The sequence below is a fragment of the Zea mays genome, chromosome 2 (assembly GCF_902167145.1).
Source record: "Zea mays cultivar B73 chromosome 2, Zm-B73-REFERENCE-NAM-5.0, whole genome shotgun sequence".
NCBI classification, from domain to species: domain Eukaryota; kingdom Viridiplantae; phylum Streptophyta; class Magnoliopsida; order Poales; family Poaceae; genus Zea; species Zea mays.
The window spans coordinates 224,056,617-224,126,214 of record NC_050097.1 but is presented as its reverse complement, the minus strand read 5'-3'; the positions used below and the strand labels follow the sequence as shown (position 1 = coordinate 224,126,214).

Below are 69,598 nucleotides of genomic sequence, written 5' to 3'. Positions count from 1 at the left end.
TTCTTCCTCAGAGTGGTGACTCCATCTGACTTTGCACATTCTGACGGTCTTCCTTCGGGTGACTCTATCTGCAACCTCAAGGATCTGAGCTGGCTTCTCAATATAGGTCAAGTCCTCCTGGACTTCAAGACCTTCCACTGGCAACTGCTCTTCTGGCACACGCAAACACTTCTTCAATTGAGACACATGAAAGACATCATGCACAGCAGACAAATTCTCTGGCAGGCTGAGCTGATAAGCCACTTCTCCACGCTTTGAGAGAATTTGATACGGACCAATGTAACGAGGTGCCAGCTTGCCTTTGACTCCGAATCTTCTGACTCCTCTGATCGGTGACACTTTCAGATAGACAAAGTCTCCGACTTCGAAACTCAGCTCTCTTCTTCTTGTGTCTGCATAGCTTCGCTGCCTCGATTGCGCTATCTTCAGATTCTCTCGAACCATCTTGATGTTCTCTTCGGCTTCGAGCAAAATATCTGGCCCAAACACCTGCTTCTCTCCAGGCTGATCCCATTGCAACGGAGTTCTGCAACTCCTTCCATACAGCGCTTGAAACGGTGACATCTTCAAACTGGCCTGGTAACTGTTGTTATAGGAAAACTCTGCATAAGGCAATCGCTTGTCCCATCCGGACTGATCTTGCAACGCACAGGCTCTCAACATATCTTCAAGAATTTGATTGGTTCTTTCAGTCTGACCATCTGTCTGCGGGTGATAAGCTGAACTGAAATTCAGATGCGTGCCCAAGGCTTCATGCAACTGCTGCCAGAAATGAGAGGTGAACTGCGTTCCTCTGTCTGACACTATCTTCTTTGGCACACCATGAAGACAAACGATCCGAGACATATACAATTCTGCCAATACTGCACTGTTGTAGTTGGTCTTGACAGGTATGAAGTGGGCTGACTTGGTCAAACGGTCCACTACTACCCAAATGGAATCGTAGCCGGCTCGAGTGCGAGGCAATCCGACTATGAAATCCATACCAATTTCATCCCATTTCCACTGAGGGATCTGCAACGGTTGCAACAATCCAGCTGGTCTCTGGTGTTCTGCCTTAATTCTTCGACAACTATCGCACATAGCCACATGCTCTGCGATTTCTCTTTTCATTCCGTACCACCAGAATTTCTTCTTCAGATCCTGATACATCTTCTCACTGCCAGGGTGAATCGAATAAGCTGTCTCATGAGCTTCCTTAAGAATCAACTCCCGAATAGACTGGACATTGGGAACACACAAGCGGTCTTTGAACCATATCACGCCTTCTGCATCTTCTCGAAAGTCTTTGCCTCTGCCATCTAGAATCAATCGCCGAATCTCACTGATCTTCTCATCATTTTTCTGCGCTTCTTTGATTTCGCGCTCCAAGGTAGGTTCCAATTCAACTGTGACTCCTCGCGAATTGTTCAGAAACCCGAGACTCAACCTGTCAAACTCTTTGGCCAACTCATAAGGCATCGGACGAGCGACCATCAGATTGACTTGACTCTTTCTGCTCAAAGCATCTGCCACTACGTTCGCTTTTCCTGGATGGTAATGAATCTCCAACTCATAGTCTTTGATCAATTCTAACCATCTTCGTTGCCTCATGTTCAATTCTGACTGAGTGAATATGTACTTCAGACTCTTGTGGTCTGTGTAAACATCGCATTTCTGTCCATACAGATAGTGCCTCCATGTCTTCAGTGCGTGAACCACTGCTGCCAACTCTAGATCATGGATTGGGTAGTTCTTCTCATGAACCTTCAGCTGTCGGGACGAGTAAGCCACAACTCTTCCCTCTTGCATCAACACACATCCCAAACCTGTGTAACAAGCATCGCAATACACCGAGAAGGGCTTGTGCACATCAGGCAAGACTAGGACAGGCGCTGTTGTCAACTTCTCTTTCAGCGCTTCAAAGGCCTCTTGGCATTTCTGGGTCCACTTGAACTCAACCTTGTTGCCTAGCAACGCTGTCATTGGTTTCGCAATCTTCGAAAACCCTTCAATGAATCGCCGATAATATCCGGCCATTCCAATGAAGCTCTTGATTCCTCGAGCATCCGTTGGCGCTTTCCAGTTTAGAATGTCTGCCACTTTCTTCGGATCCACAGCCAATCCTTCTTTGTTGATTAGGTGACCCAAGAACAGGACTTCACTGATCCAGAACTCACACTTGCTCAACTTTGCATACAACTGGTGCTCTCGCAATCTCTGCAGCACCATCTTCAAATGATCTGCATGCTCTTCTTCGCTTTGAGAATAAATCAGAATGTCATCAATGAATACCACCACAAACTTATCAAGATAATCCATGAATACACTGTTCATCAAGTTCATAAAGAACGCTGGCGCATTGGTCAAACCAAAAGACATCACTGTGAACTCATACAAACCATACTTGGTAATGAATGCCGTTTTCGGAATATCCGAAGGTCGGATTCTGAGCTGATGATAACCTGACCTCAGATCAATCTTGGAGAACACACTGGCTCCTCTCAACTGGTCGAACAGATCTTCTATTCTGGGCAAGGGATACTTGTTCTTGATCGTGACCTCATTCAAAGCTCGATAATCGATACACATCCTCTTGGTGCCATCTTTCTTCTCCACAAACAAGACAGGGGCGGCCCAAGGCGAGGTGCTTGGCCGGATGTAACCTTTCTCTGACAGCTCATCAATCTGCTTCTTAAGCTCAACCAACTCTGGTCCAGATATTCTGTAAGCTCTCTTGAAGATAGGGGCGGTTCCAGGAAGAAGCTCTATGGCAAATTCAACTTTCCGCTCTGGTGGCATACCCGGTAAATCCTTTGGAAACACATCTGGGAATTCAGACACAACCTTGATACTCTCAATTGGATCTGCTTCACTGCTATCGACAGCCATCTGATAACAACTTCCCTTCTTCGGCTCAGGTGGGACTAACTCGGTCACCACTTCCTTTCCTAGTGGGGACACCAACTTGATTGTCCTTTTATCACAACTGATAACTGCCTGATACTTATCTAGCCAATTCATCCCTAGGATGACATCTATTCCCTGAGTACCCATTACTATAAGGTTGGCGGGAAACGCTATCCCCCTTATTTTCACACTTATATTCAAACAAATGCTATCGGCTCGAATTCTACCACCGGCTGAGTCAATTTGAATGGGGGTTAACATGGTAGTAGTTGGAAGATTATGTGCTTCTACCCATGATGCAGTAATGAAAGAATGCGTTGCTCCAGTATCAAATAACACTTCTGCAATATGGGAGTCGACTGGGAACATACCTACTATCATGCCGGGGGTCTCCTGAACTGCTTCAGCTTCCAAATGGTTCAGTCTTCCATGATTATAGCGCTGCTGAGAGCGGTTGCCTGATCCAGGCTGAGGCACATTCTGCTTCGCTGGGGCATTGGGGCCTGACTGCTGCTGGGTTGCCTTCTTCGGACATTGCATCACCCAGTGGCCCTGCTCTCCACAGTGGAAACACGCCCTGTTTCCAACCTGAGCTGGTGCTGCCTGATTGCTCTGCTGGTTTGCTGGGGCAGGAAGACGAGGTGCCTGCTGATTCTGCCTTTGAAACTGACCTCCTGACTGGTTGCTCTGACGGTTCTGGTACTGATTCTGAGGGTACTGCCTTTGAAACTGCTGATGCTGCGGAGGTGGACGCTGGTTCTGCCTGAACTGCTGAGGTTGATTGCCAGAGAAACGAGGACGATTGCTGCTTCCAGGCTGGGGTCCACTGATCTTGCGCTTACGATCTTCCATCTCCTTGCGCTTTCTCTCCGTCATGATTGCTCTATCAATCAGGTGCTGGAATGTCGGGAAGGTGTGATTCATCAGCTGATACTGCAGAGGGTCAACCAAGCCTCTCAGAAAACGGTATTGTCGCTTGGCGTCGGTGTTGACATCTTCAGGAGCATAGCGAGACAATTGCAGAAACCTGTCTCGATACTCACTGACAGACGATGACCCTTGCTTAAGGGCCAGGAACTCCTCTTTCTTCACTGTCATCAGACCTGCAGGCACATGGTACTGACGAAAGCTACCTCTGAACTCTTCCCAGGTGATGGTGTCGGGGTTGGCATGGGTGGCGAGGTAAGACTCCCACCATGACTGGGCTGCTCCTCTCAACAGACGGGGACCATACAGAACTTTCTCCCTGTCATCGCACTGAGCGGTATGCAACTCCCGCTCCACAGTGCGCAGCCAATCTTCAGCATCCATGGGGTCAGAAGAATGAGCGAACGTTGGTGGATGACCTTTCATGAATTCAGCACGCTTATCTCTAGGCATCTGAGGCATCTGAGGCTGGGGTGGAGCCTGCTGCTGCTGCTGCTGCTGAATGGCGGCCAGAGTCTGACCGATGGCTTGAACTGCCTGAGTCTGCATCAGAAACATCTGCTCAATCGACATCGGGGGCGGGGGCGGCAGCTGCTGCTGCTGGGGCGCCTCATCTTGCTGACCGGCTTGCTCCTGCTGAGCACGCCTTCCTCCTCTGCGCCTGTTCTCTGACATCTGCAGAACGCAACCACACATCAGAACTGATCTGGCAAATCTTGCAGCATAAGAAAAGAGTATAGAATTCTCCAACAGCACTGAACAGATGAGCATCTTCACTGATCTCCAACACAGACCACACAGCTTCTCAGATAAAGAGGAAAGTAGAATAAAGGTTTTCCCAACTATATAACTAACTTTATTGACATAGTATGTAAACCAAAATGCAGGGGATACCCACACTCTGGTGACAATCATTACAAAGATCCAAACCAAACATAGTTCATCATGACAAACATAAATGCACAGGATATAGCAAACTACCCTGTCTAACTAAAACTAACTAAGACCGAGACTAACGCTAAGACTGAAGCTTCCATGTATATATTTATTTCGTATTAATTACAAGATCCAACTCTAACAATCTATGGTTCTAGATTTATCTTGGTCTTGCAGGCGGGATTGCCATAAGACTGGTGTCCACGCTGAGATGAGCGGTACGGGTGCTGAGTCCCAACGGGAGCGGGGGAACCACCGTCCAGGTGACGACGTTCCGCGCGCTCAGCCCGCAGCAGGGCGATCTCAGCACGAGCCCTACTCAGCTCGTCTAATGCATGGTCCAGCTCCGTGTTTAGCACGACGGCTAGGTTGACTGTGCTGCTCAACCTAGGATTGCCCTCACCGACAGGTGAGACAATCACGCCTCCTGTGCTGCCAGATGAACGGCGGGGGTAATACTTCAGGTCAAGGCCGTCAGCTGCCCCACCGAAAACCGAGCAGTAGTGCGAAAGCGCACGCCGTGCAGCATCTTGCATGGCTGCCTCAGCTGAGTCCCGCTCAGAGATAGAATAGTGCTCTGAGCAAGCCTCCGCTCCCTGGAGACTGTTCTCCGGGCAGCGCACCAAGCAAGTTGCCTCCCAGCGATCCGGGTAGACCCCGCGACTGTGCTGGTAGACCACACAGCGATACTCGACGGACCAAGTATGCCGGTCAAATGCCCGACGTAGCAGGGTGTCGAGCGCATCGTGGAAGTGACACCCGCGAGCAGCGTCGCGAGTGATGGGTCGAGCAACCCATCCTTCCGGCTCAGGGTTAGCAGAGAAGTCGGTGTCGTGGCTCGAGCTGTCGTCGCCATCTCCGTCGTCTGGGTCTCCTCCAGCAGCTACTCCAGAAGCTGGGGCGCCCAGTGGTGATGCAGGGGGCGGCTCCAGAGGAAGCACAGGGGAGCAGCTCCTCACAGACTCTATCTCCTGGTGGAGCGAGAAAGAAGAGCCCTGCTGCTCCTGTCGTCGACGCTCCTGCTCCTCACGCAGGCGGTGGTGTAGTCTCTCCAAGTGGCTGGACTGTCCGGCCACGGGACGGCGAAGCGGACGCTCAGCAAGGCGGGAGGGTAAGAAGGGGATGACTGACTTTCGTGCAGTGTGTCTAAGTCGAGCCATCTACAAAAGACATCGCAAGCAAAAGGGTGAGAACAGAATTAATATGACCAGCAAATAATGAATCATAAGTAAATGAAGGATCAGGATAAAACATAATTTTCAGCAAGGTATAATATGTAGTAGAACATAGGTTTGGTCAGTAGGACCAACTTTTGAAGAGATATCAAAGTCAAGGTAGGGACAGAGGTCTATAGTCCTTAGAACGACCATTCTACTCTAGGTTAGCGGTCCTACAGTCAGCACGGCTTTGATACCACTTATGTCACACCCGGTTTTAGAAGGCAAACCGAATGCGAACCATGTACGTGCCAGGATCAGTTATTCACGTACACAGCAGTTACATAATATGGACATCATCACACAGTGCTCAAAATAGTATTAATAAGGGAAATAGTCGATTACATCATACGTCTGAGACGTCCATATAGTTCTTACAATAAATCAAAGTGCGGAAAAGAAACGTAGATAACGCGGCCTTCACAGGCAGCCGACTGGGGGTTGCCGCTAACCCACACCTAGAACTCGTCGTAATCTTGGAACTCCTGGAAGTCTCCTTCCACAGCTTCATCTTCGCCTGAGCAGTGGTTGCAATGCTGACAACCTGGGGGGGGGGGTTTGGTGTGTAGAGCAAGGGTGAGTACACATCAACATACTCAGCAAGCATCCCGTTTGGCTGTAGTGGACTAGCTTTATGTGGGGATAAGTCAAGCAGTTGCTTTTAGTTGGTCAGATTATTACTTACTAGTAGAGAGCCAAGTTTTAGCATTAACCCAAGTTATTAACCCAAACGTACTCCTTTCCAAACGGAAAGAGTACCACTTACCAGCACCATAATCATAATCAAAACCATCAATTCTCATATCCACCTGTACCGAAGTATCTCTGATCAAGTACCACTAATCATTGGAGCTCCCTTGGCCGCTCATAACCGTGAGCACGGCTGATATATCAGTTTCATAACACTCTGCAGAGGTTGTGCACTTTACCCACAAGCCGTGATTCCCTCTTGCCTCGGGCCGATCAAACCCTTAAACACTACCAAGGTGAATAGGCAGGGTTTCACTACGTAGCCTTTACAAAGATTCCCCGGGGCTGTAGCCACCCGTTAGGTTTCCTAAATGCACCGCACTCCTCCCCAAGGGGCGAACCCAAACTTGGCAGAGCGAGCCGCATACACCGAGCCCCATTGACGGCACGACGGCTAAGTGAACTACATCCCGGATCCTCTAATTATTCAGCTAAGGGCACCCCATTCCACCCTCATGGTTGCACTGTTTTCCCGGGCGGTCATCCATAGAACAGGTCCTTACGGAGAGGCACTCGAGAAACCGCTCGAGTCCCCTTGAATACCACAAGTATAATCATAAAGAAGAACGGGAAAACAGCGTATCATAGATAATCACATCATGTTCATTGATTAGAGTTGAGCAATAGCATCAGACTAAGTAGTAATAATCCGACCCAAATAGGTAAACAAGGACATGGATAACAAAAGCTAGTCAATCCTTAGGTATAAATGTGTAATGCGGGAGGTGAATTAAAGAATGAATAGGACAGAGATAGGTCAAAGGACACTTGCCTCCACCAACCGACTGCTGCTCAGGGGCTTCTCCTGCGAATTCCTCGGGCTCTTCGACCGGATCGTTCTCTATGCGAGCGCAAACATACATACATCCATCCACATATTTAATACAAAAGAACAGTACACCATACAAGATAACAAATAAAGTGAATATGCACCAAGTATGACATTCGATAACGCATTTGTTATGGTTAGAAAGAAACGGGAAAGGTCTCGCAGGGGGCATAAATCTTATGCACTAATGACACAATTGGTTTTTTAACAAAATAATTCTGTTATATATATTTATATATACTAATGGAAACCTAATCACTTTTAGTTGATCAACATTGCACAGGGTAAACAATTAACTACGTGAATCAATAGCATAACGGAATTTTAAATTAAACTTCCTATTTTCCCATAGCATGAACAGTGATTAGCCTACTTAAAATACAGTAATTATGATCACAGAAAGTAAATAAAATAAAAATAAAAATAAAAAAAATAAAAAAAACAGAGGGGGGGCGGTTGAACCGGCCCTAGGGGCGGTTGAACCGGCCCTAGGCGGGGCGCGCAGGGGCGGCCGAGCCGGGGCGGCTGAGCCGGCGGCGGGCGGCCGGGCTGGCGAGGGCGGGCGGCGCAGGGGGCGGCCGAGCCGGCCGAGCAGGGGGGCGGGGCGGCCGAGCCGCTGGGCGCGCAGGGGCGCGGGGCAGGGCGCGGGGCGGCCGAGCGGCCGAGCCGGCCATGGGGGCGCGCGCGGGGGGCCGGGGGCGCGGCCAAGGGGCCGAGCGGGCGAGGGGAAGGGGAGGGAGGAGAGGGGGAGGAGGGGGGGCTCACCGGCGGGGATCGACGGCGAGGGGCGGCCGGCGGCAGGGGGCGGCGCGGCGGCCTAGGGTAGGGGGCAGGGGCGGCGGCGGCTTAGGGTAGGGGGCAGGGGCGGCGGCGGCTTAGGGTGAGGGAGAGAAAATGAGAGAAAATGAGAGGGAGGGAGAGAGAATTGGGAAAAATAGAGGGGGTGGGGGGGGCGGCTTGGGCCAATTGGGCCCAAGGGGGGGGGCGCCAGGGGGCGGCTGGGCCGGCCGGGGTCGGCCCAGGGCGCGGGAGAGAGAGAAAGGGGAGAGAGAAAGAGAGAGAAAGAAAGATAAAAGATTTTCCGCTTGTTCTCGAAATCCGATCTTTTAGATGAATGCGATTGCACTTTCAAACAACCAAAAATGCAAGGGCGGCATGGTGCATCAAACAACATAAAGTATTTAGGGTTTTTTTAATACCTACGGGAATTCCAAACCGAATCCCGCTAAACTTTGAAAAAGGTCAAGGTTTAGCGAGGGGAAAAAGAAAAGGGAAAGGTAACGCCCGAATTTTGGCGAGTAAAGAAAAGAAAAAATTCAACTGCAAAATTCGGGGCGTTACACCTATGGCTACTAGTGCTAAAAAGAACCATGCCTTTTTGTATCATGATAGGAAAAATTCTAGAAATGCTTCTAGAAGTTATGATGCTTTTGATTCACATGCTTATGATTCTTATGCTATGACTGCTTCTAGTTCTCATGTTGTGCATGATAGAAAGGTTGGTAGAAGAAATGTTATTCACAATATGCCTAGGAGAAATGTTGTTAATGCTCATAGGAAAGTTCATGGACCTTCTACAATTTATCATGCCCTAAATGCTTCCTTTGCTATTTGTAGAAAGGATAGGAAGATAGTTGCTAGGAAGTTAGGGGCAAAATGCAAGGGAGACAAAACCTGCATTTGGGTCCCTAAGGATATTTGCACTAACCTTGTAGGACCCAACAAGAGTTGGGTACCTAAGTCCCAAGCCTAAATTTGTCTTGCAGGTTTATGCATCCGGGGGTTCAAGCTGGATTATTGATAGCGGATGCACAAACCATATGACGGGGGAGAAGAAGATGTTCACCTCCTACGTCAAGAATAAAGATTCCCAAGATTCAATTATATTCGGTGATGGGAATCAAGGCAAGGTAAAAGGGTTAGGTAAAATTGCAATTTCTAATGAGCACTCCATATCTAATGTGTTTTTAGTAGAGTCTCTCGGATATAATTTGCTATCTGTTAGTCAATTATGCAACATGGGGTATAACTGTCTATTTACCAATGTAGATGTGTCTGTCTTTAGAAGAAGTGATGGTTCACTAGCTTTTAAGGGTGTATTAGACGGCAAACTTTATTTAGTTGATTTTGCAAAAGAAGAGGCCGGTCTAGATGCATGCTTAATAGCTAAGACTAGCATGAGCTGGCTGTGGCATCGCCGCTTAGCACATGTGGGGATGAAGAACCTTCACAAGCTTCTAAAGGGAGAACACGTGATAGGTTTGACTAATGTGCAATTCGAAAAAGATAGACCTTGTGCAGCTTGTCAAGCAGGTAAACAAGTGGGAGGAGCGCATCACAGCAAGAATGTGATGACCACTTCAAGACCCCTGGAGCTGCTGCATATGGACCTCTTCGGACCCGTCGCCTATCTGAGCATAGGAGGGAGTAAGTATGGTCTAGTTATTGTTGATGACTTTTCCCGCTTCACTTGGGTGTTCTTTTTGCAGGATAAGTCTGAAACCCAAGGGACCCTCAAGCGCTTCCTCAGGAGAGCTCAAAATGAGTTTGAGCTCAAGGTGAAGAAGATAAGGAGCGACAACGGGTCCGAGTTCAAGAACCTTCAAGTGGAGGAGTTCCTTGAGGAGGAAGGGATCAAGCACGAGTTCTCCGCTCCCTACACACCACAGCAAAATGGTGTGGTAGAGAGGAAGAACAGGACGCTAATCGATATGGCGAGGACGATGCTTGGAGAATTCAAGACCCCCGAGTGTTTCTGGTCGGAAGCCGTGAACACAGCTTGCCACGCCATCAACAGGGTCTACCTTCAACGCCTCCTCAAGAGGACTTCGTATGAGCTACTAACCGGTAACAAACCCAATGTATCTTACTTTCGTGTATTTGGGAGCAAGTGCTACATTCTAGTAAAGAAGGGTAGAAATTCTAAGTTTGCTCCCAAAGCTGTAGAAGGGTTTTTGTTAGGTTATGACTCAAATACAAAGGTGTATAGAGTCTTCAACAAATCATCGGGTTTGGTTGAAGTCTCTAGCGACGTTGTATTTGATGAGACTAATGGCTCTCCAAGAGAGCAAGTTGTTGATTGTGATGATGTAGATGAAGAAGATGTTCCGACGGCTGCTATACGAACCATGGCGATTGGAGAAGTGCGGCCACAGGAACAAGATGAACGAGATCAACCTTCTTCCTCAACAACGGTGCATCCCCCAACTCAAGACGATGAACAGGTTCATCAACAGGAGGCATGTGATCAAGGGGGAGCACAAGATGATCATGTGATGGAGGAAGAAGCGCAACCGGCACCTCCAATCCAAGTTCGAGCGATGATTCAAAGGGATCATCCCGTCGATCAAATTCTGGGTGATATTAGCAAGGGAGTAACTACTCGATCTCGATTAGTTAATTTTTGTGAGCATTACTCTTTTGTCTCTTCTATTGAGCCTTTCAGGGTAGAAGAGGCTTTGCTAGATCCGGACTGGGTGTTGGCCATGCAGGAGGAACTCAACAATTTCAAGCGCAATGAAGTTTGGACATTGGTGCCTCGTCCTAAGCAAAATGTTGTGGGAACCAAGCGGGTGTTCCGCAACAAACAGGACGAGCACGGGGTGGTGACGAGGAACAAGGCTCGACTTGTGGCAAAAGGTTATGCCCAAGTCGCAGGTTTGGACTTTGAGGAGACTTTTGCTCCTGTGGCTAGGCTAGAATCAATTCGTATCTTGCTAGCATATGTCGCTCACCATTCTTTCAGGTTGTACCAAATGGATGTGAAGAGCGCGTTCCTCAACGGGCCGATCAAGGAGGAGGTGTACGTAGAGCAACCCCCTGGCTTCGAGGATGAACGGTACCCCGACCACGTGTGTAAGCTCTCTAAGGCGCTCTATGGACTTAAGCAAGCCCCAAGAGCATGGTATGAATGCCTTAGAGACTTTCTAATTGTTAATTCTTTCAAGGTTGGGAAAGCCGATCCAACTCTTTTTACTAAGACATGTGATGGTGATTTGTTTGTGTGCCAAATTTATGTCGATGACATAATATTTGGTTCTACTAACCAAAAGTCTTGTGAAGAGTTTAGCAGGGTGATGACGCAGAAATTCGAGATGTCGATGATGGGCGAGTTGAACTATTTCCTTGGGTTCCAAGTGAAGCAACTCAAGGACGGCACCTTCATCTCCCAAACGAAGTACACACAAGATCTGCTAAAGCGGTTTGGGATGAAGGACGCCAAGCCCGCAAAGACTCCGATGGGGACCGACGGACACACTGACCTCAACAAAGGAGGTAAGTCCGTTGATCAAAAAGCATACCGGTCAATGATAGGGTCTTTACTTTATTTATGTGCTAGTAGACCGGATATTATGCTTAGCGTATGCATGTGTGCTAGATTTCAATCCGATCCTAAGGAGTATCACCTAGTGGCGGTGAAGCGAATTCTAAGATATTTGGTTGCTACGCCTTGCTTCGGGCTCTGGTATCCAAAGGGGTCTACCTTTGACTTGGTTGGATACTCAGATTCCGACTATGCTGGATGTAAGGTCGATAGGAAGAGTACATCAGGGACGTGCCAATTCTTAGGAAGGTCCCTGGTGTCGTGGAACTCTAAGAAACAAACCTCCGTTGCCCTATCCACCGCTGAGGCCGAGTATGTTGCCGCAGGACAGTGTTGCGCGCAACTACTTTGGATGAGGCAAACCCTCCGGGATTTTGGCTACAATCTGAGCAAAGTCCCACTCCTATGTGACAATGAGAGTGCTATCCGCATGGCGGAAAATCCTGTTGAGCACAGCCGCACAAAGCACATAGACATCCGACATCACTTTTTGAGAGACCACCAGCAAAAGGGAGATATCGAAGTGTTTCATGTTAGCACCGAGAACCAGCTAGCCGATATCTTTACCAAGCCTCTAGATGAGAAGACCTTTTGCAGGTTGCGTAGTGAGCTTAATGTCTTAGATTCGCGGAACTTGGATTGAATTGTAGCATACATGTGTTTATGCCCTTGATCATGTTCCTTTTTGCATTTTGTTGTTTATTGTGGTGCTCAAGTTGTACACACACTCCCTGGACCTCACAAGTCCGTTGCAAAGTGATGCACAGTTTTAGGGGGAGACGTGTTGCAACTTGACCCTTTGAGACTAACCATTTGTTTGAGTTTGATTGTTTTAGTCTCAAAGAAGGTTTGAAAGGGAAAGGTGGACTTGGACCGTGAAAGACTTCCACTGCACTCCGATGAAAAGAGTAACTTTTCCAAGTTCATCTTTATACTCTTATTGCCTATTTGCTCTTAATTGAAGATTTTGGTGAGGCAATGGGGTTAAAGGGCCAAGATTGATCCCGTTTTGGTGCTTGATGCCAAAGGGGGAGAAAATAAAGGCCAAAGTGATAAATGGATCAGCTACCACTTGAGAGATTTCGAAAACAGTAGAATAGAGCTTTTGGTTTGTCAAATCTCTTTTGTTGTCTCTCTTGTCAAAAGTTGACTTCTTGTGGGGAGAAGTATTGATTATGGGAAATAGGGGGAGTTTTTGGAATATTGAATCAATTTTCTTTGGAAAACCTCTCTTTATGTCTCTACGAGTGGATTGGACTTAGAGATAGGATTTTGAGTTTGATTTGCAAAAACAAACCAAGTGGTGGCAAAGGATGATCCATATATGCCAAAACTGAATCTAAATAAATTTGAGTTTTTATTTGAAGTGATATTGCACTTGTTCTAGTTGCTTTATGTTGTGTTGGCATAAATCACCAAAAAGGGGGAGATTGAAAGAGAAATGTGCCCTTGGGCCATTTCTAAGTATTTTGGTGATTGAGTGCCAACACAGGTGCTTAAATGTGAATCTATACCCTTGGATGGACAAAGTGTAAATCAAGAGTAAAGGTATGTTTCTAAGCCTTAGTACATTGTTTTGAAGACTAATGTTTTGTGTCTAAGTGCTTGAAACAGGAGAAATCGAGTCAAAGAAAAGTTGGCTGTGTACAGCCAAGAGGCTGTTTCGGTCTGGAGCACCGGACTGTCCGGTGGTGCACCGGACAGTGTCCGGTGCGCCAGACTGCCTCGAGCGAAGTGGTCGCTCTCGGGAATTCGCCGACGGCGTACGGCTAAAATTCACCGGACTGTCCGGTGTGCACCGGACTGTCCGGTGAGCCAACGGTCGGCCGGGCCAACGGTCGGCCGCGGAATCCGTGCGCGACACGTGGCCGAGCCAACGGTCGGAAGGGGGCACCGGACTGTCCGGTGTGCACCGGACTGTCCGGTGCGCCAACGGCTCCCAGATCTGCAACGGTCGGCTTCGCCATTTAAGGAAAGGAATCGGGCACCGGACACTGTCCGGTGTGCACCGGACTGTCCGGTGCGCCCGATGACAGAAGGCAAGGATGGCCTTCTAGATTTGTTCTCAACGGCTCCTAGCTGCCTTGGGGCTATAAAAGGGACCCCTAGGCGCATGGAGGAGGATACCAAGCATTCCTACAACATTCCTAAGCACCAAGACATCGATCTCACGCATTCGTTTCATTGTGATAGCATCTAGAGCTCTTGTTGAGTTGTGAACTCTTTGAGTTGTGTTGCGAGCTCTTGTTGCGACTTGTGTGCGTGTTGCTGCTCTGATCTTTTGAAGTCTTGTGTGTGTTGCTCATTCCCCCTCTGCTCTGTGTTCTTTGTGAACTTCAATTGTAAGGGCGAGAGGCTACAAGTTGTGGAGATTCCTCGCAAACGGGATTGAGAAAAAGCAAGCAAAACACCATGGTATTCAAGTGGGTCTTTGGACCGCTTGAGAGGGGTTGATTGCAACCCTCGTCCGTTGGGACGCCACAACGTGGAGTAGGCAAGCGTTGGTCTTGGCCGAACCACGGGATAAACCACTGTGTCGTCTCTGTGATTGATCTCTTGTGGTATTGTGTTTTGTTGAGACTCCTTTCTAGCCACTTGGCATTTATTGTGCTAACACTTAACTAGTTTTTGTGGCTATAAGTTTAAGTTTTACAGGATCACCTATTCACCCCCCCTCTAGGTGCTCTCACTCGGGCCGCAGGGAACAAGACCGGCGTCCCATCTGGCTCGCTCCGCCAGATAGGCAATGATGGTGCCCCGCATACTCTGTGACGACGGCGGCTCTCAGCCCCCTTACGGAAGCAAGAGAACGTCAGCAAGGACTCAACCGCTCCGACAGCTGTCCCTCCGTCAGGCTCCAGCACTCCTCCGACGGCCACGACATCACACCAGCTGGGTGCCAAAATCTCTCCGGCTGCCATGACGGCATGTACTTAGGGCGCTAGCTCTCCTCCGCTAGACACATAGCACTCTGCTACACCCCTCATTGTACACCTGGATCCTCTCCTTACGCCTATAAAAGGAAGGACCAGGGCCCTCTTAGAGAGGGTTGGCCGCGCGGAGACGAGGACGAGACACGCGCTCGCTTGAAGCCGCTCGCTCCCTCTCCCGCGTGGACGCTTGTAACCCCCTACTGCAAGCGCACCCGACCTGGGCGCGGGACGAACACGAAGGCCGCGGGATTCCCACCTCTCTCACGCCGGTCTCCGTCCGCCTCGCTTTCCCCCCTTCGCGCTCGGCCTCGCGCTCGACCCATCTGGGCTGGGGCACGCGGCGACATTCACTCGTCGGCTCAGGGACCCCCCGGTCTCGAAACGCCGACAATGTCCATCGGCATCCCATGAAGGGGTTGTGACTGGTCGTGATAACCTGTAGCCGATGAATTATGTGTGTATTCCCTCAATTCAACCTCGTGCGAAGGAAGATTTGCCATAGTAGACTTATCCAGCACACGCACTAGCCTTTTATGATCATTTTGTATATCCCCTACGATACGTTGCAACTGTTCTCGCTGCTCGTCTATGTAAGCTTTAAGAGATTGGAGTTCGTTGGTGTTACTTACATTGGGGGTAATCATAGTAGATCGGAGCGAAGCCAGATCCGTCGCCCGTTGCCGAACGACTTTGTTGTTCCTGTCCACTTTGAAGTCGGCCAGGAACTTCGCCTTTGCTTCTTGGATCAGCTGCTCCTGACGCTCCTCGAACAGGAGTTGTTCTTCAGCCGACAAGGTTTCCCATGTCGGTGTGATGATATTGCTGGTGGAAACTTCAGAGCTATCCTTTGAACCGGCCATTAAGAGTCGATTTGATAGGTCTATATGTGTTGTCCCCAGCGGAGTCGCCAAAAAGTATGTTGACGCCTTTTTGGAGGCGCCAATCACTTCAAAAGAACCGGTGGTGGTGCTCTCTGGTCAGGCGCGGACGGTCCGCGGCACAGGGCCGGACGGTCCGCGACCTGACGTGAGGCGGCGGTGCTCTCTAGTCAAGCGCGGACGGTCCGCGGCACAGGGCCGGATGGTCCGCGACCTGGTGCAGGAGCTCGGGTTCCCTACCTGACGGCCGGACGGTCCGCACCCTAGGGCCGGACGGTCCGTGCGTGCGTAGGGGCGGCGGAAGATCGCCGGCGGCGCCTGGATCTCGCTCCCGGGAGGGACCCCGTCGGGGAGGAGAGATCCTAGGAGTTGTCTAGGCTCGGGCAGGCCGATCTAGACTCCTCTAATCGACGTAGAGTCGAGGAGAGGCGGAGAATTGGAGATCGAGAGGCTAAACCTAAACTAGAACTACTCCTAGGATAAAATGTGAAATAGAAGTGTTTAATTCGACTGATGATCATTAAATCGGTCGTATACTCTCTATTTATAGAGGAGAGGGGCTGGACCCTTTACAAACTAATTTTCGAGCTTATCCCGAGATTTTCGCCAACAAACATAGCAAGAAACTCGGAACCCTAATCTGTTATGCGCCTGCGCGGACCGTCCGGCCCATAGGCGCGGACCGTCCGGACCGCGGACCGTCCCGGACCATCCGCACACTCAAAATGGTGCTCAACACCAACAAAGAACAACAAATCATTCAAAGTGACATATGGAAACTACACCAACTGATCATAAGAACGTTTTACCATGTGTATGTGTTTATGTCATCATGAATTCAGGAAAGTTATAACACTCCATCCGCTCTTTTTTATTTCTAGCGGTTTAGTTCTAAAATAAACTAGCAGACGACAAATATTCAATCACCAGACGTTCACCATTTCTGTCTGATCAAAATAGCACCCAGTTGGTCCATCATCGGGGAGGAGAGCTAGCATGACTGGCCCTCTCGCACCTTGTTCAGGCGTCAGGACCCCCAGATTCCAGTTGATGTCCGTCTTGACAAAGCCAGGTCGCACACAGTTGATGCGCATCTCCGGATACCTCCTTGCCATGATCCTGGTGTACAGATTGATGACCATTTTCGATACGCTGTAGGCTGGTAGCATCACGGGCCACCCAGCCTCTTCCAGCCGCCCGCTCCTCAGGTCCTCCAAGAATGTGTCGAGCACTGCTTCTATCCGGTCCTCGTCCCAGATGTCAATGTTGCTCAAATCGTTTCGCAGCTTCTCATTTGGCATTCTCTGGCAACAATATAATCAGGGTGAGTAACATAGATATCTTCTCTGTTCGTGCAGGAATGCAGGAGCTCCACACCTTCAGCTCCGACGCAAGTGAGGAGGCATTGACAATCCTTGCTCCTCCTGATGTAGATAGCTTCAGAAGTGGAAGAAGAGCTTCTGTTACCCGTTTGCATCCATAGTAATTGGTATTCAGACAGTTGAATGCCTCATCATTGGTATTCTGGAATACTTCTTTCAGAAGATTAGCTGCCCTGCCAGATGTCTGAAACACAAACATTTATCACTGGCTGTGGTACCAATAACAGGGAAAAGCACGAAGTAATTAAATCATCATATACTGAGATTCTTCTCACTCCAAGAGACTACAGGTGCATTCTGAACACAAAGTAAACATCATGCATGAATAGATAAGCTGCCAAAAGCTAGAATAATATAATTACCCATGTCTCTGCATCAATGTTAAGAGCTTTCAGGCCTTCCTCATCTGCTACAATTCCTGAAATAGCTGCATTGTTCACCTGTAACACCCACCATACCATCAATTAGGTGTACTAAAGACACAAAGTACTAAAAACAGGAGTAGAGCACGATTTAATTACCAAGATGTCGAGCTTCCCATATCTTCTTTCTACATACCGGGCCAATGTGGTGGCACTATCATCATCTCTGACATCGAGCTGATGGAATATGATATTTGGGAGTTGGCATTCACGGCGAAGGGTCTCGGCAGCATCTTTTCCTCGTTTCTCATCCCTTGCTGTAAGGATAACTGTCACACCCTTGAGAGCAAGCTGGCGGCATACTTCTAGGCCAACTCCTTTGTTTCCTCCTGTGACCACCGCAAGTCTGATGCACTGGCCAATATTAGCATTCATGAAAGAACGACATGGCTCTGGAAGAGGATCGAATCACCTTTCAGGAATCGCTTCAGCAGAGCCATGATGCCTCGCTGCGTCGTCAAGCCTGTGGTTGAACATGATTCTTGTTACTGCATCAGATCAATGAAGCGGCAAAAAATAAAAAAACTAGAGGCTGGAGAATGGAGAATAAGCAAGACAATCATGTCCCTTCAAAAGCATCAAATAAAACAGTAAAAACAACAATGTAAGTCTCTAAATTCAACTTTTCATATTTGTATTTAGTGGATGATTTTAACTTAATCCTTGAACTTAGGCCTTACCGTTTTACTTAGGGTCTATTTAGTTCGCTGCCTAGCTTGCCATACTTTGCCTAACCTAGTCAAAGTGTCACAGTTAGTTACGAACCAAACAGTCCCTTAGTGCATCTATAACGAATCTTGGTGCAATTTCTACAGTTGTTACAGAATTGCTAAAATAAATCTACCAAATTCTGTATGAAAAATTTTGAACAGCATACCCTAAAATAAATCCTAGATCTGCTACTAGCCCCAAAATTGCCACAATGTTACATGTATCCTTCTCTCTGGTTTCTCCATCATCTAAAAAAGGTTTTGTTTCAGGAAACAAGGATGTGACTCAAATTTTGCTCTTGGGGTTGGTTCTTAGTCTCAGTCTGTGTATTCGCTTCTTCTTTATTAATAAATGACCAGCTAATTCTTGCCGGTTGCTTTTCGAAAGAAAGAAAAAAAGATGCGACTCAAAATGCATCGTTTTCATTAAGAGATATACAGCTGAATCGGCACCGCAGATTGCTATAAAGCTGCTTTTGGTTGACCATTGTTTCAGATCATAGAAAGACCTTTCTTTCTTTCTTTCTTTCGCACGTAGCTACGTATACTACTAGCAATGCACAATAGTAAGACTAAAAAGAGTGAGGCGTCGAACACGGGGCTGGAACAGGCTTGTTCTGCTCGTCGATTCTTCAACCACTCCTGTCATGTACAGCTACCGCATGAACAGACGCAGTATTTAACAGCGCAGGCGGAGGAAGCAGAGGGGGGCTACAACCTGTTCGGAGACGATTCCTGCTCTTGCGTCGCGCCGGCGGCAACGTGCGCAGCTTTCTCCATGAGGTGGGAGTTGCTGTGGGGGTGAGGAGGAGTGGAGTTCCGATGAGGTTGAGCGGCGGCGGACAGGACAGTGCAGGAAAGATTCGTTGACCAGTGGTGGGGCGGAGTGGAATGGGTAGGTGAGCGTAGTCGCGATTGTATAGTGGAGTGGGGCCCAGAAGTCGCCACTGCACTGCTCGCTGTTCCAGCTGGCTGCACCTTGTTTACGTCTCCGTTAAATCTACGTTTTGTGCTATATATTATACTCTTTATAAAGTAAAGTTTAAAATATAGAATGAAATAGTATATATCCAACATGTGAAGTTTGAGTACCCAACAGTGATGAAACAAACATCTCTTTGAGGAGCCACCAGCAATCCAGCATCGCCGTGAAGATTGAGGCGAGGGCTATCAGGCTGTGTGCCTGGCTTGGGTGCTCCTGGGCCTGGCGGCGTGAGGAGCCAGCGCACGGGCGAGATCAAGCGAGGAAGGTGCACACTTGGGCTGGGCTAAAATGGGATTGCGAGCTAGTGGGTTAAAATTTCGGTTTAAATCGAACACTGGACTAAATTTTGGTTTCTCAAAAATTGTAACCAAAGAATTCTAATGTTTGATCGATTTTCGGGGTTTTTTTTTGCCCAGGCCTATTTGTTAAGTGTGTTGCATTCTATTACAAGGCGCGGGTATTTATAGGAATAGTCAGGGTTGGTAGACCCAAGTACGAATATACCTCCGACTACCGGCTATATTTCTTACGTGTACAATACAGCAGGGTAATTAAAGGTATGTAAACATGAGTTCCCCTATTACACCTGAATTAATACCCATGTGTAGTCGCTGGCAGGTGGTTCTAGGGTGATCGAGCACCGTTCCGATGTAGTCGAACGGTGCGAGGGTTCGGCACCTGTCTCCTTTCCCGTGGATGAAGACATGGGCCCTTCGCATCCTTTGTTGGCCTGTCGGGGTCGACCGCCTTCGCCATTGCTGAGTCACGAGCAAGTGTTTTTTTAACGAATCGTTTAGCAAAATGGCTCCTCTTGACGTGATAGAAGGGGAGTGATAGGAGGATCTGTTAGAAGCTATTTTTTGGCTTTGACTCCTCTTTAAAAATGGCTCCGGCTCCTCAGTATTCTTTGTTGTGAACTCCTTTTTTAGACTGTTTGTCTGTTTGAGAGAGCTCATCCAAGAGCTATAGCCGGTTTGGGAGTCCTCCCAACAGATCCTTAGTATGGTTTTTTTTTATCACCAATTGATATCCATTGGAGCATCTCCTGTGTATGTGGACGTGCAAAACACTATTTTGTGCTATATAGATTGTATTGTGTATAGAGTGAAGTTTGAAATAGGGTTTGGGATACGAAGACTGCTAGAGATAGATAGGCTTATGATTGGTTCTTGTTCCAACCGTTATACTTTAGTATCGGTTTTTGCCAATAATTGGTATTCACATTTCGAAGTTTCAGCATAGATTGGTGTGTTATACTACTCTCATCCTCATTAGTCTATAGTTCTACCTTGGATAGCACTTACACTACTGCATGTCGAGGCATGCAGAATCGATTGCAGATGCAATGCACTGGGAGCTCTGAACGGTAAAACAAAAGCAAGAGGCAAAAGGGTCCGCGCTCCCTCCGGCCGACCGGATATGATCCTCGCGTGTCTGACGCCCAGGGAGCACGTCCCTGTCACCGCCACTTCCTCCACCGCCCAGGGAGCCCAATCCCATCCTAGCTAGTAGCTACACGTGCTCGCCCCCACACCCGGCCCGGCCGGCGTTCACTGAACCTGTGATCGAGAGCAAGAAGGCGAAGACGGCGCGTGCTGTTCTTGTTCTTGGAGCACCGGGGGCCGGCCATGGAAATATGGAATTGGAAGGAGGAGGAGGGCTCGATCGGTACCTGTAAACTGAACTGGATTCCATCATCGGCATGCATGTGCTTGTGCAGTGCAGCGAGCGATCATGCGATCCCTCCCGGGAAACACGCTATCAAAATGTTGGTTTCGAAAAAACAAAACAGAGAGAGAGAGAGAGAGAGAGAGAGAGAGAGAGAGAGAGAGATGCTATCTAAATGCCAGCTGAGCCTTCAAGGGAAGGGAGAAATCAGAGCTCAGTAGACGATCACACACCAGCGAAACCAATAAAGACTGCTAATGATAATTAATATCGAAATCATTGACCTGATCATTTAACTTGCAGCTAGCAAGCTGGTCTGCTGCTAGCTAGTTGACTTTTGAATGAAACAAACACATCAAAGCGCGGAGCAGGCACGTTGCAGAATATCCGCGCTGTGATCTTGTAGCAGCATTTTTTATTATATATATCCACTTGGCAGCAGCATGCATACTCCACTCCAGCATATGCTTAGGATTTAGGAAGGCTGCATCCAGATTAGAAGAATTCCAGTGCTTCAGAATTGAGCGAGCTGAGGCAGCTCTCTCTCTCTCTCTCTCTCTGTGTGTGTCCTTTAATTTGTCGTTGGCACTACTGAATACTGATGGAGTGCTGAAAGCGACCCTACTTCTGCCGCGCATACCTACACCACACCACGCACAAGAACAGCTAGCTGCTTCAGGTTGCATTGCTGCCATAGCTAGTGTCCTGCCGACACCAAGCAAGCTTCACAGGGCATGCATCAATGCATGCATGCACGTCGATGTCCTGGCCTAACAGGGACACGATGCAAGCTTCACAGGGATCCACCACCTCCCTGCCCCAACCAACCAATCCGTCTTCTTAGGCTATCCGCAGCGGTTCCCTCTAAATTTTTCCTCCTATATCACTTTTCTGGGTCACATCATCAATAGTGTATCCCCTACTTTTTCATCTCCCGCAGTGGTTTCCCCTAAATACTCCCCTTATACCCCACTACAATATAAAATATCATTTTCTATACCTACTTTTCATCTACTATCAATTTTTCTTCTACTATTAATTGAAGGTGGACCCACAGGAACAGTGGTAGGGGGAAAGAGAGCGCGCGCTGCAGCTGGGGGGAGAGAGAGCATTACCGCGGCGTGGGGTGCGCGGTAGCGTGCGGCGCTGTGGGCTCTAGCGGGGTGTTGTAGCCCCATGCAAGGGGAGCGCGCGCGGTAGCGTGCGGCGCTGCGGTCAGTCTTATCTATCTTCGTAGGTCTTCTTCTGCTAGTAGAAGCTTCATCAAGTGATACAGATGGCCACCAACCATGAGAGTATGAGACGATGCATATATATGCCTGCATGTGGGGTAGGACTTGCCCTGCCTTATTGGTTATTTTGATGATTAAATAAAAACATACGGGGCTAATCATGTACATGTATATTTATACTCGCAACTATATGATATTAGTTGTTCACAAGACATTCTAAATTAAACATGACAAAAATAGTCATAAGACAAATCTAACTATATGATATATAGAAACCGTAGCATATGTACATGAGTAACAATTCATTATCATCGAGTAGACGACGACAATATTAACTTCGTTTTAGGTGCACTAGAGACTTCTTTTTTTAACGCAAATGGCAAGAGCTCTGCCTTTCATGAAAAAGGAAAAGAGTTATAGAACAAAGCTCATAGATCACAAATCACACGCACAAGGAGCACTCCTCCTGCTTAAAGAGATCCACAGGAAAACAAAAAAAAAATCAGATGCTCAAAAACACCAGACTAGGCTGTCAAATATTGACATAGAGAGTGAAAGGACAATGCAAGCAGAGATGGATACCAGATTCTAGCGGTCCTTTATAGAGCGAGCAAGAGGTTTTTGTCTCGTTAGCCCCGACGAACAAGATTTTCGGCAGATAGTAGCTTATTCTAAATGAGGATTCATGTAAACATTTTGCACTAGAGATTTATGTGTGTTGGTGCATCTAATTCTTCTCTATTAACACATGCATGTCCATTGACCGACAAGTTTCTTGCAGGTTGGCTTTTGAGAGAGAGGGAGAGAGAGAGAGAGAGAGAGAGAGAGAGAGAGAGAGAGAGAGAGAATACTTGGCCATTTAAAATTTGGTATTTGAAAATAAACATATTCATAGGTGATATGTACAGTTCGGCTACCAATTAACCGTGCATATGGATTGTCCAATTTATTAGAAGTCTAATTGTTAGCATGTACAATCTTATTTAATATTTTATTTTTAAAGGGTTAAATAGAAAAAATATAAAAGACAATCTCTTCGCAAAATGTCAGTCTCTACACAACCCTCTCTATTGGTGTAGCTAATTAAAAAAACATCTAATTATAGTACACAATTTTTTAGCTATCTCTTATGTAAAAACTGAGGACTTGTACATGCCCTTGCGCTTTATTTGCAGCAGCATCACAATAATTGACAATAATTGATATATTATTAGGTCAGTAATAATGGCGCTAACTTCTCGTCAGCAACGGCTCCAGCCTGGTGAATTTGCCTCCAGGTACCTGTGAATTTGCACATGGTGAAATAAATGTACTACGTCATTCAATTTCCTGTTTCCATGGCCCATGCAAAATTTGGAATGTCTCCTACACGAAAATATATTCGGTGTACATAAGTCTTTGATGCACATATGGTGTATATAACTAGCAAAGTTTATAAAAAATTCTGAAAAATTCATAAATATTCAATCCATCCTACTCTATTATACACAAAATTTCAAGTTTAAATTCGTTACATTTTATCTATAATTAAAAAAGAGAACTTTTTAGCTGATTTTCTAATTTAAACTTGTTAGAAATTTTATATTTTTATTATAGCTAATGTATAAAAATTTAAATTTTAAATTTTATGTATAATTGGAGTAATATGGAAAGATATGTATGATTTTTTAAAATTTTTTATAAAATTTATTAGTTCATAATCATATGCATCAAAGATTCAAAGTCTCGTCTAGACTGTAGAGTAGATATGTTCCCTTTCACACGCGGTCACCTTGCACGTCAATGGAGCACCCCGATGGCTCGATGCGTGTATATATAGTAGCGCTGCGCCCGTGAGGCCGTGACAGCTCACTCCACCCCCCACGTTCCCTCTACGCCTGATGATGGGAGGAGGGACGCTGATGATGGACCACGGCATGGCGGCTGGTGGCAAGGCCCTGTACGGCGAGTGCTTCTTTGGAGAGGAAGACCTCGTCAACCCGGGGCCGGCGCCGGCGAACGAGGAGATGACGACGATGAACTTCCCCTTGGACGAGATGATGATGAGCGACGACGACGTCGACGGCATCGAAGAGCTGGAGCGCCGCATGTGGCGCGACCGCGTACGGCTCAGGCGCCTCAAGGAGGAGCAGCAGCAGAAGAGCGGCCGCCCTTCCGCCGGCTCCGGCGCCAAGCAGGAGGCCAGCAGCAGCAGGCAGCGGCAGTCGCAGGAGCAGGCGCGCCGCAAGAAGATGTCGCGCGCGCAGGGCGGGATCCTCAAGTACATGCTCAAGATGATGGAGGCCTGCAACGCGCAGGGCTTCGTGTACGGCATCATCCCGGAGAACGGCAAGCCCGTCACCGGCGCCTCCGACAATCTCCGCGCCTGGTGGAAGGAGAAGGTCCGCTTCGACCGCAACGGGCCCGCCGCCGCCGCCAAGTACCAGGCAGACAACGCCGCCGCGGGAGGCGGAGGCGGCGTGGCGGCCGCCGCGCTGGCGGGCCCGCACTCCCTGCACGTGCTCCAGGACACCACGCTGGGGTCGCTGCTCTCCGCGCTCATGCAGCACTGCGACCCGCCGCAGCGCCGGTTCCCGCTCGAGAGGGGCGTGCCGCCGCCGTGGTGGCCTCAGGCCGCCGTGCCGGGGGACCTCCTCGGCCCGCCGCCGTACAAGAAGCCGCACGACCTCAAGAAGGCCTGGAAGGTGGCCGTGCTCACGGCCGTCATCAAGCACATGTCCCCCGACGTCGACAAGGCGCGGCGCCTCGTCCGACAGTCCAAGTGCCTGCAGGACAAGATGACGGCCAGGGAGATCGTCACGTGGCTCGCCGTGCTCAGGCAGGAGGAGGAGCTCTACCTCCAGCTGCACCCCGGCGCCCGCCCGGCGCCGTCCTCCGCCGCCGCCGCCGCCGCGACGACGATCCCGTTTCGCGCCAGCTCCGGCGAGTACGACGTCGACGGCGAGGACACCGGCATGAACCACCAGCCACCCTCCATGGACGATGCGGGCCACAACAAGTTCGTCATGGTCGCGCCCGCGGCGCTGATGAAGGAGGAGGCCACCGACGCCGAGTTCTTCCAGAAGAGGAGCGCCGCGGATCCGGAGTTGATGCTGGGCAGCAGCTTCCGCGCCTACACCTGCGGCAACGTGCAGTGCCCGCAGGGGTTCCCGGACCGGAACGCGCGCAACGCGCACCAGCACACGTGCAAGTCCAATAACAACAGCGTCGGCGCGGCTGTGCCGCCGCAGCTTCGCGCCACTGAGTCCGTCTTCCCGGCGCCGTTCGGTCCGCCCGGCCAGGCGGAGGCGCTCGGCGGCCTGGGCTTCGACCTGCCCGTGGACGGACAGAGGTCGCTCGCGGAGCTGATGGACATGTACGAAACAGCCAACGTGGGCGGCGCGCCCAGCAGCCTGGTGGTGAGCAACGTGGACACGGTCGCCCCTGGCGTGCGGGTGTCCGCCCCGTTTCCGACGCCGTGTCTATTTGGCGACACCGTCCGCAACGTGATACAGCAGAGCGCGGCGGCGTTCTACGGCCGTGGCGACGACGCGCCGTTCGGAGGCGACGTCGCCGCCGCGTCGCCGGAGCTGAGGTTCGGCTCTGGCCTGAACGTGGCGGGAGGCGGCGCGTTGCAGCCGCAGCCGCACAAGTCCACGGGATCCTCCAACGCCAATTGGTTCTACTGACTGACTGCGGCAGAATCATGGATGGAATGGAGCTTTGTTAGTTTTAGTCAGTCCTGTACTACTTATTTAAGCTTTGTAAGCCTGCAAATGTCCAGCCATAAACCACTTCGTTCTTAATGGGAACTTCCGTCTTGCTCAACCTATCTAGCTTAATCAAACCCTTTCCAGCAGTTTGACTTGAGTACTGCATATGACTGCTGAATGGGAATTCTCCATTGGTTGCTTTGCCAAATTTCCATGTAACGACGTCTTGTTGATCAGTTAATTGAACATCGCGCACTGCTAGTCACAGCTGAATGAACTGACGAGCATCTTCTCTGGTGGTAAGACGTTGAAGACCGTACCCACCATCCACCTGTTTCTTGCTAAGGCATTCTTGCTACAGCACAAAAGGCTTCTGACGCCCTTTCACGAGCACAAAAGGGTTCCCTTGCTGTGCTTGGTGCAGGTGCTCGACGAGACCCATGGGGCATGGGCCATGTTGTAGGCTCGCCGTGTGGCCCCTGGCATGGTCGCCGGGACAGCCGCCGCCGCCGCCACCCCTCCCCACTATCATGGAACAGCAACAGCATAGCGAGAGGGACGGTGACGAGGACCCTTCACCTGACCTGACTGACACGACGACAGGCCACCAAACAGTACAGTGGCGCCGCAATATGGGATTGGGACACTGAGAACGATGGCACGCCGCAATATGGCCTGCTCTGCTATCACCTAATGAAATGAACCTGGGACTGGGATTAGCGAAAAGCATTTGGTACTGTGTGGGTGGTCATATGAAAGCAAGGCCGTAGATTCCTAATAAACAAAAGCTTTTGAAACGAGGCCATAAAAGAGAAGAAACGGTCTGACTGGTCATCGACCGAGCATGCTTAAGTCATAGTGAATTATGCCAAAATTTGTGATTGTTCCTAGCCTTTGATTAAATGAAGACCACAGCCACAGTAGCCCAGCTTTGTTTTCGTCGTTAGAGAAATTATCTCTCTATGCTCGTTTTGGAGAGATGAAATCGTATTTCTCTTGTGCTTTATGGTTGCATGAGCATGAAAGAAATCTGTATTCATGCATCTCCAGCTTTGATACATTTTATTTTCCCTTGTCGCTTCCAATAGAGCGTTTCTTGTTTTAGGAGAAGAATTAACTTGTCGCAGAGCATGATGCTATAAATTTATACGTTTATAGAGATTAGAGAGGTCCCTAAGGGTGTGTTTGGTTTGAGGAATGAAGTGGTCCATCTTCTTCTCACTCTTCACATTTTTATTTGGTTTGTTGAATAGAATGAGTTGATCCATCACCACCTCATTCCTCATAAGCTAATAATTAGTATATACATGAGGAGTGAGTTGATTCCACCAAAATTGATGGAATGAACTTATGATGCATCACCTCATGATGCATTGGGTGACTCCACAAACCAAACACACCATAAATAGTTCCAATGCTTCAAGGAAGATTAGGGTTAGTTACAGGTTCAATAAAAAAAGTCATATAAAATATTTCAATGTTCACGCACAAGAGTATCGAAGCCTGAGGAGGAGGAAAGGTGGGAGGGAGAGGATCCGCTCTTGCTGTTTTCTTGTTTAGGCCATATATCTGTGGCCCGCTCACTTGGTGGGCGTGGGCCTTCGACTGAATCTCGGCCTATTGTTATGGATGTAGTACACTAACAGTTCCAGGATCGTCCAGCGCAGGCTTCGGCTGGTTTCAACCATTACGGTCACAACAGCAATCAATCGTAGTATCGATTATCATCTTTTACTTTCAGACTCAGTCACCTCAGCGTCACGTAATTAAGAAAATAAAATCTATATAAATCATATAAAATAAATAAAATATAAAACTTTGAAAAAAATAAAAAGTATATACTTTATTATAAGAATCACTAATGCATTACGACTCTTCTACACCATGTTTCTCCCTCACCTCTTTCGCAACTTCTTCCTTGTCTAATTCTAGTTGCTTTACCAACTTTGTACAACTCCATTTCCTCGTAATAACTATGAACTCGCACTCGCTGCTACTTTTTGTTGGATCCTTCTGTTTCCATTGAGTTTGAATATGAGTATGTGGATGAGTAAGTTGCTCGAGATAGCCTTACCCAGCTTGTTACGGAAGCTCTCATTGGTTGCTTTCAAGTAGAATAGCATCATCTGCTCTGGTGCGCTAGTGAGATAGAGGAGAGGGAGAGTAGGGTCTTTTAGAACCAACAAGAGAAAGTGCTTAGCAGCAAGCCACCTTCAGCATCACTGCTGCCACTACTTTTTTTTGACAGTGTGACTAGGAGAAGTTTATCGTGTGTAGCCTGTAAATGAAGTCTTGGCATGTTGCTTGCTCGTGGAGCCGGTGTGGTTAGGTGGAACAACAACCCTTTGGAAGAGCTTTGGTCTTGTCAGTTTGCAAGGCCGCGGTGCAGGCTCTATCAGGACGGGGATATGCAGGGCCGGCCAGGTAGACTTGCCGATTGCGTCGTCAGAAAAGAACAGCAAGTGCCTGTGCAAAATCTGGAAGTCCCAAATTACAGATCGTGTCCATCTCGAGTTTCTCGTCTCATGCGTTGTGAAAGTTGCATCCACAATTGCCGACTGAGTCATTCAGATTGCATTGCCTTTATTACCAAAAACAAAAAAAAAAGAACAGCAAGTGCTTATATATAGCCAGCGTGTTTGCTTGGCTTTAATCCGTATTGACAAGTGTTTTTGCCTTTCAATGAATCAAAGTGAAGGGGGTCACCATCTCTCAAGTCTGAATGGGTCGCTCGATCAGAGTGACATGTCACGCACTGCATTGCCTCTCTCGATGGTCAAACTGAAAACTACTCACGTCGTCAGCCGATCGTCCAGTTTGACTGCATCGTTTGGTGCAGGCGGTTTCCTTCTGTGGACAGTGGGGTGAAATCTGTGTCGTGTTAACATGTGTGTGAATGAGATCAAAGGCTGTTCTGACTGGCACCAGCAACTCTGCTGACCAGTTCATCGTCGATCGTTCACCAACTGCTTCTCTCTTGTTTGTTTCCCAGGAAACAATGAATGCATCGGTTGCGTTGTTAATTCCACACCCGCGAGAAGCATTGGATGGATGTGCCAGAAACAGTACAGAAGCGACGTACGTACGCGTTGGGCTTGGAAACTGACGACGCATGTACCCTCTGCCTGTCTGTCTGTATACCAACAAACAACATTTATTTGTTTGCAGATTTCATTTACACAGTTCCTGCGATCGATCACAAACTAGCGCACCAAGCGGCCCGTATTCAATATAAAGAAATAAATAAATATATGAGACAGAACAAAGTAAGTCAGTGATTTCTTTGAGCAAGTCCAGGCCCCCAATGAAGATTTCCATACGCAAACCATCTCTAAAGATAGATGATATTCAGCGAAAAAGGCTCTAGCTGAATTGGTTAGGTGGTCTGAGTAATGCTCCTACAATCCTACGTTACCATGGAAATTCTAGAAATGTAAAGATATTAAAGTAATTGCACAAAGTTATTTTTTTATATATTTATTTTATAGAAAGTTTGAAATAAAAAAGGCCATTGTTGTGGCAGTGTTGCCATAACCATAAGCAGGCAAAAATCAAAACAAAGGTAGATAAAGATTTTAGGAGGAGCAGCAGCTCTGGTACGCACGGTACATTAACATCACACAGCAAACTTGAAATGCAGACATTCAGAACCACTCATCAGAGTCTTTTAGAACACCAAACGGACAGGTAGCAGTAGCAGCAGCAGCAGCAACGAAGATGTCATTCAGACATGGTCGCTAGCCGTACATGCATGCTATATATTATTCGTCCATTCAGGAACCGAGGACGCGAAGACACAGACAGATAACAGCTAGAGCGGAGGAGGACGAATTAGGCGGCGGCGGCAGCAGCTAGGTAAGGTTCCTTGGATTCATCTAGCTCGTCTCTCTGCGTATATAAGACAACAAGGTGAACTAATAGTCAATTAATATACAGATAGATGTATATACGGCAAAAGACAAGCAACGTACGTTCACGTTCACCAGGGCAGGATCTTCCAGCGCTGGTTGTCGCCCTTGGCCCACTCCCAGAGGACGACGGTGGTGCCGTCGTGGACGCCGCCGTGGTCCTTGTCGCCGTGGAAGGCGTCCATGTTGAGGTAGATGTTGTTCACCATGCGCACGCAGCGGAAGCCGTGCCCGACGTCGCGGCTCTCCGTCCACAGCACCGACTCGTCAACGTACTCGGGGTTGTAGGGCACAAGGCGTACCGGGTGGCTCTGTCCCAGCGAGTGCTTGATGGCTTCGCCGGTGACCTTGTTCACCAGCGCGAACGCTGGGTACCCTTCCTCGTCCTTGATGCTAGTGCTGTGCCTCATGTCCTTCACCCAGTGCTACACCAACCAACCAACCAACCAAGATCACATTTTTCTGTATGTATGTATGTATGTCATGTGCGCGATCTTAAATATCATGGAGCATGATCTTACTGCAATTAATTGCAGTGGCAGTACCTGGAACTCGTCCCTGGGGTTGGTTGGCGCCAGGCACACGGTGCCGTTCCTGACGGTGAGGCTGTACCCTTCGCCGGCCTTGCAGTAGACGCGGACGGTCTGTTCAGACGCCAGAGCGCGAGGCAGGTTGCTGTACCCGTACCCCGCCGGGTAGCCCCCAGCAGATGGAGGACGGTACCCGCCGTAGCCAGGCTCCTGCACAGGCACAGGCGGAGGCGGCGGCGCGTAGCCCCCTGCAGCTGGGGGAGGAGGGTACCCGCCGTAGCCTGGTTCCACCTGGGCAGGCGGAGGAGGAGGCGCGTAGCCCCCTGCAGCTGGTGGAGGAGGGTACCCGCCGTAGCCTGGTTCCACCTGGGCAGGCGGAGGCGGCGGCGCGTAGCCCCCTGCAGCCGGGGGACGGTACCCGCCGTAGCCTGGTTCCACCTGGGCAGGCGGAGGAGGAGCGTACGGGCGCGGCGCGTAGGCCTCGTCCCCCCAGGGCAGCACCTTCCAGCTCTGGTTGGGGCCCTTGCACCACTCCCAGAGCACCACGGTGGTGCCGTCGTGCACGCCGCCGTGGTCCTTGTCGCCGTGGAAGGCGTCGAAGTTGAGGTGGATGTTGTTGACCATGCGGATGCAGCGGAAGCCCTTGCCCACGTCGTGGCTCTCCGTCCACAGCACCGACTCGTCCAGGTACTCCGCGTTGTAGGGCACCAGCTTCACCTGCATACATATGCGTGTGTGTGTGTGTATTTGTGGGCGTGTAATGCAACACGTACGTACGGTGAGAAATCGAGAGAGCAGATAGAGACGGCCGCGCCGGCGGCGGACTTACGGGATGGGACTGGCCGAGCGAGTGCTTGATGGCGAGGCCGGTGGCCCTGTTGATGAGCGCGAACGCCGGCTGGCCCTCCGCGTCCTTCACCTTCGTGCTGTGCCTCATGTCCTTGTACCAGTGCTGCACATGCATGCGCAGGCACAAGTATACAGATCCATGACCAACCACTATCGTCAATGGCAGAAAGAGAGAGAGAGAGAGAGAGAGAGAGAGAGGCATGCCTGGTACTCGTCGCGGGGGTTGGTGGGCGCGAGGACGACGGCGTCGTGGCGCACGGTGAGGCAGTACGCCTCGTCGGCGCGGCAGAAGATCCTGAACAGCGTCTGCTCGTGCGGCGGCGGGGCCTGGTGGTGCCCGCCGTGGCCGTGGTGGTGGTGGTGCCCGAACATGCTTCCTTCCCTTTCCTGAAGCTGAGACCTCGATGTGAATTGTGAGTTGTGACACTGGCCGCGCCCACTGGCTCGGCTTTTATAGCGCGCGCCCGCGCCTCCCGTGGTCTGCACCGGCCGGCAGCTAGCGTTCTATATATCTGCACTGCAGCTGCAGCTGCAGCAGTGTCTCTATCTATACATGCATCTATCAGCAGCAGACCCGGCCGGCAGCGTTCTATCTGCAGCAGCTCATGCATTGTCCACTCTATCAGCAGGCAGCAGCAGCCCGTGCAGATGCCATGGCCGGTCCGTCCGTGGTCGCGTGGGGTTGCTGGTTGCTGCTAGGTTTTTTGTTTCGGCGGCGCGGTGGGCGGCCGCCTGCGTTACGACCGAGGAGGAGGGGAGCGCTGGGCCTCCGACGACCGTGCCGCGTCACGCTCTTGGTCTTGTCGCCGCTGCCCAGTGACAATCTGGTTTGGTGGGAACGATGCGTGCTGCCGTGTGCCGTCTGGTCATGCCGCGCAGACACCAAACAATTTCTTCGATGCTAAGGAAATACTGTACATTATAAAATCTATATTTATATCTCTATCTCTATCTCTACCCCTTAAACCCACCAGTTAAGACAATGCTAAAGTACACCAAAGACTGGATCTGTTTGATTCATGGCTAACTGTGCCACACTTTGCCTAAGATTAGTCGTTCGAATTGAATAACTAACATTAGCCAGAAAAGTTAGACAAAGTGTGGTAAGTTAGGTAACGAACCAAACAGACATGTATACATCTCACGCAGTCATCCACCTGCTACAACCATCCGAGATATCGCAGTTTAAAAATCCGACGTCCCAGATCAAATAAACAACATTTTTCATGTTACTGAAACGAATCCAACGGCCCGACTTTAATTGATCATGCTCACCGCATTTGCTCTCACGCACGCATCACCTGCAAGCACGTCTTTCTCTGCCGGCCCCGTGAAACCGCCCCGTGATAACTCCCAGCCAAACGCCGATCTCGCGCAGCCTGAACGAGCCTACGCCCACAAGGCCGCCACCGACGAGACCGCCGTCGACGCGTCCATCGCCGACGAGATCGCCGACGAAACGACTGCCGACGAGACCGGCGCAGTCACGTCATTCAACACGGCGAACGCCCTCGTCTCTGACGTCACCGGCCGCCAGAAACGCCGGGAGTCGAGCGCGACCACGCCTGCACCAGTTTCGTGCACGGATAGTCTTCCACCGTCGCCCACCCGCCCCCGCAAACCCGTGATCTTCCCCTGTCTCCCACCCGCCGCCGATCCACGCGCCGCCCCGCGTCGATCTCAGCATCCTTCTCGACTCGCTGCTCTCCTAGCCGCCACCTGCGTCGCGCCCCCACCAACAACCTCCGCGCTGCCGCCTCCCACGTCCATTTGCGCCACCCACCCATGATGCCCGCGAAACCACCTCCGCCTCTGTGATGGCTGCCCCCGCCAACAACCTCCGCGCCCCTCGCCAACAACCTCCACCTGGCATGTATATGCAGCGATTAGGGCGTAGGCACGCGAGGATCTAGTCGTGTTTTCGTCCCACACTTCATGCTCTCCCTCCCTCCTCTCTCCTCCCTCTTTCTCCCCACCCCGTACGTTGCTACGCCGTCCCTTCCTCACGACAGCTGCCCATAAGATGCTTGTGTATAGGCGTTGATAGCATGGTGTCTCTGTTAGGAGTAGAGATTTATTTTGTTAGCTGTCATGCTTGTTTTTCTGGGACTGGGATCATAGTATACTATTGGCCCTTTTTGATTGTATATTTGTGTACATATGATATGAAACTCAAGTGTGTGCACTTGCTTTTGCAGTATGGTGTAAAGATCTTCAGCCTGAGATTCTTCCTATTGTTGAGAAATCCAGAAGAGGTAATGTTTATTTTTATGGGACCGTGCCTCATGTAGCATGCTGGCATAATAGTTGTGGAGAATAGAGGTTAATCAATATAAAAAGATCCTTGCATCTCTCCAGCGAGGTGGGGCTGCCGACCAATCTGCCTGCTGAGCAACCCAGCAAGACGACAGCTGGCTCTCAAGCGAAACACCTCTACTGAAAGGAATAGCCGACCTAGTACTATCGGGCCACGTCGGCACGATGTGATAGACCATCACCAAGCCATGCCCAGACCGTGGAAGCGATACCGAAGGGTCTTTATCAAGCACGACGCCGCATATGCATCCACGCTGACCATGGGACCGGACAACCTCAGCCACAAGGACCTCAGCATCGGGGTCTCTACAGTGACCCATGCGCCGGAAGGGATGGGGCAATACGCCATACCAGGAATACGCCTACGCATGATGAAATGTGACGCTAAGGAAATGACGAAAGATGAAGCTATACTGCATACTTCTCTAAACCTCACCTCGAGCTGACTCAACTGGACCCACCAAGCACCACTACGTCTATATCGGAACAGCTACAAGAACCCATTGACGAACGAACGAGACACGACGCCATACCAGGGGTACGACGCGCACGACCCAGCAGACAACGCCACAGGGTCTACGAGGCCCAGAAGCAGGAGGACAAACTCAACATGAGTAGAATACAAGTTCTCATTGTAACGTATACCCTTGAGTTATAAAAGGTCAAGACAAACCCATCATCCAAGATACATCCCACAGCTTCACAGAAGCACCCAACTATAACACGCTCCAAGCAATACTACTACCAGCGCTACACTGTACTAAGACTCCAGCCTGAACCAGTATAACCCACTCGTCTCATATCCACCTTCGAGCCCATTGCAGCTCACCATTCGGAGTGAGTCCGCGCTAGCACCTATGCTGAACACAAATCTTATTGTCCCTCGGTTCCAAAAACTACAACAGAAACTATGATGAAACTCCCACTAAGAATGACCTTAGCAGGAAACCAAACAACCCTACATCATTAACTGTGTACGATAGGGGATCGACAAATGAGAAGAAATGATTGGGCTCCATGGATTGAAGGACATTAGGGGGGTGTTTGATCTCTAGAGAGTAATTTTTAGTCTCTTTATTTTATTATATTTTAATAGTTTTCATATTTGACAATTTAGAGACTAAATTTAAATAAAATAAAAAGACTAAAAATTAGTCCCTAAAACCAAACAATCTTTTAAGACCAACTGCAACAATGCCCCCACTACTCCCCCCGTAGGGTGCATTTTGGACTACTCCCCCCGTAGGGTGCATTTTGGGGTAAAAAAATCCCTCCAACGGCGCCCCCCACGACCCACTACAGATGGGGAGAACCCCATATATGAGGTGAGTTTCAATTTTGCCCACACTTTAATTACTCTATTTTTATGATATTAACCTCTTTTAATTACTATAACTTAAAAACAATGTGTATTATAATAGTATGAATAGCCTACGTTTTTTAAAATTTTGAAATTTAATGAAAAAACTCAAATAACTGAATTGTAGTATATAGGAGAAGCTGAATAGGATGAATGGTTCGAGCCATCCTAGTTGTGTGGGGGAGTGTCTTTTAAGATGATGTAGTAAAATATTGAGAGAAATGGTTGGAGATGCCTAAAATAGAAAGTATAGTTAGGCTGGACGCAGCGGTTACCGCTAGCAATCCCCCTCCCCTTGCATGCGGTCTGTAGGGGGCACCCTACGGCCGCAGCGGTGCCTCCTACAGCGCCCCATACGCGCCGGCCCCCTTCTCTCTCCCCTCCAGATCTAACGTGTCACTGTTCATCACCCTAAACACTGTGATGTGGATCCACGAGTAATTGTTAGTAGACAAAAAATTGATAGTTGATATAAAAAATGATATTTTATAGTTGTAGTGGGGTATAGGGGAGTATTTAGGGGGAACCGCTGCGGGAGATGAAAAAATAGGGGGGGAAAGTGATATAGGGGGGAAAATTTAGAGGTAACGGTTGCGGATAGCCTTAGGAAGTAAAGGCAACCATGCAAGCTGCATTTCTTTTTCTCGATCAAGCCGGCAAAGCCATGACGATTTCGGCCCAAAAGGGCAAAGACGACGTTTGGCAAATTTCATTATTTTCGGTCAATTGACTATATACATGTATGCATTTTCATTGAGCAAAAAATGATGGCACTTGTATCAGGTGCATTCCAGTATTATATATATTGGAGGTCAAAAAGAAGAATTGAGGCTCCAATCTTACTTGCATTAGTAGTATACAAATATTAATAACAGAGCTTACAACAATGCCCGCTGGAACCAAGTAGAGCCGAGAGACGCTACCCGTACCGTATAGTAAGATGAATGGATTGAGTGTGCGAATTCAAGCGATCAAGAGGAGGAAGTGGAGGAGTGGGGACTCTCAACGCAAAACTTCATGACAAGAATGCCGTCCGATGTTACCTTGCTAAACTGTGTTTCCTTCCTACTACGAAGATGCAACCTCGATGGCACTGCCAAGCGGCCATGCGGCTTCGACGTAGGCGTCGCTGTAAGGGACCTTCTTTACCAAGGTCATCTCGTGGTCCGGATCGACGCCTGCAAGAATGCTTGTGAAATACGTAAGTGACAAGGCACTTAAAAAACCTACTTTGATTAATTTTCGTTCGATCAGGTCATACCGAATCCTTCCACGAGTAATGTGTACTGATAAACGAGGTCCATGCAGATATATGGAATGCTATCCTTCTGTACACCAGGGAAGGTGGCCTCGGCGTTCTTCACGCTCAACGAGCAAGCGCGCTCCGCAGCTTGTCTGAAGTCCGATGGTTTAACCTTAGCGACAGGCGCATTGGCGTTAACAAATCCAGCCTGAAAAGAAACACCGATAAATGGTTAGCAACGTAACAACGATTAAAACAAAGGTTGACGAACAAGATATTTAATTTCATAAGTTCAGATGGCACATGCTACCAGACTACTAGAACTACCAAACTACTAGAACCAACTGCTGCTTAGCCTTTACCTCAGCAGCCCTATCAAAGAAAAAGGACGCTACAAAGAGATTCTTCTGTCCAGCACCACCACCACCATTCCAAATGCCACCAAAAGAACACTTCATGTGGGTGCATGCTTCATCAACTTTAAGGGCTTTCACTGCATCATCCTTGCATTTTGAGTAACTAGCACCGGAAGGTGGACCGGATGCTTCAAATGAATCGTCGCCATACTTGTATTTCCCTGCAGTCATTACACAAAATCGTATATCAGGTGCTACTGAGAGAAGTCAGCAAAACACCAGCTGTTCCGTGAGGAACATACAAGTTAAAAAAAATGCTATCCAACTGGCACCATAATGTCTTATCTGTCCATGCACTAATCACAAGTCTACAAGCATAGTTGTGACCAGCGGCGCTATAGCAAGCCTATCAAGGTAATATAAGATAGACATAGGTTTTATTTTGTCATCATAGAGAATGATTGCTGACAACTAATTAATTTGTGGGACGTCAAGCAATGACCCTTTCCCAGACAAAAAAATTGCAGTGACTTGAAAAGGTTCATCTTTTTAATGAAAAGAACATCAATTCATTGCAAGGAGCTACTTCAAGCTTGTATACACAGCCAAGAAACGAAAATGAATCATGATAAGAGAGACCGGGGAAGAAACAACCATACCTTGAAATCCCTCTAACATACAGTTGCTGTAACCATTGCCATTGCCAGCTTTTAAGACCTCCGCTCTAGCTGCCAGCAACCCATAATGCAAATAACTGCAAAAAAATGTTTTCAGCAATACTTTATGATGTCATGAGCAGATATAATCACACGATGTCATTTCCAACAGACTACCAGAAAAGTATACAAATGACCAGTGCATGACTCTACGCAAAGGAAATAGTAGTAAAATACTATTTTTTAATGACGGTCACCTAAGGTTACTCTACCCATGAGTAGTGTCATCTTTCTGCATTTTTTCATTACATAACAATTCCCTCTAAGTTTCTACTTCCAGAACTACAACAATTTTCAGCTTTGTTATGAAATATGACTATGAGTCAAAATACAAGAACCAAGGGATTTGCAATATTGGTACCACCATCAGGTCCTTAAATAGGTTTCACACTGCTGATGCTTGTTACTATGCCTTGGGTTGCCACAGGTGATGTAAATTAGGACTTTAAAACAGTAGAAACAATTCAAAGCTCAATAATTTATAGCACTAACCTATGAACATAAAGATAATATGTGGTTCCTTTGAGGAACAATTTCTTCACATATGCATCTTCCCCCTCGGATGGTTTAGGAGCCTTTTCTGCATCCTTCTCTGCAATAGCATATGCCATTTGGACAGATCCACCACCAAGATCCACTACTCCAACTGTGTCTGCATAAGTCTTTCCCAAGTTTCCCAACAGATAATTGATGGTAACCTAAAAGTAGAGAGAAAGGTATTACTCGTTACTTGTTACTGGACTAACCAATGAAAATAGAATGCAGGTACACTAACTAATCTTGTCAATCGAAAGCCTTGGCCACATTGAGTTGTGAGAAGCATTTCTGAGAATCAGCTGGCAAAGTTACGAATTAGAGCAGCAACAAATGGAGAAGAAAAGCATCATACCCATTCGTATGCACCTTCCTGCGTTCCATCAAGAACTGTAACCCAATCCGGTTGGTTTTTAAAGGAACTCTTTTCGCGAAGAATGTCCCTAACCTGCACCAGTTATGGATATGCCATCAGAGTTAATCGAAAGCTCTGATCATGGTCATAATCAAACAACAACAAAAGAAATCACTTAGTGAAACCATGCTACATCCACTGATGAATGCATCCTTGAAATGTTATACTAAAAGAACCATTTACCGCTTGCAATATCGCCTCCGATTTTTGTGCACCCAAATTTCTCAGCCCTGCGGTGGCCTGCGCAAGGATGGAGGAGAAGGAAGCTAAATAATTCAGTAAGAACACTATCAAGCACAACAAAATCAACTGGTGCGATGTGCCACCCACCCCGACTCTGACAGGAGTTTGGTCGCGCAATTCCGCGGGCACCACTCGCTTGGCATCGTCAAGGAGAGAGACGAGCGACTCGGCGGCCTCCCGGGGATCGTTGGCGTAGTGGCTAAGCCCCGGTTTTATCTGCAGGCGGAAGGAGACGCGAGTCAGATCCAGATCCAATCGGCGAACGGATCACCGGCGCGGGGCATAGCGTACCTGGACGAAGAGCTCGATCTCGCTGCCAATGTGGACGAGATCCAGGTTGGCGTCGAAGCGGAAGACGTGGACGCGGCTGCCGGAGCTCCCGGCGTCGAAGATGACGGCGTACTTGTCGGCCCCGGGCGGGCCGGACCTCCTGGCGCCGGCCGTGGCGCCGGCGGGCGAGCGCGGCATGAGGAGGAGCACGAGGGAGACGAGCGCGAGCGGGGCGAGGACGACGAGCAAGACGCCCCGGTAGCGGTGCGCGCGGTCGGCCAGCGTCTCCTGGCGGCCGCCGTTGGGCAGCGCGGAGTAGCGGCGCATCTTGGGGTCGGCGGGGAGGAGCAGGAGGTCCGGGGACGAGGGCGTGCGGTAGCGGACGCCGCGGCCGCCGCTTGCGGGGGCCGGGGGAGACTGCGACGGCGACGGGTTGGCCGCCTCCTGCTGCGCGGGATCCAGCGCTCCGCGTCGGGGCGCGCGGCGCGCGCGTCGGTGGTGGATCTGCTGCGACTGCGTCGTGGCGTGGGGGACGGTCGGAAGACGCGGCAGGCAACGTTTATGGCGTACGCGCGGCGCGGGTACTTTGAGTTGACCTCGCTCGGGTTTGGAAATTGGGATCGCGTGGCGTGGGCAAAGGGAAGCGCGGCGGACGGAACACGGAAGTGCGAGCCGCCTCAGGATCTGCCGCGGGCGGACAAGGCACAGGGGTCAGGGGAGATGCAGCGCGAGGAGGCGAGGGCCGGATGGAAAGTGCTCTGCCTGCCGAAGCCGATGCCGAACCACCCCCGGCTGGCTGTGGCGTGGTGTGTGGAAACCGGCGGCTTTGGAATGCGACGGCGTTTTTATACTGGCCCTGACCGCGCTGCGACGGTGCGTGCTGCTCCTGCTGCTGCCCGCCCCGATTTCGCCGTGCTGGCGCCGGTGGCTTCCGCCTTCTGGGAGGCGCGCATCGTGTTGAATTGAAGGAGACCTGGGTTCGCTTTCAGAGTTTGGCCGGCGCTCCCGGGCTGGAAGGGCTGCGGCTGGCTGGCGTGGAACGAATACGAAGCCCGGGACTGGGACTCCGTCGGTCTCCATGCTGGCTGGGTCCACGCCGCGTGTTTTTTGAATCATCCTTTCGATGAAGTCTAGCTCATGTTGGCATCCCATAACCACACAAATGTGCACCCCATTGCTGCAGTCCACATGCCAAAGCACAGAGTAAGACAATTAATTACTTCTGCATGCATCTGAATGTCCATGCTTATCAGCTCGAGCACCCGTGTCCTTAGCAATGAGAATTTGGAGCCAGACTTTACTGGATAACCACTGAACTTGCAATGAATGACAGAGCACTTGCATCTGAACTTGCATGAGCTTCCCTGCTAGCGTCGAAGAGAGAAATTGAGCTTGCAATAGTATCCAAGAAGCACTCGAAGCTGCTCCAGAGCATCCTTGTGGAGAAATAAACCAACAGACCCAACTGATGACATTCTGACCTGTGCTTCTTCGAGTTTTTTTTAACATTCTAAGGCCCTGTTTAGCTAAACAGAGCTAATAAACTAATTGTTAGCTACCAATTAGTTGGAGGTCGGGATCTCTACCTTTAATTTTTAGCACTAACTATTAGCTCTAAACACGGTCTAACAACACAACTAAAAATAATTTGTCTATTAGTATTTCTGTATAAATGCACAAGGCTCTAAAAAACGGAGCGTAATGGGCGGAGCAGCGTGACCACAAATTCCATCAGCGACATCGCATTTGTTGGCCCGCTAGCAAACTGTCCGGGATCACCACGCGGCCCACAACGAGAACCCAGAACTCCCCCTGCGAGCTGATCCCCAGGCCCAAACCGTGCGCTCCAGATTCCTTGATTTTACGTCAAGGGTCAACCTCCCCAACTTCCCGGATCTCCACACGTGGCAACAGGGCACGTGCCACGTGGTGCCGTCACAAGATTTTGACTTTGACGGCCGGATCGAAGCCTCCAAGACAATCAAAGTGTGTGGGTGGGTGGGGACTATATAATCCTTTTCTTACCAAAATCTTATGAACCCCCTCGTTGCCATAAAAAAATTTATAGGTTCATTTGGTTGTCATTCCTTTGGAAATTCTAATCTCTTTGTTGACATCCAGAGCCCGGCGATCCTAGGCACATGCTCAGGCTCGCTGCAGTCTTATGTTTCTACTATTGTAGAACATGCTTCAAAACACACAATTTAATTTGTTTAATTAAATTTGCCTTGGCTCAATGAAATTTGCCTAGGCTACGATCGAGCTCTGGTTCGCTACCGTTTGTTGCCATCGGCGTTGTTCATGTAGAGTCCCTTCGAGAGAACAAAAAAACACTGGCACAAAATATTTATTAAGACTCCACATTTTTTGAAAAGGTTTTAATTTTCTCAAGAAAAAATAGTTTATTTTTCTCTAGCGAAATAGAAATCATTTGGAAAAAAAATGAAGTTCTCAAACTAGCTCTTATATAGGATTAACTCCGTAGACACTATCCATAACCAAATTTAACAACTTTTTATAGTTTAAGTTAACATTATGTTTATAGTTTAAGTTAACATTATGTTTAGACAATTTATTTCGCTAGGCTAATTGAGTCCTAGTTTAATTTATTATTACATTTTTTATATACTTGTTTTTTTATCTATGGGAGGTCTTATACGATTTTTATGGACTAATTTTTAATCCCTCCATTTAAATTTCTAAATTTAAATTGCTAAATACAGAATTTATTTTAGCTTCTGTATTTAATAATTTAGTGTCTAAAATGAATAAAATAAAGTGATTAAAAGTTAGTTTCTAGAAATCAAACGTCATATAAGACAAGAAAATGTCGCCATCCAAAGTAGTGAATCTTTCGATATCAAACGTGATCCATGTTCAAGTGATGTGAACTATTATTGACCTGATAAAACTCTCAAGAAAACTATTGTTTGGTTTGAGCGTGAAATTTTTGATAGCGCAAAATTATGGACGCACGATGCCGATCCCACAGCGCAATAATGGAAGTGGCAGGCGTGGCGGTGGCCTCCGTCCTCTTCCTACGCCTCTCGCTCTCACGTCACCATCACCCCCAAGTGGCGCGAGGTTAACATGCCACCAGCCGGTAGCCCGATACAGCCGCCGCCTCCTCCTGCAGCTGCCCCTCCGGCCTCCACTCCCCAGCTCCCCCCTCCCTCCCTACCCTCCTCCTCGTCACCCACCAACCCCCGCAACCAACAATGGCGCCCGCCGCTGCCACCGGCGACTACCTAGACGACGACGAGTTCGACGACTACAACCCGCACCCCTACGCGGGCGGATACGACATCACCGCCACCTACGGCTCGCCTCGCCCGCCCTCCCTCGCCACCTGCTACCCCGTCGCCTCTCCCGCCGCGACGCCTGCACCCACCGCCCCGCAGGTGCCGCGGCCTCCGCTCCCTCAGACGCCCGCACCCGCTCCGGCGCCAGCGCCACAGCCCCCTAAGCCGAGCTCGCCACCGGCCCCGGCCCCGGCCCCCGCGGCGGAGCCGTACTACTGGCCCAAGCCGTACGACTACGGGGACGCGCCGCGTCACCTGCCCATGTACCCCACGCCGGAGGTGTTCCGCGGCTGGCCGTTCCTGCCGCCGCCGCCGGGGCCGCACTGCCGCTCCACGTGCGCCCGCGTCCGCGCCCGTGACTACTGGAGGCAGTGCATGCGGGGGCTGGACTACCTCTTCGGCCACTCCGACGGCTACGGGGAGCGCCACATCGGAGTCGACTCCCTCGGGGTCCCCGTCTACGCCAACCGGAAGGGGGGCGTCGAGGACTCCGTCGCAGTCGAGGTGGCGCCGCCGGCCGTCGGGACTGTCCAGTGGCACGACGCCGGCGAACTGCAGTTTCAGAACAACGTGAGCAGAAGCACGCCGTGCCGTTCTGGTTTTTTCCTCAATTCTCTCCAGTGCTGTGCTACCATCGTTACTGACGGATGGGGGGTCCCCCTTGTTTGTTGTTTGGAAGCAGAGATCGTCTTGGTATGGTGACACCGAAGAGGAAACACATTCTTATGAGCAACCTACATACACTTCATACGATCGATCTTATGAGCAACCTACCTATACTTCGTATGATCGATCTTATGAACAGCCTACCTACACTTCATATGATCGATCTTATGAACAGCCTTCCTACACTTCATATGATCGATCTTATGAACAGCCCTACAGTTTTCACGCTGTTCCCGATGAGACTACCTGGTTTCCTAATCAGACCTACCAGGATGTCTACAAAGAGGAGGAACCACAATTCCAGGTGATTATCTCAATTTTGCTAACGTGGGAGCTTAACTCAATTTTGCGCCACTGCATTCAGTCTAATCTTGCTTTCCAGTTATGTGAAATACAATTGTTTAATTTATACGTCAGTGAACGAGTTAACTATGTGTGTGTCAGTTCTGTATATAACAAATCAATTTTACATCTGTTCCACCTCATGGCTAGTTTGGGAGCAAGGGAGGCTAAACCCAGGGAGGGAAACCCTCCCACATATAACTAAATGCAGGGGCATGGCAACTTAGAATGTAGAGGATGCATATGCACCCACGAAAATTTGCAAAATCAGTGATTACGATCAAATTTTCACCATATATGCACCACCTATAAATCATTAGTATGCACTCGTAACGCATCTGCACCCTCCCCTAATTCACTCTAGCTTCGCCACTGACTAAATGTCTTATTCAAATGTCACTTCCAAGGATTGCTCACCCTAGGAAATGAGGGGGATCCCAAGGGGATTTTGGTTTCCAAATTAGCCCTCATGTTATTTGTGCTATCTTTAATTGGAAAGTGTGGCTTGCCTTTGCCTCATAAAGAAAAGAGTTTTATCTGTAGCAAGAAGCGGCAAAATAAACATAACCATTCTTTATGTTCTATGACCAACTACCTTTGAATCTTTCGAACTGATGCATCATGTTTTCTGTCCTTCTAATAATTGTTAAATATTACATACAGGAATTCTTCTCGTATGATGAAGACAATAAAATTTCGTCTCAACCTATTTTTAGCTACAATCAGCATTTTGGTGAACAATCACTGCATATTCATGTTGAGCCTCCAGAAACAGTTTCTTCTCACAAGCTGGAGTACTATGAGGTTTATCACTGATCTGACTGCTCATTGCTTTGTGTTTCACTTGGTTTTAAGGAACATACTTTCCTGGATTATATTTATTGATAAATTATATGCTTCTTCAGGAGAGTATATATCTGTAACACATCTCGTGTTTAACAGTCCTCATTATTCGGAACTAAGTTATATTTTGGTCCTGGTGTAGAATTTCTCGATGTACAACAACCAAAATGATGGTGATAATCTGGAGAGTTCAAGACAATCATATGAGACACAGTCCTATGTGCACATGCCTTACGATCAACTTGAACCTTATAGGCCTTCATGGTCTCTGAATTCAGGATACTATCAGGCCTGCACAGAAGGGATAACTCCAGAATATGACAATGTAAGTTAGATAACTTCATGGGTTTTGCCCCACTATGGATATTTTTAAAAATTTCATGACTAAATTTAATTTGTGTGTGTTGGGGGGGGGGGGGGGGGTGAATAGTTTGTGTGATTTATGTATGCTATCATTTTAAATCATTCTGTGTTAAAGCATCCAAACATTATTTCTATCTTATCTGTGCTGTTACTGATATGTTTTTTAGCTTTCCCCGTTTTTGATGCTCACTGTTCACTTAAATTATTAATTATTGCATTTGGTCTGTCTATGGAATCTAATTATTCTTTGATCACTTTACTACAGCATACACTGGCATCTGATGAAAACTGGGATATGTCAAGCTTATTTATGTCTCCATTCTATCCTCAAGAAACACGATCTTATGAGCAGTCTCATGGTGATGAAAATGTCTAAATTGGAAGAGCAACTGGAACATGCTTTCTGAAGATAATCATCAGATAGCTAAATTGGTATGCACAACAATGTGTGTGTGTTTTCTATGGTTTATTGCTATATGAATCTGGATCAGCATACAATTGCCCATACTGTTCTCTGAAACCAGCCAATTGCTCCATGTGGGACTGGATGTGCCATAATATTCTTTCCGTATTCCCCTGTGATTGATGGGTGACCTTTTGGTGGTATCGGGCGTTTTGTTTCTTGGATCTCTACACTCCACAGAGAAAATGGTTTTGTATGTTGAAATGCGGTAGATCGAATGTCATGATATCCATTACAGGAGCTCTCCACATTTCTCACAAACTTCCTTGCTGAATCAAATGGTTGTCTGGGATTGCGGAACCTTTTCGTTCTGCCATTTAACCAGACAATCACAGAACTACCACTACCTGTAACTTTGGATATAATGGGCACCTAGCTGTTCTGCTTGTCTCCCAAATGTCATGAGCATTATTGTTGTGAACGGATGGTCTGTAGCCTACTGATCACAGGAGTCTTAATAGCATCTTAGGTCCTGGGTTTGACTTTCTTTGGGAACAAATCTAAACAGGCCTGGGTTAAAACAACACCCGCCATCGGCTGTGTAACTATGTTATACTTGTAACCACCTGAGTCGATTTCAGCGAGATGCATATGGCCGTAGCCCGTAGACATATGTCCTGGGCACTCAGTGGCACGTCGTCCTGGCCTACGTGCGACGTCCTGGCCTACGTGCAAGAAGTTTCTTCTTAATGCAATGCCGTGGGGTGGTCTTTTCCCTAGAGGTTGAGTTTTTTGTGTGTTGGGTTTGCCAATACAATTATTCACACACAGAATTGTTTTGTGCTCCATTTGATCATTGTTTCTTCACCTTTAACATAGCTGTTTTGTTTCTGACAGTGGCACAAAAGAAAAGTTAGAATGGTTTCAATTGGCAATTTCAATGGATTATGTTTTTGTGTTGATCAAATCAGAATATAGGAATTCTTTTGTGATTTTACATGCTTCTCCTCTTTTGTGCTAGAGTATTTGTCGTCTTCATTTTTGTGTAACAAAATTGTGTGATATGTAACCTGCAGGGTGATGGAACTAACCATATTAGTCAATTCTGGAACTTCGGAGACTACGCAACCTATACTGTATACTCTGTGTTGTAGCAATGTTGCTTCAGGTTCAGTTGTATTTGTATAACTGTATTTACATGCTGACTAGAGATACATTCACCCTATGTTAGATTTTTCAGTTTGCCTAAAGCTGAAGCGGATTTTGCGTGTTCTATTTCGTTACCAGAGTCTTGTCTGTACCACAATACTCTGTGTTATAGCTTCAAATAAATTATTTTCTTCGTTACATGAGTGCAAATACCTGGCTTTCAGCCTGTTTTCCCTGTAAGTTACAAGGTAACTTACAGCTCACTCTAATTTAGAGTTTTCCTCTTGTTTGACGTAGGCCATGTTTGTTTCTGTATGTACATATCTTTTCAGTTTTCACCATGTCCCGTGTCAAAGTTATTAGGCAGTGTAAAACCGAACGATCATTTCAGGATCTTTGTATGGTTGTACTTGCTCTGCATGACGTTTGATAAAATTACATGTACCTACCAGTTCAAACTAAAAACTTAAGTTGATAGGATAAAGTGGACAATTCACTTATATTATATTTTAACACTTTCTCTCTTGTCGAGTCTCTCTTGAATCTCAGACGTGGAATAAGAGTGAACAACAATTATGTTATTTAATTGTGCTAGCTAGGATTCGAACTGATGATCTTTAGGTCTGATATCATATTAAATTACATACACCGACCAGTTCAATTTAAAAGCTTAAGTTGATGAGATGAAGTGAATAATTTACTTATATTATATTTCAACAGAGACATTCTTTATTCCTCAGGAGAGTTATATTGTTCTTAAAATTTGTTTATGTGGTAATCATCGGCAAAAGATGTTCTATAAAATATTTCTTCATGGTAGAACTGTTCCGCGGTTGTTGTTTTAAGCTACATTTATGGACAGCAGTTCGAGGCATGAGAATAAACAGGACATTGTTGTTTAGTTTCGATTACATTTATAGAAAATATTAGCAATATTTATATCTTTAAATAAGTTGTATATTGTAGATATAGATTTAACGATTTATCCGATATTACTAATTATATAGAGTAAATATCGAAAAATTATTAAACTAATCATGATTTTTTTTTGATTTCTCGGAAAACAAGAACAACAGTTATCTTGGGGCGAATAGAGTATAAGAAAAGAAACTATTTATTCTTAACTCTTCATTTTATCGTCACCTTGGGATCACGGGAGTATATACCAAAAAAACTATGGGTTTGATTTGTTGCTTGTATATAGTCTGATAAGGCTCATAGAATGTGGTTGCTTGTGTATATCTTATCAGGCTCATGGCATGAGCCTAGTTGGTTGTCTGGCCCGTCTTAGGCCATGTTTGTTTCGGATTATAATCTCTATAGGTTATATAATCCAGCGCAAATAATACAGCAGGTAAGCAAACACCTAGATTATGGGTTCAGATTATATAGTCTAAAGCCCAGATTATGATAATCTCATAATCTACTCAAGAGTAGCTCATTTGAGATTATTTTTAGCAAAAGATACACTATCCATGGTTATGTAAATAAAAATTACAATATATGACATCCTTCTTTCCTCATCTCAAACAAACAAACAAGGGTACTGTTGTCTTTGTGAATAATCTAGTATAATCTAGACTATCAAACAGCTACATGCTATCTAGATTATAATCTGGATTATATAATTTAGATTATGATCCAGATTATATAATCTATAAGCTGAAACAAACAGTCCCTTATGTAGAACTATTAGTCTTTTCTAATTAGTGTTTATTAAATGATTTAATTTATTTAAAAGTGGATTAAAGCTTGGTATAGTAAATTATAGACTATTACAGCGTTATCACATGAAAAATACAATAAAAGTTATAACTTTTAAGTTCATGTATCAAGTATACATGCAAGCAATCAAACAACATCCATAATGGATCAGATTGAACATATACAAGCAATCAAATATAGGGACAATGCATGCTCTTGGTCAGGCCAACAAATGAGTTCGTTAGATGGTAGCACTCCCTAGATCCTAAGTTCGAATCCTAATCGGAGCGAATTTCAAGCTAAGGTTAAAAATGTTACTTGTTGGTTCCCATGGTTGTGTGTACATGAAATGGACTGACCTACGTGGTGCAGACCCTTGTGTGGGGGTTGGGAGAGCTCAAAACACAAGTAAAAATCTGACCTATAGGAGGCGGACCCACATGCTGCACCGGGGCTAGCTTTCATGACCTTTCTCGGTCGAGGCTCATATTGAGTTTTTTCTTAATATAATACAGTATGGACAGTCTTTCTCTACTGACCGAGTTTTACGTGCCAAGTTGAGCATGCAGACATGTCTTCATTCTATCATCATTCCTAGGTAGTGACAAAGTTAGAAAATCCCAAAGCTACACACTACATGTTGAGAAATTAGACATTTTCCAGATTAAATTCCGAATAAATCATTACCCTAAACCCTAAACCCTAAACATAATTATATAAATACAGCACACCCCCTTACAACCCATGGGTTTACAACCATAGGGTTGATCAGTGACCTCCCACGTACCATTTGAAAGAATTGGGTCCATCTCGTTCTGGACTACTTCTTTCCAACCATCTACATCTGGAGATGCAAATGCTTCTTGTCGGCGTTTCGAGACGGGGGGGTCCCTAAGCCGACGAGTGAATGTCGCCGCGTGCCCCAGCCCAGATGGGTCGAGCGCGAGGCCGAGCGCGAAGGGGGGAAGTGAGGCGGCCGGAGACAGGCGTGAGAGAGGTGGAAATCCCGTGGCCTTCGTGTTCGTCCCGTGCCCAGGTCGGGTGCGCTTGTAGTAGGGGGTTACAAGCGTCCACGCGGGAGAGGGAGCGAGCAGCCTCACGCGAGCGCCTGTCTCGTCCTCGTCCCCGCGCGACCAACCCTCTCTAAGAGGGCCCTGGTCCTTCCTTTTATAGGCGTAAGGAGAGGATCCAGGTGTACAATGGGGGGTGTAGCAGAGTGCTACGTGTCTAGCGGAGGAGAGCTAGCGCCCTAAGTACATGCCATTGTGGCAGTCGGAGAGATTTTGGCACCCAGCTGGTGTGATGTCGTGGCCGTCGGAGGAGCGATGGAGCCCGACGAAGGGACAGCTGTCGGAGCTGTCGAGTCCTTGCTGACGTCCTCCCGCTTCCGTAAGGGGGCTGAGAGCCACCGTCGTCATAGAGTATGCGGGGCGCCATCATTGCCTATCTGGCGGAGCAAGCCAGATGGGACGCCGGTCTTGTTCCCTGCGGCCTGAGTCAGCTCGGGGTAGGGTGATGATGGCGCCTCCTATTGACGTGGCTGGTCTGCGCCCTAGGTTGGGCGATGTGGAAGCTCCTCCGAAGCCGAGGTTGAGTCTGTCTTCCGTGGCCGAGGTCGAGTCCGAGCCCTTGGGTCGGGCGAGGCGGAGGCTGTCGGCTGAGGCCAGGGCGGAGTTCGAGCCCTGGGGTCGAGCGAAGCGGAGTTCGTCGTCTTCTGGGGCTGAGCCCAAGTCCGAGCCCTTGGTCGGGCGGAGCGGAGTTCGTCGTCTTCTGGGGCTGAGCCCAAGTCCGAGCCCTGGGTCGGGTGGAGCGGAGTTCGTCGTCTTCTGGGGCTGAGCCCAAGTCCGAGCCCTGGGTCGGGCGGAGCGGAGTTCGCCGTCTTCCGGGACTTAGCCCAAGTCCGAGCCCTGGGTCGGGCGGAGCGGAGTTCGTCGTCTTCTAGGGCTGAGCCCAAGTCCGAGCCCTGGGTCGGGCGGAGCGGAGTTCGCCGTCTTCCGGGACTTAGCCCAAGTCCGAGCCCTGGGTCGGGCGGAGTGGAGTTCGTCGTCTTCTGGGGCTTAGCCCGAGTCCGAGCCCTGGGTCGGGCGGAGCGGAGTTCGCCGTCTTCTGGGGCTTAGCCCGAGTCCGAGCCCTGGGTCGGACGGAGCGGAGCTTCCTATGGTGCCTCCGGCCGGGCCTGACTGCCTGTCAGCCTCACTCTGTCAAATGACACCGCAGTCGGAGCGGCGCACGCGACGCTGCCTTTCTGTCAGGCAGGTCAGTGGAGCGGCGAAGTGACGGCGGTCACTTCGGCTCTGTCGGCTGGGGCGCGCGCGTCAGGATAAAGGTTTCAGGCCACCTTTGCATTAAATGCTCCTGCGGTTTGGTCGGTCGGTGCGGCGATTTGGTCAGGGTTGCTTCTTGGCGAAGACAGGGCCTCGGGCGAGCCGGAAATATGTTCGCCGCTGGAGGGGGGCCTCGGGCGAGACGGAAATCCTCTGGGGTCGGCTGCCCTTGTCCGAGGCTAGGCTCGGGCGAGGCGTGATCGCGTCCTTCGAATGGACCGATCCCTGACTTAATCGCACCCATCAGGCCTTTGCAGCTTTATGCTGATGGGAGTTACCAGCTGAGAATTAGGAGCCTTGAGGGTACCCCTAATTATGGTCCCCGACAGTAGCCCCCGAGCCTCGAAGGGAGTGTTAGCACTCGCTTGGAGGCTTTCGTCGCACTTTTTTGCAAGGGGACCAGCCTTTCTCGGTTGCGTTTTATTCCGGTGGGTGCGCGCGAGCGCACCCGCCGGGTGTAGCCCCCGAGGCCTCGGAGGAGTGGTTTCACTCCTCCGAGGTCTTAATGCCTCGCGTAATGCTTCGGCTGGTCTGGTCGTCCCTCATGCGAGCTGGTCGTAGCCCGGGTGTACGGTCGGGTCCCAAGTTCTCGGGCTGGTATGTTGACGCTGTCAACGGTTTGGCCGGAGCCGGGTTTGCGAGAGCAGCCCCCGAGCCTGTGCACAGGGCGAGAGGGCGATCAGGGACAGACTCGACTTTTTTACATACGCCCCTGCGTCGCCTTTCCGCAAGGAGGAGGGGGGGAAAGTGCTATGTTGCCCTCGATGGGCGCCGAACATGGTGTCTCCGGTGAGCTGCAAGCGGGTAATCCGAGTGGACGTCTGTGCCCCGTTCGTTAGGGGTCGGCTAGGGGCCCAGAGGCACGCCCAAAAGTACCTGCGGGTGATCTGCCGGACCCGGTCCCCTAGCGACGGGGTCCGAGGGCTCGATGCCTCCCTCCGGTGGGATTCCGTTACAAGATCGTTCCCGCTAGTCTCGGAAATGTCCTAGGGTACCTCGGGAGCGCAGCCCGAGCCTTGGTTATGTATCGAACATACCCATGGTCATCCCTGAAAGGGAAATGTGCCCTTGGGCCATTTCTAAGTATTTTGGTGGTTTAGTGTCCAACACAAGTGCCTAAATGTAAAAAGGTGGACAAAGTACAAATCAAGGATAAAGGTATGTTTCTCAGACTTAGTACATTGTTTTAGAGACTAATGTATTGTGTCTAAGTGCTGGAAACAGGAAAAGACCAACTAGAAATGCCTTGGCTCGAGCAGCCAAGACTTTGCTGAGTCTGGGAGCACCGGACTGTCCGGTGGTGCACCGGACAGTGTCCGGTGCGCCAGGCTGGCTCGAGCGAAGTGGCTGCTCTCGGGAATTCACCGGCGACGTACGACTATAATTCACCGGACTGTCCGGTGTGCACCGGACTGTCCGGTGAGCCAACGGTCGGCCGGGCAAACGGTCGGCCGTGAAATCCGCGCGCGACACGTGGTCGAGCCAACGGTCGGAAGGGGGCACTGGACTGTCCGGTGTGCACCGGACATGTCCGGTGCGCCAACGGCTCTCTGGCTGCCAACGGTCGACTTCGCCGTAGAAGGAAAGAAATCGGGCACCGGACACTGTCCGGTGTGCACCGGACTGTCCGGTGCGCCAGACGACAGAAGGCAAGAATGGCCTTCCAGATTTGCTCTCAACGGCTCCTAGCTGCCTTGGGGCTATAAAAGGGTCCCCTAGGCGCATGGAAGAGGATACCAAGCAACCTTAGAGCATTCTTGATCATCCACACTCAGTCTTTGCGCATTCGTTTGTCATTCTCAGTGATTCGAGCTCCGTTCTAGTGAGAACTTTGAGATAGTCTTTTGAGCTCGATTCTTGGCCGTGTGTGTGCACATTTTGCTGTGGATTTGTGTGTGTTGCTTCCCTCCCTTACTCCGTGTTTCTTTGTGAACTTCAAGTGTAAGGGCGAGAGACTCCAAGTTGTGGAGATTCCTCGCAACCGGGATTGAGAAAAAGCAAGCAAAACACCGTGGTATTCAAGTGGGTCTTTGGACCGCTTGAGAAGGGTTGATTGCAACCCTCGTCCGTTGGGACGCCACAACGTGGAGTAGGCAAGCGTTGGTTTTGGCCGAACCACGGGATAACCACCGTGCCATCTCTGTGATTGATTTATTGTGGTTATTGTGTTTTGACTCCTCTCTAGCCACTTGGCAATTATTGTGCTAACGATTAACCAAGTTTTGTGGCTTAAGTTTTCAAGTTTCACAGGATCACCTATTCACCCCCCCTCTAGGTGCTCTCAATTGGTATCGGAGCCGTTCTCTTCAAGAAAGGGACTAACCGCCCAAAGAGATGGATCCTAAGGGCAAGGGGATGGTGATCAACGATAAGGAGAAGGAGTCCTTCGTCAACGAGCCCAAAGATGACAAGCCTACCGACTCGGGCTCGGGCCACAAGCGAAAAGATGGGAAGAAGAAGAAGACAAGACGCATCAAGGAGATCGTCTACTACGACGACAGCGACGAGTCCTCTTCTTCCCAAAAGGACAACGACGACTACGACAGACGAAAGACGGTTAACTCAAACTTTTCTTTCGATTATTCGTGCATTCCACATAGCTCAAATGCTCATTTGTTCCCCATTCCACTTGGCAAGCCCCCTCACTTTGATGGAGAGGACTACGGATTTTGGAGCCACAAAATGCGTACTCACCTGTTTTCTCTCCATCCAAGCATTTGGGAGATTGTGGAAAGTGGAATGAAATTTGATAGCTCGGATAGCCCTTTGATTATTAATGAACAGATTCATAAAAATGCACAAGCTACTACTGTGTTGCTAGCCTCTTTGTGCAGAGACGAGTATCACAAGGTGAGCGGCTTGGACAATGCCAAGCAGATCTGGGACACCCTCAAGATCTCTCATGAGGGGAACGACGTCACCTTGCTCACCAAGATGGAGTTGGTAGAGGGAGAACTTGGAAGATTCGCAATGATAAGGGGCGAGGAGCCAACCCAAACATACAACCGGCTCAAGACCCTTATCAACAAGATAAGGAGCTACGGAAGCACGCGATGGACGGATCACGATGTCGTCCGCCTAATGCTAAGGTCCTTTACCGTTCTTGATCCTCATTTGGTGAATAATATTCGTGAGAATCCCAGGTACACCAAAATGTCGCCCGAAGAAGTCCTTGGAAAATTTGTAAGCGGGCGAATGATGATCAAGGAGGCGAGGTACGTGGACGACGCGTTGAATGGTCCAATCCATGAGCCTCAACCCATTGCTCTCAAGGCAACAAGGAGCAAGGAGGCGCTACCTAGCAAGGTGGCGCAAATTGAGGCAGCCGGACTCAATGATGAAGAGATGGCCCTCATCATCAAAAGATTCAAGACGGCGCTAAAGGATCGCAAGGGACAGCCAAGCAAGACCAAGACCAAGGGAAAGCGCTCATGCTTCAAATGCGGTAAGCTTGGTCATTTTATTGCTAACTGTCCCGACAATGATAGTGATCAGGAACAAGGGAACAAGAGGGAGAAGAAGAAGAACTACAAGAAGGCAAAAGGCGAGGCACATCTAGGCAAGGAGTGGGATTCGGATTGCTCCTCTTCTGACTCCGACAATGAGGGACTCGCCGCCACCGCCTTCAACAAATCGGCCCTCTTCCCCAACGAGCGTCACACATGCCTTATGGCAAGGGAGAAGAAGGTATGTACTCGAAACTCTACTTATGCTTCTTCAAGTGAGGACGAATCTAGTGATGAGGATGAAATAGATTATTCATGTTTGTTTAAGGGCCTAGATAGAACCAAGGTAGACAAAATTAATGAATTGATTGATGCCTTGAATGATAAGAATATGCTTTTAGAAAAGCAAGAGGATTTGTTGTATGAAGAACATGATAAATTTGTAGAAGCACAAAAATCTCATGCTCTAGAAGTTAAAAGAAATGAAATGCTTTCTTGTGAATTATCTTCTTGCGATGAGACAATTTCTAACTTAAGGAGCATTAATGATGATTTGAATGCTAAGTTAGAAATAGCTAGTAAGTCAACATCTTGTGTAGAAATTGTTGCAACTTGTAATAGGTGTAAAGATTTTGACATTGACGCTTGTAGGGAACACCTAGTTTCAATTTCCAAACTTAATGATGAATTGGCTAGTCTTAATGCTCAACTTAAGACTAGCAAGAGTGATTTTGATAAGCTAAAATTTGCAAGGGATGCCTACACGATTGGTAGACACCCCTCAATTAAGGATGGGCTTGGCTTCAAGAGGGAAGCCAAGAACTTGACAAGTCATAAGGCTCCCATCTCCGCCAAGGAGAAAGGGAAGGCCCCTATGGCTAGTAGTGTGCAAAAGAACCATGCCTTTATGTATCATGATAGGAAACAATCTAGAAATGCTTATAGGAGTTGTAATGCATATGATGCCTTTGACTCTCATGTCATGTGTGCTTCTAGTTCTTCTTATGTGCATGATAGAAATGTTGATAGGAGAAATGTTGTTCAGAATATGCCTAAGAGAAATGTTGTTCCTAGGAAAGTTAATGAACCTTCTACAATATATCATGCTTTAAATGCTTCCTTTGCTATTTGTAGAAACGATAGGAAGATAATTGCTAGAAAATTAGGGGCAAGATGCAAGGGAGACAAAACTTGCATTTGGGTCCCTAAGGATATTTGTGCTAACCTTGTAGGACCCAACATGAGTTGGGTACCTAAGACCCAAGCCTAAATTTGCCTTGCAGGTTTATGCATCCGGGGGTTCAAGCTGGATTATTGACAGCGGATGCACAAACCATATGACGGGGGAGAAGAAGATGTTCACCTCCTACGTCAAGAATAAGGATTCCCAAGATTCAATAATATTCGATGATGGGAATCAAGGCAAGGTAAAAGGGTTAGGTAAAATTGCAATATCTAATGAGCACTCTATCTCTAATGTGTTTTTAGTTGAGTCTCTTGGATATAATTTGTTATCTGTTAGTCAATTATGCAATATGGGATATAATTGTCTATTTACAAATGTAGATGTGTCTATCTTTAGAAGAAGTGATGGTTCACTAGCTTTTAAGAGTGTATTAGACGACAAACTTTATTTAGTTGATTTTGCAAAAGAGGAGGCCGGTCTAGATGCATGCTTAATTGCTAAGACTAGCATGGGCTGGCTGTGGCATCGCCGCTTAGCACATGTGGGGATGAAGAACCTTCACAAGCTTCTAAAGGGAGAACACGTGATAGGTTTGACTAACGTGCAATTCGAAAAAGATAGACCTTGTGCAGCTTGTCAAGCAGGTAAACAAGTGGGAGGAGCGCATCACAGCAAGAATGTGATGACCACTTCAAGACCCCTGGAGCTACTACATATGGACCTCTTCGGACCCGTCACCTATCTAAGCATAGGAGGAAGTAAGTATGGTCTAGTTATTGTTGATGACTTTTCCCGCTTCACTTGGGTATACTTTTTGCAGGATAAATCTGAAACCCAAGGGACCCTCAAGCGCTTCCTCAGGAGAGCTCAAAATGAGTTTGAACTCAAAGTGAAGAAGATAAGGAGCGACAACGGGTCCGAGTTCAAGAACCTTCAAGTGGAGGAGTTCCTTGAGGAGGAAGGGATCAAGCACGAGTTCTCCGCTCCCTACACACCACAGCAAAATGGTGTGGTAGAGAGGAAGAACAGGACGCTAATCGATATGGCGAGGACGATGCTTGGAGAATTCAAGACCCCCGAGCGTTTTTGTTCGGAAGCCGTGAACACGGCTTGCCACGCCATCAACAGGGTCTACCTTCATCGCCTCCTCAAGAAGACTTCGTATGAGCTACTAACCGGTAACAAACCCAATGTATCTTACTTTCGTGTATTTGGGAGCAAGTGCTACATTCTAGTAAAGAAGGGCAGAAATTCTAAGTTTGCTCCCAAAGCTATAGAAGGGTTTTTGTTAGGTTATGACTCAAATACAAAGGCGTATAGAGTCTTCAACAAATCATCGGGTTTGGTTGAAGTCTCTAGCGATGTTGTATTTGATGAGACTAATGGCTCTCCAAGAGAGCAAGTTGTTGATCTTGATGATGTAGATGAAGAAGACGTTCCAACGGCCGCTATGCGCACCATGGCGATTGGTGATGTGCGACCACAGGAACAATTGGAGCAAGATCAACCTTCTTCCTCAACAATGGTGCATCCCCCAACTCAAAACGATAAACAGGTTCATCAAGAGGAGTGTGATCAAGGGGGAGCACAAGATGATCATGTGATGGAGGAAGAAGCACAACCGGCACCTCCAACCCAAGTTCGAGCGATGATTCAAAGGGATCATCCCGTCGACCAAATTCTGGGTGACATTAGCAAGGGAGTAACTACTCGATCTCGATTAGTTAATTTTTGTGAGCATTACTCCTTTGTCTCTTCTATTGAGCCTTTCAGGGTAGAGGAGGCCTTGCTAGATCCGGACTGGGTATTGGCCATGCAGGAGGAGCTCAACAACTTCAAGAGAAATGAAGTTTGGACGCTGGTGCCTCGTCCCAAGCAAAATGTTGTGGGAACCAAGTGGGTGTTCCGCAACAAACAAGACGAGCACGGGGTGGTGACAAGGAACAAGGCTAGACTTGTGGCAAAAGGTTATGCCCAAGTCGCAGGTTTGGACTTTGAGGAGACTTTTGCTCCTGTGGCTAGGCTAGAATCAATTCGTATCTTGCTAGCATATGCCGCTCACCATTCTTTCAGGTTGTTCCAAATGGATGTGAAGAGCGCTTTCCTCAACGGGCCGATCAAGGAGGAGGTGTATGTGGAGCAACCCCCTGGCTTCGAAGATGAACGGTACCCCGACCACGTGTGTAAGCTCTCTAAGGCGCTCTATGGACTTAAGCAAGCCCCAAGAGCATGGTATGAATGCCTTAGAGACTTTCTAATTGTTAATGCTTTCAAGGTTGGGAAAGCCGATCCAACTCTTTTTACTAAGACATGTGATGGTGATTTGTTTGTGTGCCAAATTTATGTCGATGACATAATATTTGGTTCTACTAACCAAAAGTCTTGTGAAGAGTTTAGCAGGGTGATGACGCAGAAATTCGAGATGTCGATGATGGGCGAGTTGAACTACTTTCTTGGGTTCCAAGTGAAGCAACTCAAGGACGGCACCTTCATCTCCCAAACGAAGTACACGCAAGATCTGCTAAAGCGGTTCGGGATGAAGGACGCCAAGCCCGCAAAGACTCCGATGGGGACCGACGGACACACCGACCTCAACAAAGGAGGTAAGTCCGTTGATCAAAAAGCATACCGGTCAATGATAGGGTCTTTACTTTATTTATGTGCTAGTAGACCGGATATTATGCTTAGCGTATGCATGTGTGCTAGATTTCAATCCGATCCTAAGGAGTGTCACTTAGTGGCGGTGAAGCGAATTCTTAGATATTTGGTTGCTACGCCTTGCTTCGGGCTCTGGTATCCAAAGGGGTCTACCTTTGACTTGGTTGGATACTCAGATTCCGACTATGCTGGATGTAAGGTCGATAGGAAGAGTACATCAGGGACGTGCCAATTCTTAGGAAGGTCCCTGGTGTCGTGGAACTCTAAGAAACAAACCTCCGTTGCCCTATCCACCGCTGAGGCCGAGTATGTTGCCGCAGGACAGTGTTGCGCGCAACTACTTTGGATGAGGCAAACCCTTCGGGACTTTGGCTACAATCTGAGAAAGTCCCACTCCTATGTGACAATGAGAGTGCTATCCGCATGGCGGAAAATCCTATTGAACACAGCCGCACAAAGCACATTGACATTCGACATCACTTTCTGAGAGACCACCAACAAAAGGGAGATATCGAAGTGTTTCATGTTAACACCGAGAACCAGCTAGCCGATATCTTTACCAAGCCTCTAGATGAGAAGACCTTTTGCAGGCTACGTAGTGAGCTAAATGTCTTAGATTCGCGGAACTTGGATTGAATTGTAGCATACATGTGTTTATGCCTTTGATCATGTTCATTCTGCATTGTGTTGCTTATTATGGTGCTCAAGTTGTACAAGCACTCCCCGGACCTCACAAGTCCTTGTGCCAGTAATGCACATATTTAGGGGGAGATGTGTTACAACTTGACCCTTTGAGACTAACCATATGCTTGAGTTTGCTTGATTTAGTCTCGAAGGAGAATTGAAAGGGAAAAGGTGGACTTGGACCATGCAAGACTTCCACTGCACTCCGATGAAAAGAGTAACTTTTCCAAGTTCATCTTTAAACTCTTATTGCCTATTTGCTCTTAATTGAAGATTTTGGTGAGGCAATGGGATTAAAGGGCCAAGATTGATCCCGTTTTGGTGCTTGATGCCAAAGGGGGAGAAAATAAAGGCCAAAGCAATAGATGGATCAGCTACCACTTGAGAAACTTTGAAAATAGTAGAATAGAGCTTTTAGTTTGGCAAAACTCTTGCATTGTCTCTTTTGTCAAAAGTGGGCCTCTTGTGGGGAGAAGTGGCCTCTTGTGGGGAGAAGTGTTGATTATTTGAAATCTAAGGGGGAGTTTTTGAAATCTTTGATCAATCTCTTTTGGAATGACTCTCTTTATGCTTCAACATGTGTGTTTGACTTAGAGATAGAGATTTGAGTTTGATTTGCAAAAACAAACCAAGTGGTGGCAAAGGATGATCCATATATGCCAAAATTGAATCAAAATAAATTTGAGTTTTATTTGAAGTGATATTGCACCTGTTCTAGTTGCTTTATATTGTGTTGGCATAAATCACCAAAAAGGGGGAGATTGAAAGGGAAATGTGCCCTTGGGCCATTTCTAAGTATTTTGGTGGTTTAGTGTCCAACACAAGTGCCTAAATGTAAAAAGGTGGACAAAGTACAAATCAAGGATAAAGGTATGTTTCTCAGACTTAGTACATTGTTTTAGAGACTAATGTATTGTGTCTAAGTGCTGGAAACAGGAAAAGACCAACTAGAAATGCCTTGGCTCGAGCAGCCAAGACTTTGCTGAGTCTGGGAGCACCGGACTGTCCTGTGGTGCACCGGACAGTGTCCGGTGCGCCAGGCTGGCTCGAGCGAAGTGGCTGCTCTCGGGAATTCACCGGCGACGTACGACTATAATTCACCGGACTGTCCGGTGTGCACCGGACTGTCCGGTGAGCCAACGGTCGACCGGGCAAACGGTCGGCCGTGAAATCCGCGCGAGACACGTGGTCGAGCCAACGGTCGGAAGGGGGCACCGGACTGTCCGGTGTGCACCGGACATGTCCGGTGCGCCAACGGCTCTCTGGCTGCCAACGGTCGACTTCGCCGTAGAAGGAAAGAAATCGGGCACCGGACTGTCCGGTGCGCCAGACGACAGAAGGCAAGAATGGCCTTCCTGATTTGCTCTCAACGGCTCCTAGCTGCCTTGGGGCTATAAAAGGGTCCCCTAGGCGCGAGGAGGATACCAAGCAACCTTAGAGCATTCTTGATCATCCACACTCAGTCTTTGCGCATTCGTTTGTCATTCTCAATGATTCGAGCTCCGTTCTAGTGAGAACTTTGAGATAGTCTTTTGAGCTCGATTCTTGGCCGTGTGTGTGCACATTTTGCTGTGGATTTGTGTGTGTTGCTTCCCTCCCTTACTCCGTGTTTCTTTGTGAACTTCAAGTGTAAGGGCGAGAGACTCCAAGTTGTGGAGATTCCTCGCAACCGGGATTGAGAAAAAGCAAGCAAAACACCGTGGTATTCAAGTGGGTCTTTGGACCGCTTGAGAAGGGTTGATTGCAACCCTCGTCCGTTGGGACGCCACAACGTGGAGTAGGCAAGCGTTGGTTTTGGCCGAACCACGGGATAACCACTGTGCCATCTCTGTGATTGATTTATTGTGGTTATTGTGTTTTGACTCCTCTCTAGCCACTTGGCAATTATTGTGCTAACGATTAACCAAGTTTTGTGGCTTAAGTTTTCAAGTTTCACAGGATCACCTATTCACCCCCCCTCTAGGTGCTCTCAATCCCTCGCTCTACGTCTGAGGCGGCTGTGAACCCTTCGGGGGCCAGCCTTCGAACCCCTGATCAGTAGTGGGTGCGGAGCCCGAGTAGCCTGAGGCGGCCGTTGAACCCTTCCGAGGGGCCGGCCTTCGAACCTCTGACCAGTAGTGGGTGTGGAGCCCATGCGCTCTGAGGCGGCTGTTGAACCCTTCCGAGGGGCCAGCCTTCGAACCTCTGATCAGTAGGGAGGCTCGGAGCCTGGTTCCTTCACGGGGAAGGATCCTTTTCGGGGTATCCCCCTTTCCCGGTCCCTGTTGTAAGAGAGAGAAAGAGGAAAAAAGGAAAAGGATACGAAATCGAACGACGCGGCGTACCTTTTCTGACGCGGTCATTATGGCGAAGGCGAAGCGTCGCCCGCTTCTCCTGCCAGAGGCGCCGCCTGTCCCGCCGCGGTGTTAATGCGTCGGGGCGAGTGGTTGGCGGGGCGGCCGTTGCGCGTGCGAGAGCCGTTCGAGGAACGGAACACGGGCGCGTTGTCTTCACGCCGTGAGAGAGAGTTCTCTCGCTGCCCCCGGATGGGACGTAGGCTTGGCTAGCGACGTGACCGCTGCTCCTGCCCGCCTGCCACCGCCATTACTGCCGGCCCATTTTTGGCCGCATTGACCGTCGCACCAGGCTGGCGCTGCTGGGTCATGCTCTGGGTCACCTCGAGTCGCGGTATTGGTTCCGCAGTCGAGGAGGCGTGGCGGTGGCGCAAGTGGCGGTGCGGTTGCATGCACGAAGCATTCGGCGCGCCGGTTGCATGACGCGTGGGCCTGGGACTCCATGCTGGGCGTGTTGGGAGTCGGAGAAGTGCGCCCACTTGGTGCGGTTGCATGCCGCCTGCATGGCTGCCCGCCCCTTTCGCCCGCTGGTCTGGGCAAAAGTGGAGAGTCGCTTGTAACCGCTGGGCGGTTGTACGCACCGCGCACGGCGGTTTGGCTTCTTCTGCTCTGAGCCGGCTTGCATGACGTGTGGGACCCAGCCCCCGCGCCGTAGGGGAGGACCTTGGAGTGTGTTGGAGAAGACTCAGCCCACGACGGCTGGGGACGCAAGTAGGGAGAGCCGCCTTTAAAAGGAGGGTGACCCCCTTGGAAGGCGACCATGCCTTCGTGCTCCCTTATGCGTCGTGTCTTTCCACCTTCCAAGCCCCAGGATGGGGGATACCCGCCGTCTTTCCGCCTCGTCGTTGGAGGAACGCAACTCCGTGGGAGTTGGTACCTTTCAGCCATCGTTCGGCTTCAAGGATTTTCATCATGCAGCCCGGTTGCACCCCTCCACCGGCGGTCACTCAAGATGGTGACCTCCAGTTCGATGGCGGGGGAACGCAAACCGGGCCGCGACCTCTGCCCCTCCCTCAGCCTCAAGGATTTTCATCACCAGGGCTGGGGAGGGGAGTGTGCCGAGTTGGGGTCGGCCCCTGCGTGGGCGGCGGCCCGCTCCTTCCCTCAGTGATCGGGGGGAAGGGCGGTTGTTGTCTGTGGCACCGGCAGCTGCCGCGTGCCTGGCTCTCGGACGCGAGTGGCTTCGGAGCCGCTCTCGGCGCCGGCTTCTGCCACGGCAGCTGGAAGAGGTTCTTCCGCCGACGAGATAGCCAGAGCCACCCACGGACCGACCTCCAACTCTACGGCTGAAAGGGAATTAGGCTTACACCTAAGTCCTAAATATTTTTGGTGATTGAATTGCCCAACACAAATCTTTGGACTAACTAGTTTGCCCAAGTGTATAGATTATACAGGTATAAAAGGTTCACACTCAGCAAATAAAAAGACCAAGTTTTGGATTCAACAAAGGAGCAAAGGGGCAACCGAAGGCACCCCTGGTCTGGCGCACCGGACTGTCCGGTGTGCCACCGGACAGTGAACAGTACCTGTCCGGTGCACCAGGGAACTCAGACTCAAACTCGCCACCTTCGGGAAAGTCCAGGGCCGGCGCGCTATAATTCACCGGACTGTCCGGTGTACACCGGACAGTGTCCGGTGCTCCAACGGAACGCGGCCTCAGGAACTCGGCAGCCTCGGGATTTCACGAAGACTGCTCCGCTAAAATTCACCGGACTGTCCGGTGTGCACCGGACTGTCCGGTGTGCCAGCGGAGCAACGGTCATCTGCGCGCAACGGTCGACTCTGCAAAGTGTACAGTTGAATTCAGAGTGTCAGAGCAGAAGTCAGAGGGGCACCGGACTGTCCGGTGCTGCACCGGACTGTCCGGTGCCACATGAGGACAAAGCCTCCAACGGTCGACCAGCTCCAACCCCAACGGATAGGATGACGTGGCTGGGGCACCGGACATGTCCGGTGTGCACCGGACTGTCCGGTGCACCCATCGCCAGCAGACTTCATCAACGGCTAGTTTTTGGATGGTGGCTATAAATACCACCCCAACCGGCCTCTTCAAAGGGTGGGAGTCCAAGCAACATTCCAAGTCATCTAGTTGACATACTCAAGCCCTCCCAACCACCTATATTCATTGATCCATCCTATACACAAGATTTAGTCCACTACAACCAACACAAGTGCCACAAAAGAGAAAGCAAGCAATTGAGAGCTACTCAATTGAGTTTAGCCCTAGCGCCTTGTGAGATTCATTGAGAGATAGTGTGTGCTACATCTTTGTGTTCATTTGCGCGTGGAGTTTTTGACTCCCATTCGAACTTCCTCCAAAGTGTTGGAGGCTTGTAAAAGCTAGCAAGAGACACCAAAGATTGTGGTGGTCCTTGTGGGATCGAGAGTGATCCTTGAGAAGAAGAAGAGCTCGCCGATCCTTGTGTGATCGGGAGAGAGGGAAAGGGTTGAAAAAGACCCGTCCTTAAGTGGACTCCTCAACGGGGACTAGGCCTTCGAGGGCCGAACCTCGGTAAAACAAATCACCCGTGTTCATTGTGCTTTTGCTTGTGATTTGTTTGCTTTCCCTTACTCTAAGTTCTCTTGCATTATTCTTTGCTCATATCATTTGGTGTTGCTTCAAGTTAAAATCTCATTTAAGTGAAGCAACACTCCGCAAGAAAAGAACTTGAGTTAGTGCTCTTTTTCATCTAAGCTTTCTTGCTTTGTTATCATAGAATTATTAGTTGTATTGATTTATCTCCTCCGCATTATTTGAAAGCTATACTCTTTACTAGCAAGAACTTAGTTTTTATACTCCGATAATTGTTCATCTTGTTCTAACCACTAATCAAAGGATCTAGTTAGGGGATAAAGTTTTAATTTTCAGGTTTCGCCTATCCACCCCCCCCTCTAGGCGACTTTCAATTGGTATCGGAGCTAGGCACTTCATCTTGAGTCTAACAACTCGAAGTGATGGCTCGTAGAAGATCCCAAAAGAACAAGAAGACCCAGGAGAACCCAACTCGGAAGGAGGTAACTCTTGAGACTTTATTTGATGATTGTTCTAACTATGATTCATGGTCATCTAGTGTGATAAATGCTTTTAGAACCATAGATCCTCGATTAGAACAAATTATAGACAAGAGTATTTTTCCCTCTAATTTCAATGGAAAAATTAATTCCGAGGAGGATCAAAGATGTTATCGCTTAAACTATCTAGCTTTTGACATCTTAACTAATTCTCTTAGCAAAGAAGATTATCATGCCTTCATATCAAACTATGACGAATCCGTCCATGATGCGCATGATATTTGGACTAGAATTAGAAGCAAATTTGATGAGTCCAAACATGATAGTTCATTTTGTGTCTCTACTTCCTTTGGTATTTGTGATACTAACCCTTGCAAGGAAGAAGAAGAGAATGAACGATGGAGACCAAACGATGAATCCACCTCTCCAAAAGGTTTGTCTTCCCATTTCGATTCCCACATGTGTTGTGTGGCTAATGAAAATGATAGCGGAAGCACAAATGAGGATGAGGAGGAAGAAAGAAGCTTTGTGCATCTTTACGCTCGCCTAAGCCAAGAAGATAAGGCGGTCATGCTCAAACTTCTAGAAAGAGCGAGAGAGCAAAGCGAAGCTCGTCAAAGGCTAGAGGATATTCTCTCCATAAAGATGCAACACTTTGACGAGTTGACTAAAGAACATGAGGAGCTAAAGTGCTCTCATGTTGATTTGGTCCAAAGGTATGAAACTATTTCAATTGAGCAAGATAACGCTTCACATTGTATCGCTCAATTAGTAAATAGGAATACCTTGCTCAAGGACCAAGTAGAAAAGCTAAAAGTTGAAAATCTAGCTTTTCAAGATAAATATGATATGCTTCTATGTTCTCATGAAAATCTTATGGATAATCATATCATATTAAACATTGCTCATGAGGTTGTGATAGAGAACTTAAAATCCCAACAACCTCATTCGTGCACATGTATTCAAATTGATACTATATTACCATGTGCTAATGCTTGTTGTTTGTCAACAAGCAAATCTTCCTTTGAGCTAGAATTTGCAGGAACAAATGATGATTCATATCAAAAGCTCAAAGAAGAAAATGAGAGGCTAAAGAAGAGCTTGACACAACTAAAAGGGAAATGCATTGCCCAACCTTCTCAAGATAACCGTGATCACATGGTGAAGAAGCTTGAGACGGGAACAACCGTGGCATGCACTACATCCCTTGAAGAAAATGTCAAGGATTTGAGGATTGCAATGAGGAGGGAACAAAATATGAAATTCAACACCTCCTCCAAAAGCCTCAACTACGCCTCCACAAAAGGTAACATCCAAGGTAATGATCAAGTCACACTTCACATTAAGAGGTGTAGTGAATGCTTTGAAAAGGGGCACTTGATTAGGTCGTGTCCCTACATTAAAAATGGCTTGATTATTAACAAGGATGATAGACTTTGTTTTAAATGCTCCAAGAAGGGACACTTGCTTAGATCTTGTCCCCATTTAAAACAAAGAGGCATAGGGTTAGAAAAGAAAATTTTTACTAACCATGTAGCAAGCAACAAACAAGGAAGGAAGAAAGTTTCAAAACTTGGAAAACGCCTATGCTACACATGCCGGGAAAAGGGACATCAATGCAAGGATTGTCCCATTGGTAACAATTTCTCTCCTAACTTGTCAATTAATTCTCATATAACTAGGCAACCCAAAATTGCAACTTGTGCTAGAAAGGTAATGAGTTTACCTAGTACTAACACAAAGGATTTTTGGGTTGCTAGATCTTTGTTGACTAACCATGATGGACCCATTAAGCGATGGGTACCAAAATATGCTTGACAAGCCTTGTAGGAGAAGGAGATGGTATGAACCTTTGGGGTGCTTGAGGGAGTTAATTCAATTCTTATCAACTCAAGCTATCAATGTTCAAATGATCTACATATTCAAGATTGACCCAAGGTTACTTCAGTTTATTGTATTCAAAACTCATATCATCTCGGGAAGATATTAATGTTGTAGGAAATAAAGAATCATCATGTGCGGAATATCAAAGCCTATAACATGGAGGAAAGTCAAGGGATGGTAACATTTATATTCTTAAGTGCAATCACATAGAAATAGAAAGCACTTAAGGATGTTTTAAAATTATGTCATCATTCTTTGAAGAAATTCCTCTCATATGGTAGATTGTGTATTTATCAAATTCTATATTATGACAATCTACATGTTTTTAAATTGTTGCAAGTTCACATGGCATGTCTTTACATTAACTATTCTATTATTGCCATGTTCTAGATATAGAGAGATATTTCATGTTCTTAAAAGAATAAAGTGTCATGTAAGAAATTCAAATACTTAGGACACTTATAAAAGGAAAAATTCTCTCTATAGCTAGAAAAGTGAGACTAATATTTTTATCTAAGTAATTTAAGTAGTCTCACTTGTAGAGAATAAGTTTCTCTATGGAAATGCGTATCTCATCATGTCTAGGAAATTCTATCCAATAATTCATGTTGTATCTCTTATTGCTTAATTGGATATGATTCTTTCACATTTATCGCTTTCCAAATCATGATTTAGATTTATTCCTATAATCTCAAAGGATTATTTATGCTTGTTTTATGAGTTAAAATTGAGCATAACATCATCTATGGATAATCTAGTTCATGCTATGGAGTTTCCATGTTTTGTTAATCTAACTTCTCATTCCTTACCAAAATGATTACAAAAAAATGGAAACTTGTGCTTGTGTTGCTACTAACATTTCTCTTGAGTTCAATTATGAAAATCTGCAAGAGAGAAAGTACACAAGCCTCATGGGTTGAGCTTCACCCAAAGGAAGAAAGGTAAAAGCCAAGGTATGGGAACTCATCTTCCTAAGTTTGGTTCCCGTCTCAATGGGTGTTTAATCTAAATTATCATATTCTACCCTTGAGAGGAATAGATTCTTTATTGGACCGAAATTAACTAAGTGTGCATTCAAATATCATTTTCTTAATGCTCATGTCCATTAGAATCTATTTAATGCCTTTGCAATATTTATATATATGTTATCATATTGATTTGCTTCCAAGTGATGATTAACTAACTTCAATATGATAAAGTAAAATCTCCAATGATTATTAAAATGCTTAAAAGGTGCTCACTCATTTCTCTCAAATGAAATGCACTAATGTTAAGGATTTTACTTCATGTCTGTGTGACTTGTGGATGATGAATTTTTGTATGCTAATTATCTAAAGTAATCATCTTTCACCATATACTCCCTTGCGCTATTAACATGTCTCTTGAGTATTTTCAATAAGTTTGGAAGGAAAAAGAGACAAATATAAAGGGAGGACACTCAAATGAAAAAGAAAGAACATCAAGGACAACAACACCTACTTGGACAATAAGGTCTTCAATAATCAATGGTGTGGTTGTAAGCATTCTAAATTCTTTTTCATTATGAGATTACAAGGCTTAAGTTGTTTATTGCTGAATTCATGAGCCTTGATCAAAATGTATAATGCTTCTCCCTTTATGTCCTTAAAAGTGAATGCATCGAAATCAATTCTTTCAATTACTTGATGCATATCTTTAAGGGGAGTCCATTCTTATATTGAGACTATTGCCTTATCTTGATAATTTCATATAGTCTCTTGCATGAGAATAATGGTTCTCATATAGTATGCTTCTTCACATCAATCCAACTTGTTAAAATAACGTTGCTTTTATCAAGGATTGTTGCTTTCATTTCTAAAGTAGCATGCTTATCGGATTCTCCTATTTTTAAGCTTGATTGAAAGTTTAATGTCCTTGTTGCTCTCTTGATCGCATATTGGTTGATCATTAAACAACTTCGAGTATCACTTATGTTTCTTAGTGCCTCATGTAATTTCAATTTGATCTCAATTGGTAATTTTAATTGACATCTATCTTGATATGCACTAAGGAAAAAGGAGAATTCATGATTCATTTATGCAACTTGTGATCCATTTGATATATGCTAACAATAACTTGAAAAAGATCACTAGTTGTAGAACTCTCTCTTGTGCAAAGTATTTCCATATATTGTCATTGAGTATAGGTCTTAAGCAACTAAGACTAAGGACAAAGCACAATGAAGAGAGCGTCTCTATGAGAAGGTACAAAAGGGTAAAACCACTTCCTTTCATTTAAACTTGTACCTAAATCTTCCTCTTATATACACTCTTTGCATATCTTGTATAAAAGGAAGAGAAAGCATGACCTTTGCATTTATCTCTGCTTCATACCTAGTTTAACCTCTTAAAATTTCACTCATGCATTATTGCATCTTTGCTAAAACTAGATGAAGTGGTTCTATTGTCAAAGAGCTTAAAGCTTAACCTTGTAACGAGGATAAGCTACCTTTGTTCCAAAGGTGGATGGTCCTTAGGTCTCTTTGAAATCTTTAAAGGAAAATGCTTAAAATGTTTGCAACATGCTTTCATAAGTGCATAAACTGTCTTGAGCATCACACATATACTATGACACAATGCACTTCACTTTCTCTATGATATAGACTTGTTCTCATTAACCTAATTATGTGCAATTGGCATTTAAAGCCATAATATGTGTTCCTCTCCATGCACATACTTAGGGGGAGCAATCTATGTTATATAGAATTATGATCATGCTTAATTTGACATATCTCTTGATCATATCTCTTTCATTTTGGTACAAATGCATATATCCTATTATTCCCGTACCATGACTACGACTAATATGTTTCCAAGTATATTACTATGCTAAGTCGTAGATTGAAAGGGAAATGGAGTCTTCGGCGAAAACAAAGGCTTCCACTCCGTAAATCATACTTCGCCATCACTCCAAGCAACTCTCTATTCTTTGGGGGAGAAATGAGCATCAAAGAAAAGGACTTCGTCTTTGGAGAGAGTAAGAGCCCAAAGCTAAAACACCGGACTTCGCCTTTGGTATAATCTTAACTCATTTATTTATGACCAAAGGGGAAGATAGCACTTCAAAGGCTCTAATGATTCCGTTTTTGGCGATTCATGCCAACAAGGGGGAGAAATGAGCCCAAAGCAAAAGGACCGCACCACCACCAATTTCAAAAACTTAGTGCTTTCCAAGAGTATTTATCAATTGGTATCCTATTGTGTTCAAAAGGAGGAGAAAATTAGTTTTTCAAAAATGTATATCAAAACCCTCTTGAACACTAAGAGGTGGATCTCTTTTAGGGGGAGTTTTGTTAAGTCAAAAGAAAAGCATTTGAAACAGGGGGAGAAAATTTCAAATCTTGAAAATGCTTTACAAACTCTTATTCATTTACCTTTGACTATTTGCAAAAGATCTTTGAAATGGATTTACAAAAAGAATTGGCAAAAACAAAACATGTGGTGCAAACGTGGTCCAAAATGTTACATAAGAAAGGAACATTCCATGCATATCTTGTAAGTAGTTATATTGGCTAAATTCCAAGCAACCTTTACACTTACATTATGCAAACTAGTTCAATTATGCACTTCTATATTTGCTTTGGTTTGTGTTGGCATCAATCACCAAAAAGGGGGAGATTGAAAGGGAATTAGGCTTACACCAAAGTCCTAAATATTTTTGGTGATTGAATTGCCCAACACAAATCTTTGGACTAACTAGTTTGCCCAAGTGTATAGATTATACAGGTATAAAAGGTTCACACTCAGCAAATAAAAAGACCAAGTTTTGGATTCAACAAAGGAGCAAAGGGGCAACCGAAGGCACCCCTGGTCTGGCGCACCGGACTGTCCGGTGTGCCACCGGACAGTGAACAGTACCTGTCCGGTGCACCAGGGAACTCAGACTCAAACTCGCCACCTTCGGGAAAGTCCAGGGCCGGCGCGCTATAATTCACCGGACTGTCCGGTGTACACCGGACAGTGTCCGGTGCTCCAACGGAACGCGGCCTCAGGAACTCGGCAGCCTCGGGATTTCACGAAGACTGCTCCGCTAAAATTCACCGGACTGTCCGGTGTGCACCGGACTGTCCGGTGTGCCAGCGGAGCAACGGTCATCTGCGCGCAACGGTCGACTCTGCAAAGTGTACAGTTGAATTCAGAGTGTCAGAGCAGAAGTCAGAGGGGCACCGGACTGTCCGGTGCTGCACCGGACTGTCCGGTGCCACATGAGGACAAAGCCTCCAACGGTCGACCAGCTCCAACCCCAACGGATAGGATGACGTGGCTGGGGCACCGGACATGTCCGGTGTGCACCGGACTGTCCGGTGCACCCATCGCCAGCAGACTTCATCAACGGCTAGTTTTTGGATGGTGGCTATAAATACCACCCCAACCGGCCTCTTCAAAGGGTGGGAGTCCAAGCAACATTCCAAGTCATCTAGTTGACATACTCAAGCCCTCCCAACCACCTATATTCATTGATCCATCCTATACACAAGATTTAGTCCACTACAACCAACACAAGTGCCACAAAAGAGAAAGCAAGCAATTGAGAGCTACTCAATTGAGTTTAGCCCTAGCGCCTTGTGAGATTCATTGAGAGATAGTGTGTGCTACATCTTTGTGTTCATTTGCGCGTGGAGTTTTTGACTCCCATTCGAACTTCCTCCAAAGTGTTGGAGGCTTGTAAAAGCTAGCAAGAGACACCAAAGATTGTGGTGGTCCTTGTGGGATCGAGAGTGATCCTTGAGAAGAAGAAGAGCTCGCCGATCCTTGTGTGATCGGGAGA

The 69,598-nt window shown here is 47.7% G+C and overlaps 5 protein-coding genes across 10 annotated transcripts; 2 read left to right on the top strand and 3 right to left on the bottom strand.

Moving 5' to 3' along the window:
• Positions 1–16,442: 16,442 nt before the first annotated feature.
• Positions 16,443–19,184, bottom strand: LOC100274235 (uncharacterized). 3 transcript variants are annotated; one of them, XM_008669376.3, is made up of 6 exons: positions 18,916–19,184; positions 17,900–17,950; positions 17,587–17,833; positions 17,428–17,505; positions 17,061–17,249; positions 16,443–16,987 (listed from the first exon to the last, which is right to left on the bottom strand). In XM_008669376.3, exons 1-6 carry the CDS (start codon positions 18,975–18,977, stop codon positions 16,607–16,609), a joined length of 1,008 nt encoding a protein of 335 aa, XP_008667598.1. In that variant the 5' UTR covers positions 18,978–19,184; the 3' UTR covers positions 16,443–16,606. The 3 variants fall into 3 exon arrangements, with proteins under 3 accessions (XP_008667598.1, XP_008667599.1, NP_001142077.1); XM_008669377.4 differs by having other exon boundaries at positions 17,900–17,975; positions 18,916–19,170; NM_001148605.1 differs by having other exon boundaries at positions 16,474–17,249; positions 18,916–19,071.
• A 4,664-nt stretch (positions 19,185–23,848) lies between these two features.
• LOC103647946 (protein ETHYLENE-INSENSITIVE 3-like 2) lies at positions 23,849–26,015 on the top strand. Its single transcript, XM_008672446.4, has one exon. The coding sequence runs from the start codon at positions 23,963–23,965 to the stop codon at positions 25,748–25,750; it is 1,788 nt and encodes a 595-aa protein (XP_008670668.1). The 5' UTR covers positions 23,849–23,962; the 3' UTR covers positions 25,751–26,015.
• Positions 26,016–29,227: 3,212 nt separating this feature from the next.
• Positions 29,228–31,780, bottom strand: LOC100272926 (hydroxyproline-rich glycoprotein family protein). 2 transcript variants are annotated; one of them, NM_001147378.1, is made up of 5 exons: positions 31,266–31,465; positions 31,042–31,164; positions 30,228–30,929; positions 29,746–30,107; positions 29,228–29,662 (listed from the first exon to the last, which is right to left on the bottom strand). In NM_001147378.1, exons 1-4 carry the CDS (start codon positions 31,431–31,433, stop codon positions 29,754–29,756), a joined length of 1,347 nt encoding a protein of 448 aa, NP_001140850.1. In that variant the 5' UTR covers positions 31,434–31,465; the 3' UTR covers positions 29,228–29,662; positions 29,746–29,753. The 2 variants fall into 2 exon arrangements, with proteins under 2 accessions (NP_001140850.1, XP_008667498.1); XM_008669276.3 differs by having other exon boundaries at positions 29,314–29,662; positions 29,752–30,107; positions 31,266–31,780.
• A 3,786-nt stretch (positions 31,781–35,566) lies between these two features.
• On the bottom strand, positions 35,567–39,331 carry LOC103647945 (probable apyrase 2). Its single transcript, NM_001353419.1, has 9 exons — positions 38,536–39,331; positions 38,332–38,460; positions 38,185–38,241; positions 37,942–38,034; positions 37,545–37,750; positions 36,996–37,090; positions 36,343–36,557; positions 35,999–36,188; positions 35,567–35,915 (listed from the first exon to the last, which is right to left on the bottom strand). The coding sequence occupies exons 1-9, from the start codon at positions 38,839–38,841 to the stop codon at positions 35,806–35,808; spliced, it is 1,401 nt and encodes a 466-aa protein (NP_001340348.1). The 5' UTR covers positions 38,842–39,331; the 3' UTR covers positions 35,567–35,805.
• A 2,251-nt stretch (positions 39,332–41,582) lies between these two features.
• LOC100384375 (uncharacterized) lies at positions 41,583–45,780 on the top strand. Of its 3 annotated transcripts, none has more exons than NM_001176918.2 (6): positions 41,583–42,386; positions 42,499–42,786; positions 43,488–43,628; positions 43,810–43,992; positions 44,296–44,462; positions 45,510–45,779. In NM_001176918.2, the coding sequence occupies exons 1-5, from the start codon at positions 41,733–41,735 to the stop codon at positions 44,404–44,406; spliced, it is 1,377 nt and encodes a 458-aa protein (NP_001170389.1). In that variant the 5' UTR covers positions 41,583–41,732; the 3' UTR covers positions 44,407–44,462; positions 45,510–45,779. The 3 variants fall into 3 exon arrangements, with proteins under 3 accessions (NP_001170389.1, XP_023157317.1, XP_023157318.1); XM_023301549.2 differs by having other exon boundaries at positions 41,586–42,386; positions 42,496–42,786; positions 45,510–45,780; XM_023301550.2 differs by lacking the exon at positions 45,510–45,779 and having other exon boundaries at positions 41,586–42,386; positions 42,496–42,786; positions 43,730–43,992.
• The last annotated feature ends 23,818 nt before the right edge of the window (positions 45,781–69,598 follow it).

Excerpts from the sequence above, each read along its gene's own strand:
- LOC100384375 (XM_023301549.2), top strand. The coding sequence starts at position 41,733 with ATGGCGCCCGCCGCTGCCACCGGCGACTACCTAGACGACGACGAGTTC. Across the intron at positions 42,787-43,487 it reads AGGAGGAACCACAATTCCAG|GAATTCTTCTCGTATGATGA; the intron begins GTGATTATCTCA and ends TATTACATACAG. Across the intron at positions 43,993-44,295 it reads TAACTCCAGAATATGACAAT|CATACACTGGCATCTGATGA; the intron begins GTAAGTTAGATA and ends ACTTTACTACAG.
- LOC100272926 (XM_008669276.3), bottom strand. The coding sequence starts at position 31,433 with ATGTTCGGGCACCACCACCACCACGGCCACGGCGGGCACCACCAGGCC. Across the intron at positions 30,930-31,041 it reads CGCTCGGCCAGTCCCATCCC|GTGAAGCTGGTGCCCTACAA; the intron begins GTAAGTCCGCCG and ends ATATGTATGCAG. Across the intron at positions 30,108-30,227 it reads ACCCCAGGGACGAGTTCCAG|CACTGGGTGAAGGACATGAG; the intron begins GTACTGCCACTG and ends TGGTTGGTGTAG.
- LOC100274235 (XM_008669376.3), bottom strand. The coding sequence starts at position 18,977 with ATGGAGAAAGCTGCGCACGTTGCCGCCGGCGCGACGCAAGAGCAGGAA. Across the intron at positions 17,834-17,899 it reads GCTGAAGCGATTCCTGAAAG|ACTTGCGGTGGTCACAGGAG; the intron begins GTGATTCGATCC and ends CCAGTGCATCAG. Across the intron at positions 17,506-17,586 it reads ATGGGAAGCTCGACATCTTG|GTGAACAATGCAGCTATTTC; the intron begins GTAATTAAATCG and ends TGGGTGTTACAG.
- LOC103647946 (XM_008672446.4), top strand. The coding sequence starts at position 23,963 with ATGATGGGAGGAGGGACGCTGATGATGGACCACGGCATGGCGGCTGGT.
- LOC103647945 (NM_001353419.1), bottom strand. The coding sequence starts at position 38,841 with ATGCGCCGCTACTCCGCGCTGCCCAACGGCGGCCGCCAGGAGACGCTG. Across the intron at positions 38,461-38,535 it reads AGATCGAGCTCTTCGTCCAG|ATAAAACCGGGGCTTAGCCA; the intron begins GTACGCTATGCC and ends TTCCGCCTGCAG. Across the intron at positions 37,751-37,941 it reads AGGAAGGTGCATACGAATGG|GTTACCATCAATTATCTGTT; the intron begins GTATGATGCTTT and ends CTCTACTTTTAG.